General features: G+C 45.9%; 2 protein-coding genes across 2 annotated transcripts; both read left to right on the top strand.

Annotated features, from left to right (window-relative positions):
• The first annotated feature begins 24,329 nt into the window (after positions 1-24,329).
• Positions 24,330-26,270, top strand: LOC127309685 (zealexin A1 synthase). The gene is made up of 2 exons (XM_051340439.2): positions 24,330-25,282; positions 25,497-26,270. Exons 1-2 carry the CDS (start codon positions 24,365-24,367, stop codon positions 26,121-26,123), a joined length of 1,545 nt encoding a protein of 514 aa, XP_051196399.1. The 5' UTR covers positions 24,330-24,364; the 3' UTR covers positions 26,124-26,270.
• A 12,917-nt stretch (positions 26,271-39,187) lies between these two features.
• On the top strand, positions 39,188-40,964 carry LOC127308133 (desmethyl-deoxy-podophyllotoxin synthase). The gene is made up of 2 exons (XM_051338905.2): positions 39,188-40,138; positions 40,218-40,964. The coding sequence occupies exons 1-2, from the start codon at positions 39,227-39,229 to the stop codon at positions 40,833-40,835; spliced, it is 1,530 nt and encodes a 509-aa protein (XP_051194865.1). The 5' UTR covers positions 39,188-39,226; the 3' UTR covers positions 40,836-40,964.
• The last annotated feature ends 31,125 nt before the right edge of the window (positions 40,965-72,089 follow it).

The following is a 72,089-nucleotide window of genomic DNA, read 5'->3' as shown; positions in this document are numbered from 1 at the left end:
AATCTGATATTCGTCGACACAATCAGAAGTATGGGGATCACTATGAGGATGCTGGAAGAAACAGACACCTGCTTCCATGGGATCCTTCCAACCGCACCGGGCTACTCTCTTGGCAAAGTCTACCTGAATGTTATCTTCGGCAGAACCGACAATTTCAGGAAGGAAAAGATCGAGTTCGAAGTGGTGAACTGGGAGTCACAGTATCACGCTATACTCGGGAGACCAGCGTATGCCAAGTTCATGGCTGTGCCACATTATGCATACCTCAAGCTGAAAATGCCTGGGAATAACGGGACAAACATCACAGTCTATGGAAGTTTTTCACGCTCGGACAATTGTGATCACGACTTTCAGAGGATTGCTGCAAAGTTCGGGTCACAGCAAGAAATCGTCGACCCCTTACCCAAGCTGTCATTACGTGAAATTAAGGAGGAAAAAGATATCAGGGAAACCAAGAAGAAGCCAGCCGCTCTTGCCCTTAAAGCTTCGGCAGCGGAAGCTTCGGCAGCAGAAGCCTCGGCAGCAAAAGGTTCGGCAGTTGATGGCACAGAAGGCATAGGAGACAGCAAGACACTGACAACCACTGCCCAAACCCCTGATGAAACCAGCAACGCTGCAGCAACCACTAACGTGGTGAAGAAGCCAGAAGAAGAGAAGAACCCCTTCCTTGCTTAAGCAATTTATCAGCCTTTATTTTCCTTTTTCCTTTATTTTAAACAGGGCCTTCCTCTTTTCGTCCTTTAGCCTCGTGCTTACCTTATTAATGAGAACTTAAGCTTTGATTCTTTGTTAAGCATTGCAGTAACTACAAACTTCTAAGCCCCATCACTATGCAAATATAGTACGAGGCAGAAGATCGTGCTTCAAAAAGCCTCTACGAGTGCTAAAAGACGTTCACATTTCCCTCTGCTACAGATGCCTCTACGAGTGCCGTAAATAGCAAGAGTTCGGAAATACATATAAACACAACCCACGTTCGATATTTTACTTATGGAAATATCAAGGAACAACGGGCTCATCGGCAGAACCACTACACCCGAAATATTCGGGAGTGCCTATCGAAACATAAAACGGTTGAAAGCAAAGTTGCGCATACAACAGGTTTAGCAAAACCTACAACACGAGCTGATCACTCAAAAGATTTGCTAACCAACCAATATACATACATTTAAACGAGCAACTCAGATTCGCTCAAGTCAAAACTTGCCAACGACAATAACATGGTAAAAGTACATATGCATGTATCTACCGAATGAAAAGGCATCATTACATAATCCAAATACTTGGATGAAGTAGCCAAATTATCTATTTACAAAACAAACGTTAAATCCCTGAAATCACCCTTGCGGAGTTCTTCTTTCTTCAGGTACCTTTGAGTCCTCCTCGAGTCTGTCGACAATTATGTTGGCAGGCAACAATACCTTTGGATACAGTGCCTCCAAGTCTCCAGTTGCGTTGGCAATCGACAGCAAACCCGCTGAGGGATAACGGGCGAGTACAATAGCAAGTGTAAACCTGGCCCCTGCAAAAACTTGCGCACGCACCAAGTCTCGGATCTTCTTGGCATTACCAAACTCAGACATCAATGCAAGGAGCGTGGGAGGAACTGCGTTCAAAGGGAACATCATTTTCCAAACCACCCTCATAGCCTTGTAGCACTTGTCAAAAAAGTGGTGGACCTGCTGGACCCGATCCTAAAATTGCGCGACAGCCGAAGCCTTCGAGTGCTCCCGCCAGAAAATCTCTTCGGCTGAGGATAGCTGCGTTAATGCACGCACTCGCTCGTGAATCTGTTTGTTTTCTTCCGCACGGTTCAGAGCTATGACTGGCAAAGAAATAAATAAAGGATCAGATAAGGCGTTGTCAACAAGAGGGGGCAGGGATCAAGAAACTCACAGTTCAAGCTTTCGGTAGCTTTATGCAGTTCAGTAAGGGCATATCGCTCCACGTCGGCTGCAATCTCGCTCTTCTTATTGACAATAGCAGCTAGGGCATACGTGCTGCGTAGGTCCTTTTCCATCTGGGCGATCCGATCCTTCATCCGCTGGATCCGATCACCTTCGGGAAGAACACCCGACGAGTCGTCGACAAACGAGGGCACCGGGAAAACCTGCAGGAAGCAGCGTTAAAAAGGATAAACGGATATGGTCAAATCGAAGATCCAACGTAACTCCCATCGGGAGAAGTACAAGTAATTCCTATCAGAAGAAGTACAAGTGAATATATTATGACAAAGGTGTGCTGGCAACATCGCCAGCACAGTGTTCATTACAAACTTAAGTTTTTGCAACAGAATAATGTTTCACTCTATCCCGAGGATAAAATTGATTACAACAATCAAGGAGCCTGGGTCTGAGTCGATAGGCTGGGGCCAGCTGATGCCTTTCCTGACGAAACTAGTTCGAGGAGCTGGCGAGCACAAGTACGGGCAGACACTGTAAAGGCGCTTAAGTCAACAAATCACCCATCTTTTTCTTTCGGCAGCTCCTTAGTCATTTCTTCGATGTCAGCCTTAAAGCCATAACCCATCATAAGTTGGAAGGCAAGGAGGGCACCATAGGTACGCGAGGTACGCTTGAATACCTCAATAACTTCCTTGGTGTCAACCGCGAAGGCATCAATCAGCTGCCCCAAAGTCTTCTCCTGCTTGACCTTGGGGAAAACCATCGAATGCATCCGCGCCAGGGCACCATTCCCCTTGTTAAGAAGCTCCCGGGTAAGCTAGTGGGAGGCGAGAGCCATCGACACACCATTTGCCGGAGAGTTGTTCGAGGCTTTGTCCAAGGCAGTAGCAGGGATACTGGCGGCTTCTGCAAGAAATCAAGATTGGAGAAAATCATTGATAAAGAAATGGATTCATAAGAGTAATAATCGACAGAGATGAGTGAAAAAGTTTACCAAGTAGAGCCAAAGCAGATTGTCGAAAGAGTTCATCCTTTTCAGCTGCTCGAGCTTCTTCTTCCTTCAGCCTCTCCGTCAGCTTGCTTAACTCCTCTTTTAGGGAGTCGACCTCCTGGCGAGCTATGGCAGCCTTTTTAATGGCGCCGTCCAATTTTGAAGAGGAAGACTTAACTTCCTCCTGCAGTCGAGCTTTGTCCGCCTCTAGAGAGGTAAATTGAGAAGCGAAGGCCTCTAGAGAGGATATCACACCTCGCAGGTCCTTAAGAAAAAATAAATGTGTTTTACAAAGAATCATTAGGCAAGGCATACTCCAAAGGAATTCACATCATAGTCGAAAAGGACTTACAGAAGGAGGAGCTGTGGTGGCGGTAGGAGCATCTTTCCCCTTGGAAAGGGAGGAAGCAGTCGATGCTTGTGCCGCAGGAGCTGCTTTAGGAGCTGAAGCTTCGGAAGCCGCGGCGGCCGACGAGACAGCGTCAGACCTGACCCTCTTAGACGGAGGCTCAGCGAAAGCATCGTCACTACAAGAAGGACATGATCGAATAAAGTTATGAGAAGAATGCGAGAAACAAAGGGGCAAAGTACGGCGAAAAGGAGGAAGATACTTACATATCGAGGAGATCATCTTCGTCGGCAAAGCCGCCGATTGATCTCTTCGTAGGCGGAGCCCTAGTCTCCTCCGCAGCTGCATTAACAAAGGCATCGTGATCAGCGTCATCATCACGCACTGATCCCTCTGTGTCGCAAGTGTCATCGGCTGATGGAGGGAGATTGGTGTGAACGGTTTCGGAATCTATCGGATCATTGTGATCATTTTTCGGGCTTGTATGCTCGACAGTGTGAAAATCAACAGGTTCTGAAGAGCCTCTTCCTTTAGAAATATTGTCTGGCGAGTTATGCAAGTCTCCGGAGGCTACAAGGGTCTGTCGAAGAAAAGACAGATGAGAACAGCAGCAATTATATCGACTAAGTAAATAGCAGCATAATAAGGATTTGAGAAGGGAAGTTACCTCTGGTGGTGGATGATCGGCATCAAAAGGAGTATACGAAGACGTCAATGGGATCAAGTCTTCTTGGCTAAAGAAAGTGAGGCGACGGACTTCATCGAGCAGTTCCTTTTCCGACAATTCAGCAGCGTTAATTCTGGTCTCATCCTTCGGACCAGAATACAACCACATTGGGCGAACTCTGGCCATGACTGGTTGGACTCGACGTTTCAGGAACACCGCCGCCACCTCTGTGCCGACCATAGTTTGGCCGTCAGCCTCCTTGATCCGAAGAAATTTGGCGAATAATTCATCGGCTGCTACTTTTTCGTTGGGAGAGAGAATATTCTTCCAGGAATTCTTAGGCTTGGCTTCAAGGACATCGTGTTATCACCAGAATTTGACCGAGCCAGAGATGGGCCGCGATCAAGATGAACTTGAAGAATATACATGGAAGAATTACGTGAATCGGCCTGTTATGCTGAGTTTGGGCTAGTTTGCCTTTGTATCTGTAACATATTAGGGTACGTGTCGGTTAGTTAGAATTTTACCCGTGCACGGTTAGGTGCACGTCTAAGTTAGAAAGTCCCCTGGACTATAAATATGTATCTAGGGTTTATGGAATAAATAACAACCAACGTTCAACCAACAAATCAATCTCGGCGCATCGCCAACTCCTTCGTCTCGAGGGTTTCTACCGGTAAGCAACATGCTGCCTAGATCGCATCTTGCGATCTAGGCAGCACAAGCTCCACGTTGTTCATGCGTTGCTCGTACTGAAGCCTTTTTGATGGCGAGCAACGTAGTTATCATAGATGTGTTAGGGTTAGAATAGTTCTTCGCGTAACATGCTATCGTAGTGCAACCCTTGCATGTCTAGCCGCCCTCACACCTATCTTAGGTGTGGGGGCGGCACCCCGCTTGATCATTATTTAGTAGATCTGATCCGTTACGGTTGCTCCTTGTTCATCAAGGATTAGTTTAATATCTGCAATAGTTAGGCCTTACAAGGGGCTGGAGGATCCAGCGGCACGTAGGGTGTCGTTCGCTAGTCCTAGACAGGATGTTCCAGGGATCAACCTCGTGTTGGTTTTTAGGCCTTGTCTAGGATCGGCTTATGATCACCGTGCGTGGCCGCGAGGCCCAATCCTGAGTAGGATGATCCGATTATGCGGTGAAAACCCTAAATCGTCGTAGATCTCATTAGCTTTATCTTGATCAAGCAGGACCACCATATATTCGTGCACCTCATACGAATCATGGGTGGATCGGCTCCCTGAGCCGATTCACAGGATAACCTGAGAGCCGATCGAGGCTCGTATTTAATGTTTACGTGTATGCCATGCAGGAAACTAAGCGAGGCATCTCCATCACCTTCCTGACCAGGTATAGGTCAGGTGGCACGCCCTTGCATCAGCATCGGACGTGTGACCAGAAGGCTTTGCGGGCCGTCGCTCGGAGGGACCTCGGCCAGCCGCAGCCCTAGGTTGTTCCCGGCTCTACGGTGTTGCCCGTCGCTGCCCGCCGGTGGGTTTCGGACGTCAACACATTCTGGCACGCCCGGTGGGACAAGCTTCTACATCAACCACATCGCCATCTACATCTGAGATGGCGGACGGCACGCCAGTCACGTACGAGGATCTGACCGATGAGCTCAAGAAGAAGTATGATGAGATCAAAGTCATCCTCGAGGCCGACCTCATCGGCTCTTTCCACAGAACCCGTTCACATGGCATCAGGTGGAAGGGGTTCTCGCCTAATGGTGCACTAGATGGGATAGACCTCTCTGCCCCGTCGGAAGAATGCACCAGGTCCCTGCGGCAGGAGATCAACTACTTGGTGGCGCACTCGCTACACCGTCACTCTGAGAACCTGGTCAACACGTTGGAGCGTGTCGCTCTTCGCGTGATCCAGGAGATCATGAGGCACCAGTACTCGCCATCAGGACCAGCTCTCGGGACGCATCAAGGAGAGTTGCCACTCCAGTCCCGTCCACCGCTGCCATTTGCGTTGGCAGCACCAGAAGTGCCGGCTTCACCGGCATTCGTCGTCTACAAGATCGGTGGTGACCCTAGTGACTACCAGTTCTTGCCGGAGGCGCCTAAGGAGATCCCTCACGGGTACACGTGCACGTATGTGCCAGATTGCGGTAACTGGGCGCTCACAAACCAGGCCACAACATCAGGGACTTCTGGGAAAGCAGGAGGGACGTCAGCAACAGATCTTGAGAAGCAGACGTGGCTAACTAAGTACGCCACCCCGATGAACCACCCCAGCCCAGCTCCGGCCGGTGGCTCAGAGCTGGAACAGCACTCATGGCCGGCTAAGTACGCCACCCCGGCGAATCTTCGTAGTTCAACTCCTGCAGCCAGCACGACGGATCAGATCAGTACCATGCGAGAGATCAGTTCGGCATGGTGCCGAAAAGGAGGGCAATCGGCTATTCCAAGCCGTACCCCGACGACTACGAGATGATCCCGCTACCACCTAAATATCGGCTCCCTGATTTCTCCAAATTCAGTGGATCAGATGGTTCCAGCTCCATCGAGCACGTAGGCCGATATTTGGCACAACTAGGACCGGCCTCAGTGTCGGATCAGCTACGCGTGAGGCTCTTCTCACAGTCCCTCACGGGATCGGCTTTCGGGTGGTACACCTCGTTGCCACCAGACTCCATCCGGACTTGGAAGCAGTTGGAAGAACAGTTCCATATGCAGTACCATTCAGAGGCTTCCGAGTCCGGCATTGCCGATCTAGCACAACTACGTCAGAAGCGTGGAGAAACTGTGATAGAATACATCCAGCGCTTCAGAATCTTAGGAACCGATGTTATTCGGTTCGTATAACTAAAAGAAAGCAGTCGAGTTGGCAGTAGCGGGCCTCGCAACACCGCTCAAGGACATGGCCTCCCAAGCAGACTATCCCTCACTGGCGCACATGGTTCAGAAACTGTCGGCGTATGAACAGCGCCACCCGGACCTGTACCAGGACAAATTCAAGCGTGCAGTAGTCCTGGTCGATGCAGAGGAAGACGAAGTTTCTGCGGGAGATCAAGAGGTAGCAGTGGCTAAATGGACTCGGGGAGGAACCCCCGTGTCCTGCAAATGGGTAAAGCCACCAGGCCCGCCCAGGGGATTTGATTTTGACGTGACCAAGACTGAGCAAATCTTCGACCTCCTGCTCAAGGAGAAGCAGTTGACGATTCCTGAAGGTCTCAAATTCCCCACGGTGCAAGAGCTGAACGGAAAGCCATACTGCAAATGGCACAACTCGCTCTCCCATGCCACCAACGACTGCAGGGTATGGCGTCAGCACATCCAAGCGGCGATAGAAAAAGGGCGTCTAATTTTCAACCAGTACGCCATGAAGGTCGACACCCAGCCCTTCCCCGCCGTTAACATGGTAGAATGCACTTACCCTGAAGGTTGCCAGCCAGGATCCTCGTTCAGCATCAACATGGTAGGACCTGGGCACCGCTCTGGCAAAGATGGAGACGAGGGCAGCTGCTCTCGTGGCAAGGAAACAGAGGAGGCCGCTCCACGCGATCGGCTCCGTCATGATGGCAAGCGCTACGTCACAGAGGGAGAAGTGAAGAACATGAGATATCAGCGACCCCTCTCTGATCACCTCCTCAACAAGTATGTGAGTCAGTATGACCAACGCCGACGATCCAGCGATGATGATGAAAGAGATCATCTGGCTAGAGAAGCCAGAAGATATCGTCGGCATGATCGCGATGAGGAGGAGCACGAGCGCCGTGCCATAGAAGGATCAAGGGAGCAAGACGACAACGACAGGCACTAGGACTGCCCCTTCTTCAGACACTGCTGGGATTCAGGAATGAGCCGATTGCCCACAATCGGCAATTGCCCAGAATGCAACAAGAAGAAGAAGGAGGCAGCCAATGTGTCCGTGTTCAAGCGCTTAGGGCCTCTCCCGCCACAAAGCAAACGCGCTGAGTCGCCTCGTTGGGCAGATCTCGAGGATTCAGAAGACGAGGGAGAAGAAGAAGAAGACAGGTACCACCGGCCAAGGTGGTGCCCTGATGGACTCAGCCGTTCACAAAGCGCAGGGTTCAGTGATTGCGCGGCCTGGAGGAAGCCGAAAGGTTATACTTGCATACGTTAAGGAAGGCACGACCTGATCTGGCTGCGAAAGTTCAGCGAACCCTGGACGAAGAGGGTCGTCCACGGAAAATGGAGTGGCGCCCCAAGCAAAGGAAAGCCGATGATGAAACATCGGCTGGCACAAACATGGTGTTCATCCTCCCTTCGGAGTTCAGTGCTCCAGGATTAGACGAGGCACCTGTGGCACAACTTGACTGCGGCCCACGGCCGGTTATCTTTGAGAAGCCACGAGAAAGAAGCTAGAGACATCTGAAGGCCCTGTACTTGCGAGGTTACATCGATGGGAGGCCTGTAAATAAGATGCTGGTGGACACCGGAGCGGCAGTCAACATCATGACGTACTCTATGCTACGTCGGCTGGGTCGCTCTAGCTCAGATCTAATCAAGACCAACGTGACATTGAGCGATTTCAACGGCCAAGCGTCTGACGCACAAGGTGTTCTGAACGTGGATCTGACCGTAGGAAGGAAAACTATCCCTACAATGTTCTTCATCGTCGATAGCACGAGCACTTATGCTGTTCTGCTAGGAAGAGATTGGATCCACGCCAACTGCTGCATTCCCTCCACGATGCACCAATGCATAATACAGTGGGATGGAGATGAGGTAGAGGTCGTCCAGGCAGATGACTCAGCCGAAATTTCAACGGCTGGCATGAACGCATGGGAAGCAGCAGGCCAAGAACCCCTCTCAGGTATCAATTTGGACGACTGCGAGCGCATCGACGTGACGAAGGGAAGGGTTAAGCTGGTTTTATCCACTGGTCTGACCATGTAGCTGAAACAAAGCGATGAGCAAACGTGGCAAGGCTGATCCTTGTGATCGGCCCCAAAAATCTATGAAGGGACGTTACAGAACCTTCAGTCAGCACTTCAATCAATATGGAGGCCGATCCCAGCAATCGGCCAAAATTATCCTCACCACATGTTCTACTCGTGTTCGTCCTTGATCCTATCGGAGCCGACGTGCGAATTACAGAGCCGATATCTGCCATTCCCTGACAGATTCGGCTCGGGGGGCACCTAAACACGATGAACATGGGAATAGGTGGAATAGGTGCAGGAGAACATGTGTGCAGTGAAATATTCGGGCCGATAGGAGAAAATCGGCCAGTAAAAAAAAAAAAATTTACAGCCGATGCAAGGGCATCGACTTTAGAACTAAGAGACAAAGCCGATGCGCAGCCATCGACTCTAGTGCAATTACACGAGGTTTACCGGATCTCCACCAAATCCAGTTCAGCTGTGAGGCCCTCTGCTTCTTCGCGGGGGTAAAACAATGAGAACTTCTTCAGCTGCTTTGAGCCGATCCGGGTTCCTGAACCTTCTTGTCGAGGATTCTCAACCTTTGGTACTAGTTCAGCTGTGTCGACAGAAGGGGTATATCGGCTTTCTAAGGAGGAAAGGTGATCGGCTTGGGTGCGTCCTCTCTGACATTCTCGCCTCGAGTAAGGCTCGGGGGGCAGCAGGCCTGGTGGATGCTCTGTTTAAGAGCCGATTGGGGTACCATCGGCTGGTCTTTCGTCGCAACCTTCTTCACAAATGATGAGTATTAAAGAAGACCATTAGGTTTGGTTGGAAGAATTCAAAGGCTTCCCTGAAGATTCTACATTATCCACCAGATTTCAAAATCATCAGTTGAAGAATGGAAGGGTGAATTTTAAAGGACCGATGCGTTGCTATCGGCTCATTACGCATTGGCAAAGGGGACAAATCGGCAAGATCAGTATGAGAAGAAATCGGCTAAATTAAACTCAAAGGAAATCGGCAAGATCAAATTAGGGAAAGTTCTTCATTGATAGATTTCTTACATAAAGAGCTGATTGCTCTCAAAAGGAAGTACTAGGGGATACATTGCCCCATCTACTACTACTGGTCCTATACTAGAGGTCCTATCTACGGGCCGTCGCTGCCCTCGTCGTCGCCGTCGTCGCCGCTGTCGGCGCTGCTCCCGGCGGGCTCGTCGTCGCTCCAATGGCCGCCGACCGGGCCCTCATTGTCCTCGTCCTCTTCGTCAGCGTCGTCGTCGTCGCTGTCGAAGTCGCTGAGGTTCCCCGGCCAGGGGCAGAACCGCTTGGCCGGCGGCTCGTCGGAGGAGGTGTCGTCCTCCTCCTCCTCCTCTTCTTCCTCCTCCACCTCCTCGGGAGAGGTGAAGTCGCAGGAGAAGCGGTCGTCGTCGCTCTCCTCCTCCGTTTCCCCGCTGGCGAGGAAGCGGAGGTCGCTCTCCCCGTCGGTCAGGGACTTGTCGTCCTCCGACCAGATGGAGAAGTCATGGCTAGACTCCTCCCCGGCCTCAATGGCGCGGCGGGTGTTGGCTGCGTGGACCTCCGCCGGGTTCGGTTCCGGCGTCGGCTCGCGGGAGGAAGAGGACTGGGTGGAAAGATCCGATGAGGCAGAGGAGGAAGAAGACATGGTGGCACAGGAGGGCTTTTGGAGTGCTAATGCGAAGAAGATGCGGAAATAAACTGTGCGGAGCGGTTAAATAAAAGGGGATATAGTGGAAATTCAATGCCACAGCAGTTTCCGAGGAAGTGGTGCCTAAAAAAAAAAACTGCCAGGTCACGCGGAGAAGTTGAGAAGGCAAGGCATCATGATGACGGATACTGCAACGGTTCTGCCACGACATGACCCGACGAAGGAAAAGCAGAGTGATTTTGGAATTACCAATTCCAAAACCAGGGGGGCATGTGTTATCACCAGAATTTGACCGAGCCAGAGATGGGCCGCGATCAAGATGAACTTGAAGAATATACATGGAAGAATTACGTGAATCGGCCTGTTATGCTGAGTTTGGGCTAGTTTGCCTTTGTATCTGTAACATATTAGGATACGTGTCGGTTAGTTAGAATTTTACCCGTGCACGGTTAGGTGCACGTCTAAGTTAGAAAGTCCCCTGGACTATAAATATGTATCTAGGGTTTATGGAATAAACAACAACCAACGTTCAACCAACAAATCAATCTCGGCGCATCGCCAACTCCTTCGTCTCGAGGGTTTCTACCGGTAAGCAACATGCTGCCTAGATCGCATCTTGCGATCTAGGCAGCACAAGTTCCACGTTGTTCATGCGTTGCTCGTACTGAAGCCTTTTTGATGGCGAGCAACGTAGTTATCATAGATGTGTTAGGGTTAGCATAGTTCTTCGCGTAACATGCTATCGTAGTGCAACCCTTGCATGTCTAGCCGCCCTCACACCTATCTTAGGTGTGGGGGCGGCACCCCGCTTGATCATTATTTAGTAGATCTGATCCGTTACGGTTGCTCCTTGTTCATCAAGGATTAGTTTAATATCTACAATAGTTAGGCCTTACAAGGGGCTGGAGGATCCAGCGGCACGTAGGGTGTCGTTCGCTAGTCCTAGACAGGATGTTCCGGGGATCAACCTCGTGTTGGTTTTTAGGCCTTGTCTAGGATCGGCTTATGATCACCGTGCGTGGCCGCGAGGCCCAATCCTGAGTAGGATGATCCGATTATGCGGTGAAAACCCTAAATCGTCGTAGATCTCATTAGCTTTATCTTGATCAAGCAGGACCACCATATATTCGTGCACCTCGTACGAATCATGGGTGGATCGGCTCCCTGAGCCGATTCACAGGATAACCTGAGAGCCGATCGAGGCTCGTATTTAATGTTTACGTGTATGCCATGCAGGAAACTAAGCGAGGCATCTCCATCACCTTCCTGACCAGGTATAGGTCAGGTGGCACGCCCTTGCATCAGCATCGGACGTGTGACCAGAAGGCTTTGCGGGCCGTCGCTCGGAGGGACCTCGGCCAGCCGCAGCCCTAGGTTGTTCCCGGCTCTACGGTGTTGCCCGTCGCTGCCCGCCGGTGGGTTTCGGACGTCAACACATCGACAAAGCGAGGAAGCTGAGATTCTGGTGACAAGGAGTCCTTGGCGTAAAACCACTTCAATCTCCACCCTTGCACGGACTCTCTCATTGGGAAATTGAAGTAGTTGACATCCGAACGAGATACAAATCCCACTCCTCCGGTGACAAAGGATCCGTTACTACCGCTGTATCTCTTCACATAGAAGATCTTTTTCCACAACCCAAAATGAGTCTCAATGCCCAGATATGCTTCGCAAAGGGTGATAAGCACATCAACGTGGAGGATTGAGTTGGGAGTGAGTTGCCATAGTTGGATTTCGTAATTTCGCAAGAGATGGAGGAGGAATTCGTGAACGGGAAGCGAAAGACCCCGATATAAGAACGATAAAAACATCACGGTAAAGCCGGCAGGGGGATTAGGTCGAGAAATCGCACCTGGAAAGATCACATTCCCCTCATCGGAGGAGATGAATCCCAGGCTTCGGGATCTCTTCTCGTCACGCCTGGTGACGGTCGATGCTACACAATCTCTGGGCCTGGCTACTGAGCCAGGTGGCGCCGGCGGCGCCGGAGCTGGGGGAGGAGCGTTTGGGGCACCCTCCTTCGGAAGAATCGAGGAAGATTTGGCGGCGGCGCCTCCGCTCGTGGAGCTGGCGGCGGCGCTAGGGTTCTTCTTTTTCACCATCGCGAGATTTGGGAAAAACTGGAAAGCAGTGGTGGCGGCGCAAGCAGTTGCGAAGGAGGGAAGAGGAAGAACAACGAAGGGATGAATGAAGGTGAAGATAGGGATTTCTATCTTTTGGGAAACTTAAGGAAGGCCTCATACTGCTAGTGGGCCTTTTCTCCAGTTAATGGTTGCAGAAATCGAGGAGGTGCCTCATTTACCGTGGAAGAGGAGCAGGAATTGCTTGAAAAAAGGGCCAGCGGGTCGCATCTTATTGATGTCTACGCCCCCCCTCCTTTTCCTGTAGACAGTGTTGGGCCTCCAAGAGCAGAGGTTTGTAGGACAGCAGCAAGTTTTCCCTTAAGTGGATCACCCAAGGTTTATCGAACTCAGGGAGGAAGAGGTCAAAGATATCCCTCTCATGCAACCCTGCAACCACAAAGCAAGAAGTCTCTTGTGTCCCCAACACACCTAATAGGTGCACTAGTTCGGCGAAGAGATAGTGAAATACAGGTGGTATGAATAAGCAGTAGCAACGGCACCAGAAAAGTGCTTTGCCCAGACAAGAAACAAGCGATAGTAACGCAGCAGTAGTAACGCAAGAAAACAAGAAACAAGCAGCGATAGCAGTATTTAGGAACAAGGCCTAGGGATCAGACTTTCACTAGTGGACACTCTCAACATTGATCACATAACAGAATAGATAAATGCATACTCTACACTCTTGTTGGATGATGAACACATTGCGTAGGATTACACGAACCCTCAATGCCGGAGTTAACAAGCTCCACAATTCAATGTTCATATTTAAATAACCTTAGAGTGCATGAAAGATCAATACGACTAAACCAAGTACTAACATAGCATGCACACTGTCACCTTCATGCTAAGAAAGGAGGAATAGATCAAATCAATACCATCATAGCAATAGTTAACTTCATAATCTACAAGAGATCATAATCATAGCCTACGCCAAGTACTAACACGGATGCACACACTGTCACCATTACACCGTGCAGGAGGAATAAAACTACTTTAATAACATCACTAGAGTAGCACATAGATAAATTGTGATACAAAACACATTGCAATCATAAAGAGATATAAATAAGCACTTCACTATGCCACTCATAACAGTGAATAAGTATTCTGTGAAATATAGCCTAAGAGACCCACACGGTGCACACACTGTCACCTTTACACACGTGGGACAAGGAGTCTCCGGAGATCACATAAGTAAAATTCACTTGACTAGCATAACGACATCTAGATTACAAGCATCATCATATGAATCTCAATCATGTAAGGCAGCTCATGAGATTATTGTATTGAAGTACATAGGAGAGAGATGAACCACATAGCTACCGGTACAGCCCCGAGCCTCGATGGAGAACTACTCCCTCCTCATGGGAGCAGCAGCGGTGATGAAGATGGCGGTGGAGATGGCAGCGGTGTCGATGGAGAAGCCTTTCGGGGGCACTTCCCCGTCCCGGCGGCGTGCCGGAACAGAGACTCCTATCCCCCAGATCTTGGCTTCGCGATGGCAGCGGCTCTGGAAGGTTTCTGTGGGTTTCGTCGAACGTATCAGGGTTTTCGCGACGGAGGCTTTAAATAGGCGGAAGGGCAAGGTCGGTGGACTTCTGGGGGGCCCACACTATAGGGGGGCGCGGGCCCCCCTTGGCCGCGCCGGCCTAGGGTTTGGTGGCCCTGTGCCCCCTCTCTGGCGGTTCTCGTGTGTTCTGGATGCTTCCGGGCAAAATAGGAACCTGGGCGTTGATTTCGTCCGATTCCGAGAATATTTCGTTACTAGGATTTCTGAAACCAAAAACAGCAGAAAACAGGAACTGGCACTTCGGCATCTTGTTAATAGGTTAGTTCCAGAAAATGCACGAATATGACATAAAGTGTGCATAAAACATGTAGATATCATCAATAATGTGGCATGGAACATAAGAAATTATCGATACGTCGGAGACGTATCAGCATCCCCAAGCTTAGTTCTGCTCGTCCCGAGCAGGTAAAACGATAACAAAGATAATTTCTGGAGTGACATGCCATCATAACCTTGATCATACTATTTGTAAAGCATATGTAGTGAATGCAGCGATCAAAACAATGGTAATGACATGAGTAAACAAATGAATCATAAGGCAAAGACTTTTCATGAATAGCACTTCAAGACAAGCATCAATAAGTCTTGCATAAGAGTTAACTCACAAAGCAATAATTCAAAGTAAAGGTATTGAAGCAACAGAATGGAAGATTAAGTTTCAGCGGTTGCTTTCAACTTGTAACATGTATATCTCATGGATAATTGTCAACATAGAGTAATATAATAAGTGCAATATGCAAGTATGTATGAATCAATGCACAGTTCACACAAGTGTTTGCTTCTTGAGGTGGAGAGAAATATGTGAACTGACTCAATAATGAAAGTAAAAGAATGGTCCTCCATAGAGGAAAAGCATCGATTGCTATATTTGTGCTAGAGCTTTGATTTTGAAAGCATGAAACAATTTTGTCAACGGTAGTAATAAAGCATATGTATCATGCAAATTATATCTTACAAGTTGCAAGCCTCATGCATAGTATACTAATAGTGCCCGCACCTTGTCCTAATTAGCTTGGACTACCGGATCATCGCAATGCACATGTTTTAACCAAGTGTCACAAAGGGGTACCTCTATGCCGCCTGTACAAAGGTCTAAGGAGAAAGCTCGCATTGGATTTCTCGCTATTGATTATTCTCAACTTAGACATCCATACCGGGACAACATAGACAACAGATAATGGACTCCTCTTTTATGCATAAGCATGTGGCAACAATTATTATTCTCATATGAGATTGAGGATATTGTCCAAAACTGAAACTTCCACCATGAATCATGGCTTTAGTTAGCGGCCCAATGTTCTTCTCTAACAATATGCATGCTTAACCATAAGGTGGTAGATCTCTCTTACTTCAGACAAGACGAACATGCATAGCAACTCACATGAAATTCAACAAAGAGTAGTTGATGGCGTCCCCAGTGAACATGGTTATCGCACAACGAGCAACTTAATAAGAGATAAAGTGCATAAGTACATATTCAATACCACAATAGTTTTTAAGCTATTTGTCCCATGAGCTATATATTGTAAAGGTGAAGAATGGAAATTTAAAGGTAGCACTCAAGCAATTTACTTTGGAATGGTGGAGAAATACCATGTAGTAGGTAGGTATGGTGGACACAAATGGCATAGTGGTTGGCTCAAGTATTTTGGATGCATGAGAAGTATTCCCTCTCGATACAAGGTTTAGGCTAGCAAGGCTATTTGAAACAAACACAAGGATGAAACGGTGCAGCAAAACTCACATAAAAGACTTATTGAAAACATTATAAGACTCTACACCGTCTTCCTTGTTGTTCAAACTCAATACTAGAAATTATCTAGACCTTAGAGAGACCAAATATGCAAACCAAATTTTAGCAAGCTCTATGTATTTCTTCATTAATAGGTGCAAAGTATATGATGCAAGAGCTTAAACATGAGCACAACAATTGCCAAGTATCACATTACCCAAGACATTTATAGCAATTACTACATGTATCATTTTCCAATTCCAACCATATAACAATTTAACGAAGAAGAAACTTCGCCATGAATACTATGAGTAGAGCCTAAGGACATACTTGTCCATATGCTACAGCGGAGCGTGTCTCTCTCCCATAAAGTGAATGCTAGGATCCATTTTATTCAAACAAAACAAAAAACAAAAACAAACAGACGCTCCAAGTAAAGCACATAAGATGTGATGGAATAAAAATATAGTTTCAGGGGAGGAACCTGATAATGTTGTCGATGAAGAAGGGGATGCCTTGGGCATCCCCAAGCTTAGACGCTTGAGTCTTCTTGATATATGCAGGGGTGAACCACCGGGGCATCCCCAAGCTTAGAGCTTTCACTCTTCTTGATCATAGTATATCATCCTCCTCTCTTGACCCTTGAAAACTTCCTTCACACCAAACTTCTCATAAACTTCATTAGAGGGGTTAGTACATAATCAAAAACTCACATGTTCAGAGGTGACACAATCATTCTTAACACTTCTGTACATTGCTCAAAGCTACTGGAAGGTAATGGAACAAAGAAATCCACCCAACACAGCGAAAGAAGCAATGCGAAATAAAAGGCAGAATCTGTCAAAACAGAACAGTCCGTAAAGACGAATTTTTAATAAATACTTCCGTTGCTCAGATCAGAAAACTCAAAACTAATGAAAGTTGCGAACATATCTGAGGAACACGCACGTATATTGGCATATTTTTCTGATTTTTCTACAGAGAAAAAAGCCCAGATTTGTGACAGATAGAAATCTGTTTCTGCGCAGAAATCCAAATCTAGTATCAACCTTCGATTAGAGGCTTCACTTGGCACAACAAAACACAAAACTAAGATAAGGAGAGGTTGCTACAGTAGTAAACAACTTCCAAGACACAAATATAAAACAAAGTACTGTAGCAAAATAACACATGGGTTATCTCCCAAGAAGTTCTTTCTTTATAGCCATTAAGATGGGCTCAGCAGTTTTAATGATGCACTCGCAAGAAATAGTATTTGAAGCAAAAGAGAGCATCAAGAGGCAAATTCAAAACACATTTAAATCTAACATGCTTCCTATGAAAAGGAATCTTGTAAATAAACAAGTTCAAGAAGCATAATGCAACAAGCATAGAAAGATAAAACAAGTGTAGCTTGAAAAATTTCAGCACATAGAGAGGTGTTTTAGTAACATGAAAATTTTTACAACCATATTTTCCTCTCTCATAATAACTTTCAGTAGCATCATGAGCAAACTCAACAATATAACTATCACATAAAGCATTCTTATCATGAGTCTCATCCACATAAGCATAGTTATTCTTATTAATTGTAGTAGGAGCAAATTCAACAAAGTAGCTATCATTATTATTCTCATCAAGTGTTGGAGGCATAGTATAATCACAACAAAATTTACTCTCCATAGTAGGTGACACCAAAAGACCACTATCATTATAATCATCATATATGGGAGGCAAAGTATCATCAAAGAAAATTTTCTCCTCAATGCTTGGGGGACTAAAAAGATCATGAAAACCAGCTTCCCCAAGCTTAGAACTTTCTATATCATTATCAACAATGGTGTTCAAAGCGTTCATACTAATATTACTACCAGCATGCAAATAAGATTCCATAGGTTTTTTAATTTTCGCATCAAACAATCCATGTTTTAAATCAGGAAATAGCATAAGAAGCTCATTTTTGTCCATTATGCCAAACTAGTGTAAACAAGAAACAAAAAGATGCAATTGCAAGATCTAAAGGAAATAGCTTTGAGTACGTACAACGGCGGAAAATAGCTTGGTAGAAGAGATCCGGAGTGTGAGTACCTTTTACCTTTCCTCCCGGCAACGGCGCCAGAAAATAGCTTGATGTCTACGCCCCCCCTCCTTTTCCTGTAGACAGTGTTGGGCCTCCAAGAGCAGAGGTTTGTAGGACAGCAGCAAGTTTTCCCTTAAGTGGATCACCCAAGGTTTATCGAACTCAGGGAGGAAGAGGTCAAAGATATCCCTCTCATGCAACCCTGCAACCACAAAGCAAGAAGTCTCTTGTGTCCCCAACACACCTAATAGGTGCACTAGTTCGGCGAAGAGATAGTGAAATACAGGTGGTATGAATAAGCAGTAGCAACGGCACCAGAAAAGTGCTTTGCCCAGGACAGTAAACAAGCAGTAGTAACGCAGCAGTAGTAACGCAAAGAAACAAGAAACAAGCAGCGATAGCAGTATTTAGGAACAAGGCCTAGGGATCAGACTTTCACTAGTGGACACTCTCAACATTGATCACATAACAGAATAGATAAATGCATACTCTACACTCTTGTTGGATAATGAACACATTGCGTAGGATTACACGAACCCTCAATGCCGGAGTTAACAAGCTCCACAATTCAATGTTCATATTTAAATAACCTTAGAGTGCATGAAAGATCAATACGACTAAACCAAGTACTAACATAGCATGCACACTGTCACCTTCATGCTAAGAAAGGAGGAATAGATCAAATCAATACCATCATAGCAATAGTTAACTTCATAATCTACAAGAGATCATAATCATAGCCTACGCCAAGTACTAACACGGATGCACACACTGTCACCATTACACCGTGCAGGAGGAATAAAACTACTTTAATAACATCACTAGATTAGCACATAGATAAATTGTGATACAAAACACATTGCAATCATAAAGAGATATAAATAAGCACTTCACTATGCCACTCATAACAGTGAATAAGTATTCTGTGAAATATAGCCTAAGAGACCCACACGGTGCACACACTGTCACCTTTACACACGTGGGACAAGGAGTCTCCGGAGATCACATAAGTAAAATTCACTTGACTAGCATAACGACATCTAGATTACAAGCATCATCATATGAATCTCAATCATGTAAGGCAGCTCATGAGATTATTGTATTGAAGTACATAGGAGAGAGATGAACCACATAGCTACCGGTACAGCCCCGAGCCTCGATGGAGAACTACTCCCTCCTCATGGGAGCAGCAGCGGTGATGAAGATGGTGGTGGAGATGGCAGCGGTGTCGATGGAGAAGCCTTCCGGGGGCACTTCCCCGTCCCGGCGGCGTGCCGGAACAGAGACTCCTGTCCCCCAGATCTTGGCTTCGCGATGGCGGCGGCTCTGGAAGGTTTATGTGGGTTTCGTCGAACGTATCAGGGTTTTCGCGACGGAGGCTTTAAATAGGCGGAAGGGCAAGGTCGGTGGACTTCGGGGGGCCCACACTATAGGGGGCGCGGGCCCCCCCTTGGCCGCGCCGGCCTAGGGTTTGGTGGCCCTGTGCCCCCTCTCTGGCGGTTCTCGTGTGTTCTGGATGCTTCCGGGCAAAATAGGAACCTGGGCGTTGATTTCGTCCGATTCCGAGAATATTTCGTTACTAGGATTTCTGAAACCAAAAACAGCAGAAAACAGGAACTGGCACTTCGGCATCTTGTTAATAGTTTAGTTCCAGAAAATGCACGAATATGACATAAAGTGTGCATAAAACATGTAGATATCATCAATAATGTGGCATGGAACATAAGAAATTATCGATACGTCGGAGACGTATCACTTATCAATCAGAATCGAGGTGTCAGAAAAACATCATCGATGACATCATGAGGAATGATTACATACGAAGAGATAAGAAGCTGTCGGGTGGTCAATTTGAGTCTATGTACAGATTGCAAAGCATCTGCACTTAGACTCGGGGGCTACTCCCATCGGGAGCGCTGGACGCGCACCCGACAGAATGAGGACTCGAAGGAAAAACTTGACTCGAGTCTGTACCAGGACGCAAGCGCCCGTGCCCAGACTCGGGGGCTACTCCCATCGGGAGCGCTGGACGCGCACCCGACAGAACTTTTTTCGTACTCCAGGATCATGCCCGGGGACTTGATTCTGTGTAGGGTAACGTTGTTTTGCTATCGGCAGTTAACCAACAAAAGTTGGGCACGTTATTCATTATCCCTTGCATAAAGAGAATATATCGGATGACCTACGAAGATTTGCAGGAAAAACTTCGGCAGAAGATGTTCGAGTGGTACAACTTGAGTCTACGCACGGATTGCAAGCATCCGTACCTAGACTCGGGGGCTACTCCCATCGGGAGCGCTGACGCGCATCCGATAGAAGAAAATAATACAGACAGAAGAAAAGCGAGAATGATCAAAGAGAAGGACGTCGGAAGAAGACATGCTTCAGTCTCTACCCGAACTATGTTCGCCTAGACACTCGGGGGCTACTGACGTGGGCATTACCCTTCGGGTAACCAATGTTGCTCTACCCTATGCGGTCCAGCTGGAGGCCCATGGAGGTACTCGATGGCAAGATGGGCCACTAGAACGGTGCGGCGAAAGATTACTTGAAGTACAAGACACGGAAGAAGCCAAACAAGAAAGGTTTAGAGATAGATCTACTGTAAACCTACTCGTACTCGACTAGACCTCTCGAGACCTGGCCACCTATATAAAGACCAGGAGAGGGGCTATCGAGGGACACAATCAATCTTAGCAATATTAGCCAATAGAAGCTTAGAACTAGGTTACCCTAGCAACTAGCATCTCGACGAGATCACAGCCGAACTATTCGGCACCCCATTGTAACATGTTTTCATCATAATCAAGAACAGACACGCAGGACGTAAGGGTTTTACCTCATCGAGGGCCCCGAACCTGGGTAAATCGCTCTCCCCGCTTGTCTGTGAACCGATGTCTCGTGTCAGCTTGCAGGATTCCATCAACCCTAAGCCCCTAACGGAGGGCATTGCCGAGGAGCACCCTCAGTTAACAACCTGGCCGGCCATTTTCCTAGCAATACCTTGTTTTTAACCTCTAGATCGTAAAGACCAAGTCCACCTTGATCTTTTGGATGGTAAACGATGTTCCATTTGGTCAACCGGTATTTCTTCTTCTCAGTATCTCCTTGCCAAAAGTCTCTAGACCGAAAATCATCCAATCTATGCAAGACTTCTTTGGGCAACTGAAAAAACAAAATCTTATACAATACCAGGTTTGTAAGTACTGAATTTATGAGGACTAATCTTCCAACCAGAGATAGTAATTTTCCTTTTCAGCTACTAAGACGTGTTTGTAGTCTTTCCTCAACCAGTTTCCATTCATCCAAAGCGAGCCTCTGATAATGTATCCGAATGCCAAGATAGTTAATTGGAAAATTTCTGAGCCCACATTGGAAAAGTTCGGCATATAGGTTGGCATCGTCTTCAGCCTCGGCAAAACAGAACAATTCACTTTTACAGAAATTAATCTTAAGACCCGATGACCGCTAGAACGCGAGCTGATAGTATTAACTTCAGGTTTCTCGCTTTTTCCAAGTCATGGTCCATAAATAGAATTGTGTCATCGGCATACTGAAGAATAGACAACCCTGCATCAATCAAATGGGGAATCCTTCAATCTGGCCATCAACTTTAGCACGTTCAGTTGAAATAACCAGCATGTCTGCCACAATGTAACATAACATTGGAGATAGGGGATCTCTTTGCCTCAACCCTTTTTTTCTGAAAGTATCTACCAACACCGTCATAAACTTTAATGGAAACACTTCCACAAAAATAAAGTTATTAATTAAAGCGCACGACTAAAAAATCCTTTCATTTTGAGGGTTTGTTGAAGAAAAGACCACTTGACTTTATCATAGACTTTTCAAATTCGATTTTGAGGATCACCCCATTTAACTTTTTGCGATGTATCTCATGGTTTGTTTCATCCGAGGTGAGGACTCCATTTAGAATATATCGACCTTGCATGAAAGCAGTGTGAGTAGGACGCACCACATGATCAACAACCGAATTTAGTATAATAGTAGGTACCTTGGTGAAAATTTTAAAGCAAGCATTAAGAAGACGTATTGGTTTATATTGTTGAATCCGTTCTGCATCATTAAATTTTGGTTGTAAGATAATCTCTCCAAAGTTGATACGGAACATATCAAGTTTCCTAGCATGAAGTTGGGCAAACATCTCCACTAAATCTCCTTTAATTATGTCCTAGAAGGTCTGATGGAACTCAACCAAAAAACCATTGGAGCCTAGCGCCTTATTGTGCTCCATATGAAAAATATCCTTCCTTAACTCGTCTTCAAAATAAAGGGAGGTAAGAGCAACTCTAACAATTACTGAAAAACTCGCCGGAACCAAAAAAATTCCTGCGAGTTTACGGGTTCAGGCCAAAATCGGTCCAGAATGGAGCCCGAACTCGCGGCCTGGTCCGTAAACAGTGTTCGGGGGCCCGAGAAACTCGGTGGCCGCCCCATATTAAGATGAGCCACGGAGGGGAGTTCGGTTTCCAAACCCTACTCCCCTTCGCCGGTGCCGCCGCTCCGCCGCCTCGCTCCACCTCCTCCGACGAGAAATTGTCACGTCGCCAGCACCGCATCGTCGCACGTTGACCTCCCCATGGCTAGTTGTGGAAGCTCCACTAGGGGAGGCGGTGGTTTGGCGGTGGGGACTCGCCACCATGGCCCCCCGTTTTTCACACGGAGGCGGAGCGGCGCAAATGGGTCCGGTCGGAGGGCATGCGCAAGCGCAGCGCCCGCCAATGGACGAACTGGAGGCTCACGCCCCCAGGGAAGCTCGCGCGGTACACAAACGAAGGCGAGGGGTCATCCTCCAGCGGTTCGTGCCGCCACCCTCGCCCTCCGGTGTAGGACAGCTCGTCGGAGGAGGAGGACATGGTGACTACGGCCATGATGACCAGGAGGAGGACGCCATCGTCGCGCAGTTGGCGGCCGTGTCCAAGGCGGAGGCGCGAGCACGCTGGCGCCGGGAGGAGGCCGACGTTGTCCGCTAGGTCCGCGAGTACGAGGCTGTGCGCCGAGAGGAACGCGTCTGCCGCGTCAAGCTCGAGATTGTCGAGCTCGACGGGGAGTAGGAGCTCGACGCGTCCGCTGCCTCGCCTTCCTCCGCCACCACCTCTACCGCCGCGCGTAGAGGCCACCGGGGCCGAATTTTGGTCAAAATTAGGCTGCGCGGCGGTGGTTACTAGTTAATTTAGGTTCGTAGTTCGAATTATGTAAAGTTTGGTGCTCAATCGAAGCAACAACTATCGTCTATATGTGTTCATCGATGAACTCTCCCGCGAGAATTTTAATTTCATTTTTTTAGTTCCTATTTTACGGTTTCTATTCTGCGTCAATGCCAAAATCAACTAAACTAACGTTTTCGGAAGATTGAATTACAGTCTTTTTGGTTTCCACTTTTTCGGTTACTACTAGAGATGCTCCAAGAATAACATTTTCTTCCGGAGACGCTTGGGGGATATCATCAATCCTGGATTCATCTAAGGACACGTCTGATACCTCCGGGACGCCATACAATCCTTTGTAATAAGATGTAATATACGACTTTAGTTGCTCATGGCCTTCAATCGTGCCCTCGTCATGATCAAGATAATTAATGAGTTTCTTCCCGTGTTTACCATTGACGATACTATGAAAGTATTTCTTATTCAAATCTCTTTCCGGCGGGAACTGAGCCTTAAATATTTGGCACCATTTGAGTTCCTCCTTGCCTAGTAGACCAGGTACTTTGCATTTTTTACCTTCAAAATCAATTTCTTGCGTTGTCAGCGGTCTTACTTCAGCGATTATCTCTAGATCATCAATTCTCGATGATAGGCTGAGTCTCTCTTGTTTGAGTTGCCCAATCATGTGTTGTGCTCACCCACCAAGGTATCTTCGCATAGAGTGTAATTTGTTATTCTACCTTTGGATTGGGGTGACCCCGGCTAACAGGCTTCTCCCATATAAGGGATTTGCTAGTTCTCAACTTGCTGAGAATTAAGTTCGTGCTCAGTTAAGTTTTACACCATTTAATTTGCATTGTGATCCGTGCTAGTTATGTGTTGCACCATGAGTTGTACCTGAGAGTTGATGACTTCATCTGACTGAGAACGAAATTTGTTCTCAGTGGATTGAGAAATAGTCACACCCATAAATTAAACCATATCGAAAAAACCATCTTGATGCAGCCATCCTAGTTTAAATTTGAACGGATGTCTACGTTGTGGAGATGGTGCCCCCAGTGGTTAATAAAATAGGAGTTGTGAAAAAGAAAAACATATTGGCAGGTGACGCTTAGTTAGTCCATTATTGCTTGATAGTGTTCTTTTGTTTGTTTGCACTGATCACATCTATGGATTCCACTAACGATAGATGCTTTTAGATGGAGTTCACTTCATCATTTGCTCCCGCTATTTAGACTATGTCCAAATTTATCCAAAGGACACACCATCCCTAAGGAAATCGGGATGGCCATCTTCATGGAGCAACTCACGAGCATGCGCATCTTCCTGGCTCTTTTCCTGCCTCTCCTCTTGATACTGAAGGCGAGGAGGCGCCTCAGGAGCAGCAGCAATGCCGTGAGGCTGCCACCCGGGCCGTGGCAGCTTCCGGTCATTGGGAGCCTCCACCACCTACTGCATAGCCCGCTGCCGTACCGCGCCATGGCGGACCTCGCGCGTCGGCTCGACGCGCCGCTCATGTCCCTCAGGCTCGGCGAGGTCCCCGTCGTGGTCGCGTCGTCCCCCGACGCCGCCCGCGAGCTCATGAAGACGCACGACGTCAACTTCGCGACCCGGCCTTGGAGCCCCACGATGCGCGTCCTGTTGGCCGACGGTGAGGGGCTCGTGTTCGCGCCGTACGGGCCCCTGTGGCGGCAGCTCCGCAGGATAAGCATCCTGGAGCTGCTCAGCGCGCGCCGCGTCCAGTCGTTCCGCCGCGTACGGGAGGAGGAGGTCGGCCGCCTCGTCGCCGCCGTCGCCGCGGCCACGCCGGGCAAGGCGGTGAACGTGGGCCAGCGGATCGCCGAGACCATCATGGACGTGACCATGCGGAGCATCATGGGCGACCGTTTCGAGAAGCGTGACGAGTTCATGCAGGTGTTCGCCGAGGGGGTGAAGATCACCTCCGGGTTTAACCTCGGCGACCTGTTCCCGTCGTCGAGGCTCGCGAGCTTCCTCAGCGGTAACGCGCGCCGGGCGGAGGCTAACCACCGCAAGAACGGTGAGCTGGTTGACAGCGTCTTCAGGCAGCACGAGGAGAAGAGGGCTGCGGCGGCTGATGGCGCCGTGGACGAGGAGGACCTTGTGGACGTGCTGATGAGGATACAGAAGGAAGGCAGTCTCGAGGTGCCGGTGACTACTGGAATCATCAGGGCCTTTATTCTTGTAAGTAACTACACACTTTTTTTTGTCTCAAAAAATCAAAATAAATTCCATGCAGTACTTATATTAGTATGGTTTTAAGTACAAACATGTCTGACAATATCGTACTGTGTACAGAAAAAAAAATCTGAATTTCGAGTACAATATATGTTGCATGTAATGAGATTTTCCTGACATTATGCAAATTCATAAGCTTACACCATGGTTGGTATATCAGGACCTTTTTGCCTCGAGGGGTGAAACAACGGCGAACGCGCTCCGGTGGGCCATGTCGGAGCTCATGAGGAATCCAGAAGCAATGCAGAAGGCACAAACCGAGCTGCGTGATAGTCTCCAAGGAAAAACGACGGTGACAGAAGATGACCTAGCCAACATGAAGTACCTGAAGCTGGTCATCATGGAGACCCTGAGGCTGCACCCTGTGGTGCCACTACTCCTGCCGCGGGAGTGCCGGGAGACCTGCAAAGTGATGGGGTACGACGTGCCCAAGGGCACCACCGTGTTCGTGAATGTGTGGGCAATCTGCAGAGACCCAAAGTATTGGGTCGACCCTGAAGAGTTCAAACCGGAGCGGTTTGAGAGTGGCACGGTGGATTTCAAGGGCGCGGACTTTGAGTTCTTACCATTTGGGGCGGGGCGACGGATGTGTCCTGGAGTGGCGTTTGCGGTGGCAGGCATAGAGCTCGCACTTGCCTCGCTGCTCTACCACTTCCGCTGGGAGCTCCCTGCAGGGGTCTCACCAAGGGAGCTAGATATGACGGAGAAGATGGGCATCACAGTGGGCAGGAAGAATGATCTTTACCTCCACCCGGTCGTTTCCGTGCCCTCGCCGGCTGTTCTGTAGCTATTTGACACTACACCATCGATCTACACAGTTCTATGTAAGAAATAAAAACGATGTGCGCTACAAAACCATATCTTTCATTTTCAGCTTGATGAACTGCATCAGGCTTACTGAAACTCATGGACTCGAAGCTCTCCAAAAGTATGAATTCGCTATAAAAAAAAGGGACTGTCTATTTCACATTCGGTTGTTTTTCTTTTCGGCAACACTTGGAAAAAATTAGACCAATAAGATTGTTCCCCACCTTCCACCACTTCCGTCTTTTCCTTTATAACTACTATATTAAAGGGTAACACACATTTTTTTGTAAGAGTTTTGAGGTCTCCTCTGAATTAATCTTGTGCTGACACGTACATACCCTTGGTGTTTTCATTTTTCCAGGAATTCTTCTGTGTGCAATTCGTGTGTCGTCTAAGAATTTGCATGCCTGGGTGCAGTTCTATGGTGTTGCCGCATGACCATTTAAGCGTGTGTTTCTTCTTTGTATCTCTGCGTGGATCTAGCCGCGACTGCTATTTCATCGGTGCGGCTGCGGTCAAAGCGGTTCCATGTCCCACAAACGAATGAGACGGCCCTTTTTGCCATCTCTCCCATCTTCTTCCCCCTCTTCCTCCACCGCCTCCACCATTTTTGCCCACAGGGGCGGCATTCTCCTCTCCCTCTCGGGCCACCGTGGCGGCTACCGACGCATCCAAGGATGCAACAATCCCTCTCTCTCCCAAGACAGCTTGGCGTCGCAGCGGAGGATCTCGGTGAAATATCCTTCCGGGGGAGGATGGCGGCGCAGAGGAGGATCCCAGCGGTCAGGGCGGCGCAGAGGAGGATTCCGTCGTCTTCTCCATCTCTGTCGGGTCAGCGTCGCCGCGAACAGGTCACGGGTCCGTGGATGCCCGCTGCCGCGCGAAAAGGGCAAGAACGTCGATCCCGGCCTCGCGGTGGGGGCGGCGGCGAGAACCTGCTGATGGGATGGTGGAGGCCGGCGGAGTGGATAGCGCCCGCTGGGTGGTCTACACCCTGTGGCGGCTCTGTTCGCGTTCGGACTGCTGCTCTTCCTGGGAGCGTATGGTCCAGGCTGCCTTCTCGCTACTCGACCTCGGGTTGGCCGCGATGAACCCCTGGATCGGTGAGTACACCTGCTTTCCCTTTGTAGATCCGTTGAACGCTGGTCCTAATTTCCTAGCTTTTTTCCTTTTGTCTTTTGACCTCCCGATGTTATTCTCATTGACCAGTCGTGGAACAACCTAGGCTGTTAGTGTGTTTGGTTCTAGACCAAAACATGGATGGGATGGGATGGTCCTCTTTCTTGGTACGTTTGGTTACAAATTAAGGTGGATGGGACCATCCCCAGAAAGGAATATTCCTTAAAAATCCTGAATCAACCCGTTCCTCGAAATCGACCGAACCTCCCGATCCACCTTTTCCTAAAAACATGGACCGTGGCTAATCCCTCTCCCTCATCTCCAATCGCGCACCGCGTCTTGCCCACCTCCGGCTTGCCTGCGGCGGACATAGAAAGCATCTGCGACGTCGCCGACGGCAAGAGCGGCGTTGGGCGCACTCGCGTCGACCTCGGCCCTGGGTGAGCATGGCGGCCTCGGCCCTGGGCGCGCGGCGGCCTGGGTGGGTGCGACAGCCCCGACCCTGGGCACTAGCGGCGACATCAGTCGTGTTCGAGCGCGGTGGCCTGGGCGGTAGCAGCGGTCTCGGCTCTAGGCGCGCGCGGCGGCCTCGGCCCTGGGAGCGCGCGGCGTCCTCGACCCTGGGAGCGCGCGGCGATTCAACCGTGGGCGGGGCAACCTGGGCCATGTGCGGCGCGGCCGGGCTGGGCACGGCCGGGCAGTGGCGGCTGCGCACGGCCGAGCGGCGGCGGCTGCTCACGGCCGGGCGGCGGGCTGGGCACGGCCGGGCGGCGGCGGCTGCTCACGGCCGGGTGGCGGGCTGGGCACGGCCGGGTGGCGGGCTGGGCACGGCCGGGCGGCGGCGGCTGCGCACGGCCGAGCGGCGGCGGCTGGGCACGGCCTGGCGGCGGCTCATTGGGATGGAGGGGCACGAGCTCGACAGGCGGGCTCATGAAGATGATGTTCCTGTTTTTTGCTAATTGCAATTGGACGGCTGTTAATAAACTGTTATTAGTATCATAACATAAACACACTTCATCCCATCCCACTCAGATCTTCAAACCAAACAAAATATGGGATCACCCAATATGGACCATCCCATCCCCAAAAAATCTGGATGATCCATCCCATCCCTCTCAAGTCACCAACCAAACACACGTAGTACAACAGTACATGCTACATTGTATCCGAAAATTGAATTGAGTCACTATACAACACTGGCAACTCCTTTTCATTTTTTTTCTAGACTAGATGCAGTTTCATTAGTACTGTATATGGGTATATTATTGCCACTTCGCTGCATCTATATTTTTCTTCTGAGGGATCGAGGCACTTTTCTAGAGAGTACTTTAATCTCAAGTTGGTTTCCTGGCTGATATTTATAATTTAATAAGAATTAGCAAATCCAGCTGTTAGCCAAATGGGCATGAAACTGAAAGATGTGTTGTGTTTGGTGACTTAGGAAGCAGAAAATTCATTAAGAAACTTTCTGACAGATCAAGAATCTCATGATAATGCATCCTTCACCTGCTCATCTGATAAGATCCTACATCTAGATAGATAGCTACATGATTTGTGCGGCTGCAGGTTGCTCTAATTGCAGCGAAGGTTTGTCCTTCACTACTTTTCTTCCATTTTCGCATCATTTTTTTTTTCAAATATTGCTTGATACTGCTAACTACGACCTGTTAGTTATAATTTTGTTCAATCAAATTGCTATCTGTTGATCATTGATAGTTTGAAACTTTTTTGTTTACAACATTCTTTTGACCTCATGATTGGAGATTCCCTTTTTGTGATGTGGTTGATTTCTTGCTGCCAATTATTCTTTTGTATGAGCTGATATGTTTTGAAAAATGAGACCACCCTCTTAAATGTAACTCACAATGAGTGCAATGGAGCCTGTAGCGCATGAGCTTAATTTTTACACGTTTGATATTTTTACAGTTCCGTACATGAGTTATTACTCCGGAGAGGCTTCAACCAGCAGGTGGGATTACATTGAAGTGAAGGAAGTCCAAGAACTGCATGGTGTTTATTACTTCCATCATCAGGTATTTAGGTCATCTTATTGGTATTACCATTTAGGTCATCTTATTGGTATTACATTGATTCCGTCGTCTGCAATATTACGTTACGTTTTCAATAACGAATGCGCATGTTCGAATAATGACTGCAGTATTATGTATCAAGCAAGGAACTGATTTTCTCATCTGATATATGAGCGAAATTACTCCTGAATTGGTCACCATTTTTTAGAATTTAACTCACTGGTGTACAGGTGTTATGGAGAAGTTTCCTACATTTAGTAAGATTATTGGTTTGTACTTTGTAGTAGCGACAAACATAATTTGCTTATCTGATTTACGAGGTGAATTATTCCTTAATTGGTCACCATTTTTTTTTTGAATTTAACTCACTGTTGTAGTGGTTGTAGTGGTGCTGTAGGACCTATGCAATTCACCATAATGCTACATGAGTAGAATTCAACAGAAAATGGTTTGGTTTTATGGTTCCCATTTTTGTATGTCTGACTGCTTGATAAATGCAGTGAAACAGAGTTTTAAAGGAATTAAGAGCCTTCCTGATCTTTCTACGATGTCTCCTCTCAATCTCGGCCACCACTTCTTGTTGGTCGTGATTAGATATAGTGACTCAGCAGCATAGCTCGATGGTGTGCTTTGCTATTCTTGAGGTCCACAATTCGTTCTTGGGTGCAGCTAAATTTTGATTCCTAAATTGAATCTTACTTGGTCAGTTGGACCATTGATGAACTGCGCTCCTCCTCGGCGCTTGGTGCTGGTCATCACGTCTTTCCATGCCAGGGTCATCTGGTCTTCCCCTGCTCCTCTCTAATGATTTTGTGGCTTATGGTTTCTCGCTCTCGCATGCGCCCTACACCGCCTTCGGTGTCCAGGCTGAAGCTGTGGCCTCTCCTCTGATCACTCTGGCGGTGTTTCCTGAAGACCCTCAGAGGAAGATGCATCTCAAGAATCTCTGCCACCTATTGCACCGCACCTACTCTCATGGACTCTGGTCAGTTGCTCAAACACTATCACTTCCAAGTTGCACCTGCTCGCTCCTTGTATTCATTGCAGTGTCCAGAGCGATCGATCTGGCGACACGGCCACACTCCGCACCTATGCTGCTCTTTGTTGCCATATCTGGTCTGCGTCCAAGCTGTCAATAATTATAGATCGTAACAGTAATGTGTTGATGCACAGGTAACTGGATGTCACATTTTTAATCATGCCTCTTTTGTAGCACTTTCATATTTTCATTTTTGTGAAACCTGATCATGCTCTCACAATCTTTCACTCTCTCAAGCAATAGTTGCAAGCTAAATATATTGATTTGTTTATTTACAAGAAGCTTGCGAAAGTCCATACTCTTAACTTGAAGGAAATGATCAAAAGAGACATATTTTTCTAGGCAAGATATACAAATTATATATTGGAAAAAGTATTTTGATGATTCGATACGGTGAAATTATTGTTCTTATTCTACCTTCAAAACTTGCATACACTAGGTGGATCTCTCTCTCTCTCTCTCTCTCTCTCTCTCTCTCTCTCTCTATGACATGATGGTATTTCACAGGTTCAGTAGGCTAGGAAATCTAGACGCTTTTTGATATGTTCATGTTGATTGAAGGTGCCAACCATCAGAATGATTTTGTTGATTGAGTCAGGCTGTACATGTGTACCTTCCACATTCTTCTTGAGCATTGGTTTTTGTTGATTCAGTCTAGACTCTGGACGTACCTCTAGAGATTTTGACATACTTAGTGAGATGTTGTGCCTTAATGCACCTCGGTGGTCTGGTCACCGTTATTAGTGCCTCCCCAGCCTCAGGTACAACCGTTTCGCCCTCCCCTCCCTCTTTTATTGCAGAACTCCTATGTTCAATCGTGGTATTGAATTGGTGGTTTTACTATTCTGGAGGAAGTGACAGGGTAAAGGGTGTTGATGTAGATCGGAGTGCTGTGAGTTTGCATCAGTAGACCACCCTATGGTCATAGTAGGAATTGAAGTTCAGACAATCATTAGTGTTTCTCTCCTGCACAACTCAGCACACATTAATATTTTTAGTCTGATCGAAACTTACCTGTCCAAATAAGCTTGATATTCATCTTAAGAAGAACCAAGCATGCTTCCATGCCAAATACAGCCTAAAATTGGTACAGTAACCGTGGATCTATCATTCCAGTATTTGGTTGCATTTTTTCTCTTCGACAACAAACACTCCCAGTCAGGTGGTTTACCAATAGACATAATTGTTCATTTGTTCTGCATTCAGATGGTATTAGCCCATGGCCACTGGAGATGATTGGGCAAAAAATAGGGTACATGTGTTAATGGTGGGTTGGTGACAAGAATAGTAGCATGTATGTCTTGTTTCTCAATACGGATGGAGTGTCATTATGACATGACTAAGGAATGTAATACCACACTCTTGATACTAAATAACAACATTGGTAGTTCGTGCATAGGAAGCAAACTTTCTGTTGAAATTAAAAACTGATTATTGATACACTACATCTATTTATAAGAAAATGAACGTTTTAGCTTATTTTTATATCAGGTTCAACTTTTTGTCTAGATGAACTAAATATATTTTCCTATATTCGAGCTCAAAGTTTAACATTTTTTTTCCAATGTTAAAGAATATAAAGAAGCAAAAAAACTATAACAGTAATTTTTGCCGAAATACAAAGAACCACTGGTTCCAATTTTTGCTACCTTATGTTCTGATATTCTCTTCAGTGGTGTATGGTTATAGCTTTTAAACATTGTATTAAATTAACATAGATATTCAACCGTGAACTTACTTTTCCCTTCTCTTATTTACGTGAACAATATACTGATTTCGAGCTCAAAGCCTGAAACCAATCTAATAAAGATAAACAGATTCCAGTTCCCTGAAACTGCAATCAAATCTACAACACGACTGTACAATGGTGATGTGACCAGCTTCAGACCATTGATATGTTTTAGTCTGGATAGTATATCTCCCGTTTGTACCTTGAACAATGATGAATATCATTTTTGTTCCGCTGCACAAACTCTACCAATGCAGAGTTCTTCTCTAAAGGTTGGTGTACTACTGCTCTCTTTTGTTACTCATACAGAATTACAGATGCTTTGCTCTACATCGCAAGTTCCGCTTCTCTTACTCTCTATGGATCCTGGAGAGAGGCAACATTTCGTTCATGACGAAAAGAGTATATTTATCGTAGGAATTTATCGGCACTATGATGGTTCGTCTACAAACACATGCTTTTTTTGGCGACCTTAGGTTTTTGGTATAGGAAAGGACAAGGTCCACAAGAACATGATTACTCTCTTGGATTCAAGAGCATACGGAACGAAGAATCGAGATGTCGCAAATAGATTGATTACAAATATGTCTACCGACATATGAGGTTCCATATCTGTAATTGCATCAAAGAGTAACCTCAGGTTAGTTACCCTTTTCACACCGACACACGAGGTTCCATATCTCTAATTGCATCAAAGAGTAACCTCAGTTTAGTTAGCCTTTTCAAATTGAATAGGTTATGTTAGTCTAAGGCCAACACTTGAAATTTTGTGGTTGTCATGGTATCATTTAACAGAGCAATTATTTTTTTACACTACTGATGATATTATGAAGATGCATTTCTAAACAAACCATTATTTTTATCACGACGTGCGGATCAGACATCTTGATTGTACTTTAACTGTATTTCATATGCGGTTTTGGTGGTCAAAGGAAAGTAATGAGTGGTAAATGATTTTGAAATCATGCAGAAAGGTTATGGACATATGTTGTGTTACTTTCTGAATTTTTTTGCAGTGCTCAAGGAAATGGACCTAACTGTTGTTTCGTTGATCAGTTTTTCATTCTCAGACCATTATATTTGTACATACCTGATCCTTGACCCCTGTGTTTCTAGGTGTTAGTTAATATCTTCTATGTGCAAATTCTGCACTTCTCCTTTGATTGTGATACAACTCTTCAAATTATTCTTAATCCACTATTAGATGACAGTTGGAATTGTATTCTCGAATTTCTTGCTGATAGAATTAATAAGCTTTAAGATTCGTGCATCAAAATATTATTTGGTTTTCCTTGCATTTTAGTTCCTCTGTGTTCTCAACTCTGCTTTGCCATATCAGTCTTCCACTCTACAATTTATTTCGTTATTTGAACTACATACTCGATTGACTTTCTATAGCAACTTGATATCCTACAAAGAAAGGGAAATGTATCGAGCTTAACCTTTAGTATCACTTGCAATAGATGAAAATGGAGGTATGGATGCAAAAAAATATTGTAATATTGTATACTAAAAAGTACTTGACCATCTGTAGAAATATACACTACAATTTGTTTCATGTATGTGCGTACAGTGATATGCCCACTTACAGTATATCTATCTTATATATCCAGTTGATTACTAAATGTGTTATGCTTTTTCGATTTTAGGTTGTATTTCACCCCGATGAGATTAGGTGATCATTGTTTTGTTCTCTTACCAGTGGTTACACTGAAGGTTTTTCCAACGCCAACGTTTGACATGTGAACTTATTGGTTTTTTTTTTTGAAACGGGACATGTGAACTTATTGGTGATTCGTTAGACTTACTAAATGTAGTCCCATGTATGGTTATTCATAGCCACACATTTTCGGTATGTACTGTGCACTCAGTTAACTGATGTTGTTTCTTGCTCCTTCACTTACAGGATATATTTTTGTGAAGACCAGATCAGACGGCCCAATTCATCTCCCACTATGTAGCAGTGCCTTACTGCCTTACAGTGTGAAGTTTCCGGTGATAATAGCGCGCGCGAATCTACATCGTACCAGCCACACATGACTGATTTTGTCTGTCTGCTCATGTTGCGGGCTCCCAATTCCCTTTCGGTTGCAAAAAGGCACGTAAACCATATGATATACATTTCCCCAAGTGAATTGGTCCCATTAAGAATGAAACCAGATCTGAACATTTTAGTACAACTAGCTTAATTATTCTACTGTCTGCATAACAACCGATCATTCGTATGGCGCGGCGTGCCGCCGCGCCGATCATTGCTAGTTAATTAATTGCGAACAGGAATCTCCAGGTCTATTATTTCCATGTCCCGATCTACATCTCCCGTGACAAAACATCCCTATGGTTTGGAATTCCAAAATGGACATTTCAATAAAAATTTGAAAAAAGGAGAAAAATTTGGAGACACGCCATGTAAAATCATTGAATCATCATTCATTAAGCAAAACTTATGTACTTGAATATGGCCACATGGGAGGTTCCAATGATGTGAGGCACGCATATTAAATTCTTGCAAAATGAACAACATGGACAAAGTCGTTGTTCTTGCCCTAGTGCTACCGATTTGTGGGTTGAATAAATAGTAAAGTTGTCCTTGTTTTTTAGGGTAAGTTGTCCTTCTTGCTGTGCTTGCTTAGCCCGAATAGACAAGAACCGTCCAGCCCAAATCTCATAGCACCAAACGGAAAATAAATTAGAGACCGGCCAAACGCACAAAGAATTCGATTGCGCTGGCTCTCCGCATTTCTTCATACCAAAAAACACGCTTCCAGCACTACATTTTTTTACACTTTTTCAATTTAACAGCCGAGTGTTTTTCAATTCGGCAACACTCTATGTGTGGCATGTTCATGATGTTGATGATATTTTATAAAATTTTGATAATTATCCTGGGCACGGGAATATAATATGCCAAAAAATTGGATTAGATTCAGTTCAAAGTTATTGACTATTTTTTTTTTACATTTGACAAAATTTGAAAGAGAAAATCTGAATAGCTTCTAAAAAATATTAAACTTCCAAGAATTTGTGAATTTTAGTGGGTCCGAAAATTTGTATGCCCTGGAGGCAATAATAAAGTTTTACTTATTCATATATTTCTTCATAACGAAGTTTATATTGTATGATATAATTGTATTAGCTCCGGATATTGTGATATTGGATGAAAACCTAATTAAATTTGTGGAATAATATATAAACACCAAAGAAGATATCCCTAGTCACGCCTCTATGACTAGTACATGTGATATTGATAGTATTGTTTTCCTGACTAAAGGGCAATGAGTAAAAGTTGTTACGAGATTTCCGGTATCACATGTGACAAACATTATTAGTGGAATAATAATGTTTGATACTCCCTCTGTTCTGATTTATAGGGACTACACGCATCCCTAGATCGTCAATTTGACTAACATAATATGAATTATAGTGAAATAAAAAAAACATTAGAAAGTAGAATTTTTTATTATTATAATATTTATATATATATACCTTGTATTACGTTGGTCAAATTTACGAATTAGGGATACACCTGGAACCTATAAACCGGGAAAGAGGGAGTAGACCCCAAATGAAACAAATCATCAGTATAGATGACCGTATTTTTTTCAAAGACTAAGTACTACCATTACTAAGATCGTTAGACCATGATGCTAATATGAACTAGGATATGACATGGATTTCATGTGATCTTCAAATGTTACTTCCCGAGTTGCATATGATATTCATGCATGCTGGATAATTTGTCGTAGTGTTATTTTATGTGATCGTGGAAATTGCTACTCCGATGATGGAAAGATACGCTCTAGGCCTACACATGCATCATGTTGTTCGTCATTGTCTAGCTAGACACATGACTAAGTTATCATGTCATAGGAATATTAATAATACATGATGAGTAAAAGAGTACATGCCACGAAACGAGGATAATGTAGAGGGTTTCACCTCGGGCTATGTGAAGTATCAAGAAACAATGCGATGTGTATCGAATAGTAATACTGAAAGTTCACATGACTAAGATATTTGTGTTATGTGTGAGAATCATTGTGGTTATCAATCACTCGACATCGATCATTGTCGAGAAATATTGTTCCGGACATATCCACATATATCTGAATCTATATGGCCACACGCTTAAGGGTTAGCGACATTTAAAATGTGAGTATGAATGAAGCTAGAAATGGAAAGTTGTTTAGAAGGTTGTTCAGAAATCCTAGAATAATTCAAAAGTGTCCAAAGTGTGCCCGTAAGTGATATAGAATCCTTCCAGACATTTATGGAAGGTACGAGAATGATCGGGATTTATTCTGGAATATTTTGGAAGAGTCCGGTATATTTATGGAAGGTTGGAAGGGTCCGAAAGGGGGTGGCCCAGAAGGGCACCATATGGGCCTTGGCCACATGAGCCCCACCTTGTCCAGCGCATAGGGGATGGGAGAGTCCAAGGGGTGGACTCTTCCCCCTTACTCGGTTTGGGAGGGAGGAGTCCAGGTGGACTCTGATCCCCCCCTCCAAATCGGTTCTGATGGAATCCTCCCCCATAGGTCAAACCGGACCCCTTTAAATACATGGGAGAGGGGAGGGGCAGCACATTACAAGACACTCACCCCTCACCCAAACCCTAGCTGCCGTCCACCTCCACCTCGCCGACGCAGATGTCCCAAGAATTTCCGCCGACCACCACCTCCGCCATGCCACCCTTTGCTTGTTTTTGTCCTAGAAGACACCAACGAGAGACCGTAGGGAGATCTACTTCCCCTTCGTGTTCTCGAAGTGATGTCAGAGTTCTACCACCCTAGTTTAATCTTGTGTTCCGAGATCATGTTTGTACATGCTAAGCTCACAAAGTTTAAACCTAGTATTTTTGGATGTGCAAAACTATCATTACACATGTTGTATGCGTATGTAGAGTTTATAACATCCGATCATCAGGAGACGTTTTAAAACAACGAACTTCGCAATGGTGCATACTAAGGGAGAACACATTATTTTCTTGGTATTAGTGTGAGGGATCATTTTATAATGCTACCGTTGCCTACAAGCAAAATAAGATGCACAAATGGATTAACATCACATTAATTCGTAATGTGACAACATATAGCATTTTCTTGCGCTTTTGATCTCCATCTTCAATGCACCGGTGTGATATCCATCCCATGGTGTCTAGGTCCTTGAGAGTTGCCACGATTGCTCCACCATGTGTTACAACTACCACTATAGCTAACTCCTAGAGATAAAGTAACTCAATTACATGACGTTGAATATTGGCACACATGTGATACAATTAAAGTGACAACCATATGGCTCCTACCGGTTTCCTTACTCATTGACATGCAAGTCGTGACAAATGTTACAAAACATGATCATATCATACATCAAATATACCATATCACATCTTGCAACACATCACAATGGAGAAGGCAAGGTTTACCGAGGTTCGGGCCCTCAGAGGGTAATACCCTACTCATGTTTGTCTGATCTGGACTGTCGATGAAAATTACAATGTCGTCGTAATGTCTATGTTGGTGTAGATCGGATCTTCCCTAGGGCAGATTATGCGTGAGTTGGATGATGATGAGTCTAGCCTCCCCGGTGGCCCCTCATAGCCTTTATATAGGAGGCTAGATCTCAGGTACCATGACCAAATCAGTTACAAGTTAGAGGTGAACCATAGGGTTTTCCAATCTTGGGCTTGTCCTTGTTCCACACTCCAGGAACCTGGGCTTCTGATGCTCCTAGCTGCTAGCTTCTCTTGGGCTCTGTGGTCCCCAGCAAAGAATCATGTGGTCCTTCAGTTGGGCCAAACCAGATACACTAACAGTGGGTACCCGATCGGCTATATATACCCACGTGAGTGGGTGTACTCGAAGGTGCGAATAAGCACGCCGTGATGAAGTGGACGGAACGCGGGCTCACGCTGCCGCCATCCTTCCACGTGTACGGCCACGAGGCGGAGGCGGGATCTTCTTCCTCGCGTGGTCGTCGTTGTCCTTGCTCGCCCACGTACACCGACGAGGAATGAATATCGTCGATAAAGTGCGAGCCCTCCTCCGACGAGTCGGAGAGGATGGCAACTATGTCGATACCGGCGAAGCCGACCAAGCCTCCTTCGAGAAACAACGGCTCTCTCCGAGCGAGCGGTAGCACGGAACTTCGAGGAGGAAGAGGTGCGCGTTGCCGTCCTTGCGGTGGCGGCCTACAAAGCCCAACAAAAGGAGCTCGTTGCCTGCCTCCTGAAGCCTGACGTCGCCATCCTCGACGAGTGAGGATGCAGCTCGCCGTCCGCTGGCCCACATGCCCCGGTGAGGTATTCCGGGGACGAATTTTGGTTAGTTAGGGTTGCGGTAGGCTAGATCTAGTTTAATTTCGCTTCTGCGTTGATTTTGCCTTTGTATAAATTATCAATGAATTTCGATCGCGATGAATGTAGCGAAAAACAGGGATGATCTAGTATTTAAAATCTCAAGAAAACATAGTTTTCGAATTCTTCAGTTTCGAGTACGGTATCTAATCTACGCTTCGTCGATTTCGGTCTATATTCACGTTTTCGATAGCAAGTACTTGGCTTTTTATAGTCTGCTAGAAGGTGCTCTAGCCTGGGTAGGCTAGCCAACCGCACAACCTAGCGAAGCGACGTCCCGCACGAGCACGACCTAGCACCAAGATTTATGTGCCCGTTGTTGGCCTCACCCGGCGCCGGCGAGAGCAACAGCGAAGCTCAATTTGGCTCCCCTCTAGTTTCCTGCTGTCCCGATCGAGAGGATCAAACCATGTCGCCACGATCCAGAATTCGAGATGCCCAACATCCACCACATGTACTATCAATCTGCTTCTGTAGACGCTAGCCGTGCACGTATGTGTTGTTGCTGCAGAAGACGAGGCACAGAAAGGTTGCACCGTCATGGTCACACACCGCCGTCGTGGTGCATCGTCATTCTCAGACCGTAACATATATAGATCTGACTGAGGAAATGCCAAGCAAGGTCAATTTCCACTTGTTACCATCAGTCACTCTCGAACAACGACCGAACGATGTGCTTGCATATGCAACGCCAAAAAACCTAAAATCGTATCGACCACGGTGATCCCAACCACATCGAGAAATTGCCTAGTTAAGTGAAGTGGCTAGCTATAAACCACACTCAAGAGCTAGCTAGCGCGCCAAGATCACGATGGAGCAACAGGCGTACAACCTATGCCTCTTCTTGGCCCTCCTACTCCCTCTCCTGCTCCTCAAGCTACTCACGAAGCGAAGCGGCGGCAATGGCGCCGTCCGTCTGCCGCCCGGCCCGTGGCGGCTTCCGCTCATCGGCAGCCTGCACCACCTGGCCGGCGGCCCGCTCGCGCACCGCGTCATGGCCGACCTCGCGCGCCGGCACGACGCGCCGCTCATGTACCTCAAGCTCGGCGAGGTCCCCGTGGTGGTGGCCACGTCCCCGGAGGCCGCCCGCGAGATCATGCGCACGCACGACGCCGTCTTCGCGACGCGGCCCTGGAGCCCCACCATCAAGATCTATAACGCCGACGGGCAGGGCATCATATTCGCGCGCTACGGCGCGCTGTGGCGGCAGCTCCGGAAAATATGCATCCTCGAGCTCCTCAGCCCGCGCCGCGTGCAGTCGTTCCGCGGCATCCGGGAGGACGAGGCCGCCCGCCTCGTGGAAGCGGTCGCGGCCGCGCCGCCCCGGGAGCCTGTGAACGTGAGCGAGCGGATCGCCGTGCTCCTCGCCGACTCGACGGTGCGCGCCCTGATCGGGGACAGGTTCAAGAGGAGGGACGAGTTCCTGCAGACCATCGATGAGGGGGTCAAGCTCGTCGCCGGGTTCAACCTCTGCGACCTTTTCCCGTCCTCGTGGCTCGCGAGGTTCGTCAGCGGCACGGCACGGCTGGCCCAGGAGAACCACCGCAAGTGCTTCGAGCTCATGGAGTACGCCATTAAGCAGCACGAGGAGCACAGGGCCGCCACCGCGGCGAACGGCGCCGTGGAGAACGGAGAAGACCTGGTGGACGTGCTCTTGCGGCTACGGAAGGAGGGTGGCCTCGAGGTGCCTCTTACCATGGGAATGATCAAAGCAGTTATACTTGTAAGTACATCAGCTTCTCACTTTCTACCTGCAAGAACAACCGGCAATTCCTAAACTATGTAAACCGGTATTACTGCAGGACCTATTTAGTGCGGGGAGCGAGACATCGGCGACCACGCTCCAATGGGCCATGTCGGAGCTCATGAGGAACCCAAACGTCATGAGGAAAGCACAAGCCGAAGTACGAGACAAACTCCAAGGGAAACCTAAGATAGGTGAGGATGACTTGGCCAATCTCAAATACCTCAGACTCGTCATCAAGGAGACAATGAGGCTGCACCCGGCCGCGCCATTGATTCTGCCGAGGGAGGCCATGGAGTCTTGCATAATCCTCGGGTACGACATTCCCAAGGGCACCACGGTGTTGGTGAACGCTTGGGCGATCGCGAGAGATCCTAAGCACTGGGAAGACCCCGAGGAGTTCAAGCCAGAGAGGTTTGAGTCAGGTACGATCGACTTCAAAGGAACGGACTTCGAGTACATACCCTTTGGGGCAGGAAGGAGGATGTGCCCTGGAATAACTTTTGCGCAGGCAAGCATGGAGATAGTGCTGGCTGCGCTTCTCTACCACTTCGACTGGGAGCTCCCAGACGGGGTGAAGCCAGGTGAGCTAGACATGGAAGAGGAGATGGGCCTCGCCGTCCGACGGAAGAACAACCTGTACCTACATGCTATGGTCCGTGTGCCGCATGTTTGATTTGCACAGTTGCATTTGCGTTGATATGTGATCACAAACTCCCATGTAGTACTAGTCCTATCTGTGTATATTTATCACGATGTGAAGGGGTAATGGGGTATGAAGAAGTATTAATTAATTTAGACCAAATACCATTGCAAGCTAAATACGAAATTATAAGAGACCAACGGTGTGTTTTTTTCAAACCGGAAGCATTGCCCTAGCTTCCGAGACATTCTAATAAATCTAGTTCTCCCCCTTTGGCATCAAGACGCCAAAAGGGAAAATAGCAATGTTATGCGACAATGGAAGATCACTCGGAGCCTTCATCTTCATCACCATTGCCGCTAGCCACATATCCATCATCATCATTCTCCATAGGTTGTTTCCCCGTGTTCCTAAAGGTGGAAGGACCGGAAGTGACGTCCCCAAATCTACACTATGGACATGCCCTTGGCTCCACTTCATATAGGACAAGGCGCTCTCAGACTCAGTGAGCACAGGCGAAGGAGTAGGAGTGGACCTCTCTTCAGGAGGTAGAAGCTTGAACACATGGTGCATGAGAGTTTTTTATTTTTGTTGATATGGTGTTGTTGCACATAGTGATCGTATTGGTACTTGCGGGTGTCAATGTTCATGCATAGGAAGGTCCTCTCCAGGAAACTTTCTTTCTTGACCTTGGTTTGCACTTCTTCCCATGAGGATGGCACTAATTCATTTCTAGCATTCTTCCCACAAGGGTCACTGCAGAGAGCAGCATCACCTTCATCCTCTTCACTAGCAGCAAAGGGTTGATGGCCATGAGAGCCACCTGTGTTATCCTCATCATCATCATACTTGGGCTGCTTCCATTGGGTTTTTACGGTCTTATGGATGACAAGCGATGTGGTGACAAGAGGATAGTTGGTGTTGGCCTCGATGATGAGCTTCGTGACATAGGGAACATACATCAGAGACTTCTTCGGGTCAAGGATGCAAAGGTACATATCATGGTGAAACATAGTCCATGACATCAAACGGCTTCATTGGTGTCCCATCTTCTCATTGAGATACAAATGATGAGCATTGTACATGAGGTATACCAAAGTTCCACGATGATCATCCACATTGCCTGCTTGGGGATCAATTTCTCATGGAACAAGCAAAGAAATATGTTGCACAGGAGGCCCTGCCCAGCCTTTCTTCGTCTCTTGAGTGAAAAAAAATCGAAATGGGGAGTGCCCCGGCCTATGCATCAATTGATGCACACAGCTTTTTATTGCAAAGTTTGAGCATTCAACATTTAAAAGTTTTACAACTCATGGGTCTCAAAAGCGTGTACATAAAATCAACCAAATAGAATAAAATAAAGATATAGCTCTTATGCATGTTGTATTCTCTTAGAAAGCTGCCAGCCACCCTGGTTGTAGATAGCCCGAGCAACTGTCTCCAGTTGGCTGCATCCAGAATCTATATGAGCACGTTGTGCCTCAGGCAGAAGATAAAACCATTCATGAATCCAGTGTGTAAATGTGGAGGCATACATGGGAGCAAACTTGTACTTGGAAAATTCAAGGCCTTCAGTGTGCACTCTTTCACCACGTATACTTCCACATGGAATACTCAAGGTCTTTAGTCGTCCCTTGAGTGAATGTGGAGGCATACATGGGAACAAACTTGTACTTGGAATACTCAAGGCCTTGAATCTCCAGTGCGTGATGTGAAGTTGCACGAATTGGATATTCTAACCATGGAAGACTAGGGAAAGTAACTTCTACACAAACCTAGGTTCCCATTATATTGTTGCCAATGTGGATGCCGATAACAGTTGTCACGCCTGGTTGTACATGTTACCTCCTTCATAATAGCCTACATCGAGGGAGCTAAACTCCCCGCCAAAACTCCGATTGTTATATCCTTGCTGCCCATCAACCCAGCATTCGTTGAAACCTTGGTTCGATCCCGAACCCGACTCGAATCTGGAGTTTTTGAAATGTGGCTGGAAGCCTTGTGCTCCCCTTCCCGCATAATCCCCACCACCACCGTATGCGTCGCCATAGCCTCCTTGAGGTGGTTGGAAACGTGGAGGCGGATTAGGACCACTCATCGGAGTCATGTTTCCCTGTACCGCACCTCGTGGAGGTTGAGTCGGCAGAAAATGGTCCTTGCGTCCGATCATCGTTATAACCCTAGTGCGGCCGTGAGAGATAGTCGACGGGGACGTAAAACCCTCGTTATTAAATATTCTTGTTTCGTGAGCATCGAGCCCTTCTAGCCCATGTCAGCATGTTTTGGACATTGGGCCTTATGCCCATTAAGCCTGGAAACTTCAAACTCCCTGTATCAAGACACACATCTCATATTCGATGATCGGTGTGGGTCGAATGGCATGGTACACTCGGGTACATATAGGTTACGCTTGCTTTCCATTTTCCTGGCAATTTTTTGTTCCTCTGGAGATGAATCCATTCATTCGTGTTGAAGCTATCAAGCAGAAATATTGTCGGTGATAACACCAGGAGCCACGATCACTTGTCAGTGACAAGAGTTGTGAGGCAAGGAAGAAGATGTCAGAGATGTTGATGGATCCGGTGTAATGTCCCAGGTTTAGAGACGATCGAGGGGTAGATTTTTGAAAGGGATGTGCATTGCATCGTAAATTACGGGGAAATTTCGCGCTTTTAAAACAAAACTGCATCGAAGGGGGACAGGTTTCTCTCTCGACATCCTACAGGGTTAGGGTTTCGAGAGTGCGATGAACTTGTTCTTACTTAACTAGATTACGGTTTTGAGAAGAGGGAAGAGATATTGCATCACAATGCTAAGTTACATGATTGAATTCTAAATTAAGTTGCATGATTGAATTCAAACCAAATTTGAATTTGAATTTCAAATTCAAACATCAAATAGATATCTCATAATTCAAATTTGAGATAATTCATTAAACAATTATAAATAATACACAATATAAACAATACAAATAATAAGTAAAGCTCATTAGAGAAAATCTTGAGCTTTATTGATAAACACACATTATACAATGTCTTTACATTATCCACAAATGAAATAAAGGAATATTACAACATATTACAAGAATTGGACAAATATAGAAAAAGAAAAGAAAAGGAAATTACAATTCAATGATCTATCCTAACACTACAAGCTAAACTTCCTTTAATCTTGTACTTGATGATCTTCATGATCATTGGAGCATCAGATTGATCCCTGCACACAAACACAGCACAACAAATGTTATGCCAAGTGGCAAAGCCACTTGGCAGATTAGAAAAGAAGTGAAAATAGTGGATAATACCACAGCTCTGCCGAGCTGATCCTCTCACCAGCTCAAGTACCAAGCAGCAAACACACAGGCAGCTCACTAGCTAGTGTGCATGCCTCACAGCACACAAGCCTGAGAGAGTCACCAAAAAGGACCAGGCCTTGCTGTCGACCAGAGAAGCAGAGGAGAGGCATACTTAAGCTTTTCACAGCCAAACCCTAACCATTCCATCGTCAAGGAGCATCAGGGTAAGAACAGCAAGAACACATCAAGAACAGCTAGAACAGGTGAACAGCAAGAGCTGCTCCACCTATTCCAGCAACCACCAGAAATCACCCAAGATTCACAAGCTTGCAAGGAGGAGCAGGGCAAGCAAACCAAATCCACCAGAAGCAATCCTCTACACCAACAACTCATACTAGGAGCTGGAGTGAGGTATACACTGATGAACATGAGCAAGCCAAAGTTTTGCTCATAAAATGAGCATATGCATATTCACAGCAACAGAAAAGGGTAGAAACCCTATGTGAGTCATCATATGGCTAACAGCCAATTGGTGCAAGTAAAAAGGAGAGAAACCAATAGGAAGCCACCCTGGGAACATTGAGTATGCCAAAACAATGGCATAATCAAAGATATCCAGCAAGGAAATGATCCTATATAGCTAGCCAGAATTACTTAGCACCTATGACCACTACACCATCAGACAGATAGACATATTGTGTCTATTTTTGTTTGTCAACATCAAAAGCTACTGGCAATCCAACAAAAGGATCACCCAGAAAGCATCTAGTGAGCCACAGCAAGCCAACAAGAGGGGAACTACCCAAAAGCAGTACATGATTACTGCTAGGGTCACCTCAACCACTGAAACAGCCCAAACCATCAAGCCAAGCACTTGTATCATCACCCAGATTGGGTTCAAAGTGGAGCTAGGGTCCCCAACAACTGTTGGCATCCCTCTAGCTCAATCAGATGAATAGTTAGATGATCACAACTGCAGGCAGCTCACATCATTTATCCACTTAGCCAAGAAAGACAACACAGATAAATGAATATTCAAGTAATCAATACAACAGAGCTTTGCAGTGGATCCAAGGGATCACTGCAAGCAACAGCAATTGCTTGAGCCAACCACTACACACACTAGCACTAGTATGTAACCACACACAGCTCAAATTGAGCACTGGTAAGGCACAAGATGGAGCACCACACCTTTTACAAGCAACTGATAATCACAAGATCATCAGAAGCTTGCTACAGCATGCTAGAATCCATTCTAGTATCAACACATGGACAGATACTTAAATCAGCCACAAGACATGAACAAAAGTATCACAGATAAGTAAATAAAAGCATTATAATTGTATCCAGAAGCACTCCATCAAGGGATGGAGCTGTCAAGTCAATAGCTAGGCTCAATTGAGCATGTCCATGAATATAAGCACAAGAGATAGCATACAGGAGCAGATAGCATACAGGAGCACTGGCACTTGCAAAAAAATGCAAGGATCATGTAGCATGATCAAGCCAGGGGCAAGGAATTGCACACACAGGAGAGGCAGGAGTCATATAGCAACAACAGGAGCAAATGAATCAAACATAAGCATCACAGTATGCTCATGAGCTGAGCTCATGAGCTACAACAGTAAGATATAGAGAAGAACAGCACAGCACAGCAGCTAGGATCAATGGCAGCAACACGGCGATACGCATCGCTGTGATAGCACGAGCACAGCAGCTAGAATAATGGCGCAGGAAGGCAACAGCAATTAGCACATCAAGGCAGCACCAGGGCAGGCATGGTGCAAGGCACAGAGGCGCAGCAGCAGAAGCACAGCAAGGTGGATGCCAAGGCATCCAGAGAAAGGAGAAGGGGTAGAGGAGACAGGAGAGAAGGAGGCGACACACCTGGAGCAGAGCACCACGGCGCCACCGTGGCGGCACGGCGGCACAGCCTGGCCACGGCAGCGCCAAGCCATGGCCAAGCTAGGCGTTCGCCGAGCGCAGAGGCTCCAGCGCAACCACGGCGAGGCACACGGCCACGCCACGGCGCCTGGATCGACGGCGGGCGACGAAGCGCCACGAATCACCACGGCCGTGTCGCAGAGGCGTTGGGGGTGAACGGAGGCGGCGATGAAACACAGATCGGCGCGGACCGATCGGTGCGCCATCGTGCAGCCGTTCGATAGCGACCGATCTCGCCGGCGGGGATGGCCGGAGGTAGCCGGAATAAAGCGGCGACGGCGCAGGCGACCACAGCGTCGCGGGAGAGGAGAGAGCTAGGGTTTCGCGAGAGGGGAGAGGAAGAGAGCGACTGAGTCCGACCGAGCCGGTTGGGGCGGCTCGGGTTAGACTCAACCCGTTGGGCCACCTGACAGGTGGGGCCCAAGGGCATTTTAGACATTTCACAAATTCATAAAATGCTGAAACTTTGTAAATCAATAGTAAATGTTTAATAGCTCTAAAAAAATAATTAAAAATATGAAAATTGATCAGCATAAAATTCTCTATCTAAATAAAATATCAAAGAGAATTTTTGAAGACAATTAAGAATGAGTCTCAATTTGATGATTTAAATAATCATTTAAATCACACCTATTATCTTCAATAAAAATAAGTCCATTAATGCATTTGGACTTTAAAAACACCTTGACAACATTTCAAGGATTGTATTTACCCTAAATTAAGTATCTCCAAATTGTTCTTAGTATTAACCTCTCACATGAAATAATAACGACATCGGAAGGGGGGAACAAACCCTAAAACTGGAATCATGCATAATTGCTTCTTTAACCATTGCCCTTATCGGACAATGATGCTATTTTTCAGAGACAGAGGACAAGGGTCAGTCCACACCATCCAACTGCAAAACTTTGCAGTGTTCAGGCAAGTTCATCACTTGCTCATGTCATTTGAGTATTTCTATCAAAATACTTGCAAAGTACTATGGTTATCACTATTGCATAAAAACCAAAACCACTATTTTTATAACTATGAATATGACTATGTGGTTGGCAATGGAACCATGGATTGTGTTGATATGGTGGAGGTTCCATTGCAAGGGTTTATATCCATCTAGGATTAAACAACAAATGTCGCCAGTGATTCTTGTGCCGTAATACCCGTGTTAACCATAAGATCCGGAGTGGGACGGAGTAGTCAAAAGTGTTTCCACCTCTCGTTCATCAACGGATGCGCTTTACCGTAGACACTTGTATCTGTCAGGGCAAGCGGTAGGCTGGGGAAGCCTTAAGTCCCCACGGCATAGTCCGTAGACACTTGTCGCTCGAAGAGCAAGCGGTTGGCTGGGGAAGCCTTAAGTCCCCACGGTATTGCGGTCTATGATGGGTTGCAGCTACCGGCGAAGGAGTTTGGTTCGATCCCAAACTGTCATCGTGGTCGGGGTCCACCCGTGAGTGGGAATAATGGGACCGGCGAGGACCCAGGGTCGGGGCATGCAACAAAGGGTGGGTGTTCGAGGTAGCGGAGGAACATGATTGGCTAGACCTTATACCGGGCCTCACACCGAAGGAAGTGTGGACGGGAAAGCTGCCCGGTTGGCACCAAGGTTAAGATCTCTTATGGGTAAAGCAACACACCTCTGCAGAGTGTAAAGAACTGTGACATGTCACTCCCTGTTCCAGGATATGGAACTGCGAACGCGGACGGAAAGGAGCTCCATGAAGTTCTAGTAAACCGGTGAAGGCTGACGGACATAGCTCTTTGAAATAAAAGCAATCTTTTGAAGAAATGTTCATCAAAACCTGCATTGGTATTAGACTTTCTGGTCTAATATCGTAGCTAGTGCATTAAACACCTCTTATCTATAATGAACTTGTTGAGTATGCTTGTACTCATCCCACTCTTAAATCCCTTGCTTAGATTGTCTGAATCGTCTGGAGGAGAACTACGACAACCCTAAAGGAGCCGAGATCATCGGCTACGAAGAACCAGACCTCTCTGGAGGTATTGAAGGCGTAGACTACCTCATAGTCTACGGAACCGGGGAGGCTTCCGGAGGAGATCAAGCCTAGAATCATCTAGTAGTAGTAGTAGTCGAGCAGCCCGAACTCTTAATACTAGCTGCTCGAGAAAATAAATGTATAACTTGGTGAAACCTCTATATTGTAAGTTAAGTTGGGTTCGCCTCGAACCCAGGAGTATCTCTCTTAGGACCCAAGAGGAACTCCGAGACGATATGTGTAATATGCTTGTAATAATAAATGAATGAGTTATGGACCTGCTATGTTCTGTTGTACTACTCTGAGGGATGTAATATTTGCGGAATGGTACTTCATGAATGTTATATCAACGACTGGCATACTACAACATGCAGTGGTATGCAGGGTCACGACAGTTGGTATCAGAGCAAAAGCTTTGACCTTAGGTTGGAACGTAGTAAATGGGACAGAACGTTAGGAGTCAAATAGGACTAGTAAAGAATTCTCTAAAAATATGGTGAATATTCAATTGAGAATACAACAATCATATCTTTTAGTACGATAATTCTTTATTATCTCTATTATGATGCATTATTACTAATCTTATATTCTTTCTATTTCTACAGCCAACAATGGCAAGTTCACGTCCGGGACGAAACGTGAAAGTGATGGACTCAACATTGAGTGAATATGAAGGTGGACTTGCAGATATTCTACGTGCCATGTTACTTGAATTTGGGTGTGATCCCCAGATCCAAGTAAAGAAATACATGTACTACGATGGTACTATATTGGCAAAGTGTAGGGTAGGGCTGAGACTTCCCGAATATTTGGGAATGAGCGTAGTAATGCCAGCAGGTGAAGCCAGAACTATCAACACAGCCTACCATATAGCCGTTATGAGAGCCATAACTGATATTCGGGAGCATAAGATGAAAGAGCTTATGGGTTCCGAATTCACCCACATTCCTCATATGGAGGAGGAAGACGATCCCATGCTTAACCACTTCAAATATGCAAAACGCAAACCAGTAGAAGCTGCAAAATACATGGATAATAGCCGCAACTTGCTATCATTGCTCTTTCAGTTGAACCATCATTTGACGGGAGCAATTGATACAATGTTAGAGGAGTTTACTGAACCCAAGGAGGAGACTAGGGGGAAAGAACCTATGGAGAATGTGGTGCACACACCAGTTTACTCAGCTGGTGACTACATTAGTATTGATCCTCTTGAGCGAGAAACTACACCTGTTACACCTGGGAACTATTTTAATAGTTCCTATAGAGGCTATGAGGGTGGAGAGGAATCCGGAAACAATCAGCGTTCCGAGACTCCTATAGAAAACTCCACGGGTTGGCGTTGGGGATCTGATACTGAAACTCATAGTACTTCAGTGTATTATGACGGAGAGATGAATGAGGACGCCACGACCCAGAACCAGGGTTATCCTAGTAATGGAGGAGTTGATGGAGAGTATCCTACACAGGTTGAGTCGGATACGAATGTTGGTAATACCTATGGTGGAGCCACAGGGGAGTACACCCGATGGGTGGACTATGATGCACTGAATGACCAGTTCGTGAACACCGATTTCTCCCTAGGATCATCATCTGATTCTGACTACCAGCCGACGGGGAGACCTTATGTTCCAGGTTTTGTCAGGAGGACGACGCGTTCGACCGGATGGAAGCCTGGGATGTACCGGGAGTGAAGCACTACTAGAGACCACCAAGGGAGGCGAGACTATAATACACAAGTACCACGTGTATTATAGTATGTAATATTTGTAGAAATTTGTACATATACTTCAATAAGTGAGTTTGCATACTCACAACGTCACTGAGTATTGTAATAAGACCACTTAAGTATGTATATACATGGTATATGTTTTGTATGATTTGGATTTGCTTCTTGATTTCCATTGCGTGACTAGTTCTGTGCACAAAGTTGAGCTCAGAAAACTTGCGCATGGAGTAATTATGAGTATCATCTTGTGTTGTAGAACTAGGGGGTTATGTCGGGAGCGATAGGTGAGGAGACGGAAGCACAGCGCATGGAGCGCGAGGCGAAACAGAAGGAAGAGGCTGATGAAGCAGCCAGGAATCAGTTTCCACCACCACCACCCATGACGCAGCAGAATTTCATTCAGTACATGCAGATGGTGGAAGAGAGACAACGTGTAACGTTGGAGCAGCAGAATAAATTCTTCCAAGAGCTGCTGCAACAGAACAGGGTAGAGAGACCCGAGAATCAGGGAGTCACCTTAGCAGACTTCCAGAACACCAAACCTATATCTTTCGCATACGCGCCTGAGCCAATGGACGCAGAAGACTGGCTTATGGACACTGAGCGAAAGCTCAATACTGTTGGATGCAACGACCAGGAGAAGGTTCGTTATGCTACACACTTGTTGTGTGGACCTGCCGCATCATGGTGGGACAACATCGTAGCCGTTTATTGTCAACACCCGGCTTTTTAAGTCCGAATGCCTATTATGTCATACATCGCAATCCCAGGAATATTGTTGTTGCGAGGCATAATAGTTAAGTATCACAGTCATCATTCATTACAAACCATAAGTCTTACAAATTTGGAATCACATGATCCATATTACACAAATAGTTGATCTATTGATCAACGAACACACACAAGTTCATAGTTCAACATAGCGGAAGCGTAAGATACAAGGACTCTCTAGTCCACAGGCCAACGCTTGATGTCGGAAGGCGCTTAGTTGTCGTAGGCGTCCTGCTGGTCGTCTCCTTGTTCATCTTCATACTCTGGCCATTTGAATAGCCAGGGACAAAGCCGTGAGTACGATGAGTACTCGCAAACTAATACTCAAGTAAGTGCTAGACATTCTAGTATGGTTCGCTAAGCTCTAGTTTATTTGCATAAAGCTGGTTTTTGTTCACAAAGTTTGAGAAAAGCTTGTTCAAGTGCTAACTAACTCAAGTGGGAACATTAGTGTCATTCCCACCATTCAAGTGGTGATTTCAATTCAATTCACCACAAGTCATTTCACCATCATCCTTTTCAACATCATTTTCAAAGATATGACATCGGAAACTGTATGGCCTTTCCAACCGTTCGTAACCGTGGACGCGGCTATTTGAATAGGTTTACACTCTGCAGAGGTTGCACACTTGTGCCACAACATTTGATTTCATCCGTCGGGATTACCCCGAATCATCGTAACACAGTATGCGGATCATCAACCATAACCTTTCACCTACGAATCCTAGTATGAGCACCTCTCCCCATGAGCTTGGCCTCCCAGTGAAGACCAACTGTCAACCTGGGAACTACACAGGGCTTGGGCCGGACATTCACCTCATTTCGCATCATATCATATCATTTCTTTTGTGGTAGAGGCAGCTTTTGGCATAACCCCGATGACGCTTGTTTAGAGGGAACCCATACTAAGACGCATAAACTTCCAGTTAAGCCCTACCCATAATCAGGTATTGTGGGGGTACTCAATAATTGGAAAGGTATCGCATTCAAACCAACACCATTGTTTTATCAAAAATCACCATCTTCTCTTGTTCACATTCACCTTCATAAATCATTCAATGGAATGCAGCATCATTCCAAGGTTTCAAATCCATTTCAAAATCACATTGTTCCCATCTAGAGTAGTCAAGTTTTAATTCATTAGCACTAGCTCTATTTCATGAGGGGGGCTATCTTGCTTTGCTTGGAGAAGACTAACTCACTACTCTAGTAACCAACTTGTATTTTGACCAAAGTTAACTATAAAAGTAACTCATTTAGAAAACAAGTAAAAACTTGTAAGGTAAAACTTGGGATGGGTTCATATAAGAAAAGATAAGAAACATGGTGCCTTGCCCCAAGGGGCTTTGCACTTTGCAAGAATATTAGCTTGCCTTGGTAGTTCTCAAACTGTTCCTCCTCCTCCTCTTGGTAGCAACCTTCTTCTTCGGCGTATTCTCCGGTGCTACCGTCTAAATTGGAATACGAGTATAATTACTCACTAATTTAATGGCTATTCCATACATCACATATAACACACAAACTACTCTATGCACACAAATAAATTAACTAGGGTGCATGGGTTGTGGGGGTTAAGTAGAATTCACTTCGTTGTATTTCATATGTAAATGATAGTTTCCATAGGGTTCTTGAGAAATAATTTCCTCTCGTTGAAATCTTCTTAAGATTTAATTTTCTCAAACAATCATGTATGAACTCATATTGACCTAAGTCAAATGTTCATCATCATCATTTGGGAAAATGATTTAAATGAGGTAGATTACCTCATACTATTTAAATAACACTACATTTGATTTAAATCTCAAGTAATTCATATAAGAGAGTTTGGGACCAGGGGTCCAAACATCCCATGAATTCATGTGAGACAAGTTTAAATGAAGTATAAGAATCCACATAATTTACTTTAATAGTTTTGGACAATATCAACTAGTTAAACTAGTCAAATGATCCATTACTTAAACTAGGGCATGATCATGAAAGGTGACCACACCATTTTATTGCATAAACAATTAGTGTAAGTCAAATGTGAGCTATTAGAGTTGGAATTAACTTAATATCTATTTTGGTTGATTTTTAAGAATTATTTGGATAGGGAAAAGTCCCTGTTTTGTTATTTTTATCACATTTATTCTACAAAGAATCTGTCCATGAGGCCAGTGGCATTGGCTAGATAATTTCTCTAGCTTTCCAACCATATAAAGTTCATCAAATTTGGTTTAGCCAATTTAAATCTATTGAATTTCAAAGTGGAGGCAGTATTGAAATTCATTTGCAATTTATTAAACTGGATTTGAATTAAAAAGGCCGGCGGGAAAACTAAACGGGCCGGATTCAATTTAAACGGCCCAAGGCCAGCCCAGCCACGGTCCAGTGCCGCGCGGGCTGCCTGACAGCGGGTCCCGCATGTCAGCGGCTTTTAAACGCCGAAGCGGTACCGATCAATGAGAGGCGTTGGATTAGAAGGGGATCGGAGGGCCGTGGTTCATCGTCGTCTCCGACGAGAACCCGACGGTGCGGCGGCGGCAGTAGGGGGTGGGAGAGCTTACGGCGGCTCCAGCAAGGTATGGCAGTGTGCTCGAGGTAGATGTGGACGACGGCGAAGCTCCTGGTACCGGCGGCTCCTCCTGGAACAGCTCCAATCGACGGCGGCGACCTCCGGGTACTGGTGGCGTCGATCTTCAAATTGGAGCAGCTCCAGCGATGATTCGATGGGTGGAGTGGTGGTTGAGAAGCAGTGAGAGGTGGGGAGTCTGGTGGTGTGCTTGGATTGCTCAGGGGAGCTCAGTATTTATAGAGGCGAGTGAGGGTTGCGGGGCAGGGTGGTGGTCGACATGCTCGCGGCGTCTCCGGCGAGCTAGCGAGCTAGGCGAGGGTGCGGCAGTGTTCTACGGGTCCAGGCGAGTCTAATGGCAGCGACAGCTTGGTCGGGGGAGGCTTGGTTTGGTCGCGTTGCTTCCAGGCATGGCGCGGCAGTGGCGGGATCTTCTTCTCCGTTCACGGCGGCGGCGGTCCAGGGTCTGGTCGTGGTGATGTCTGGCGGCTTCCAGGTGGCGAGTGGATGCTCAAGGCGTCGAGAACGGGTCCAGGGCGTGCTCGAGGTGGTGGCGCGGCGCGTGTACTGTGACGTCCGCGCGCATGTCCACGCGCGACGTCACCGGCATGGTGAGCGCGTCCAGGGCGCGCGTCGTCCGGCGTGTGTCGTGCTCGAGCTCGACAATGGCGAGTGTAGGCGGCGCTAGGGTGGTGTGCTGGTGCGGTTTGGCAAGGTGGCCACGGCCAGGGAAGAAGAAGGGGAGGGGAGAGCTCGACATGTGTGTGGCATGGCCATGCCCTAGCTTGCTCTCTCTCTCCCTTAGCATTACTATGCTCCATTTAGGGTTAGAGGGGACCAGGGGACACAATGGTGTAGGTTAGGGGAGTTTAGGTGCAATAGATCACTATTTGCAATAGTTGCAAATAGTGCCCGAATTTGTAATTTGCAAAAATATCCAAATTTGAAAATATTCAAAAGGTGAATGTATTTGAAAAGTAAGTGTTTGGATAAGTTGTATTTGACCAGAGGTGATTTGAGGTGGTGGTGGAAAAATTAGAAATCAAGAATTGGCAAAAATGGCTAAGTGGAGAATGTTCCATATGTGAAAAAGTTGTGACTTTGGATGAGCCTTGCTCTTGATCCAAGATGAATTGGGCATGGTGATCTTCATCAAAGTTGTTCACCTTGATGTTGACTTTGAAATGGTGCAAAGAGTTAGCAAGAATTGGTTTGGGAAAATTGAATGGCAAGGGCTCAAAGTGGTGATCAGACTAGAATTGTCAAAATTGACCATTATCATATGTGAGTGGGATTTGTGTTTGAAATCCATTTGAATTGTGAATCTTTGATTCCAAAAGTTGTAGTAAGTGTTTAATAACATTACTCAACTAATGGTGAAGACCAAATAGGTCTAGAGTCAAAATTTATAAAAATGCCATAGGGCATATGTGAGGGTTTTTAGGGTTTTCTAATTTATGGAATTTCTTCCTCTTTGATTTATTTGATTGGTGATCTTCATATGATCACATTAGGGTTTTAGAGCATAGCAAATACAAGTAATAACAATCATCATGGCATATCACTCAAATGCACAAGTCCTATGCATGGTACTATATGCAAATAGAAAAGTTTTTGTTGGTTTGAAATTTTGCCTTCTGGAATTCTCTAACTTTCTTTTTATTGAAATTTGGGGTGTTACAAACCCTTCCCCCTTACAAAAGATCTCGTCCCGAGATCGAAAAGAAAGTTAGGTACTAAAGAGATCTGGGTACTCCTTCTTCATGAAGTCTTCGCGTTCCCATGTGGCTTCATCCTCGGTATGATTGCTCCATTGGATCTTCATAAACTTGATGCTTCGGGTGCGGGTGGTTCGGTAAGCTTCTTCCAGGATGCGAATCGGCACTTCGCGGTAAGTCAGATCCTTGTTGATATCCACCGATCGGTGATCGATGTTCTTGAACACTTCGGTCTTCTCCGGGACTTCCAGGCACTTCCGGAGAAGTGAGATGTGAAACACGTCGTGCACAGCCGACATTTCTTCAGGCAACTCCAGTTGATAAGATACTTCACCTCGGCGGCTGAGGACATTGAAAGGTCCGACATAGCGGGGTGCAAGTTTTCCTTTCAGTTGGAACCTTTGCATTCCTTTCAAAGGGGATACTTTGAGATAGACGAAGTCTCCGATCTCAAAGGTCATCTCCCGACGTCTCTTGTCGGCGTAGCTCTTCTGTCTGGATTGCGCAGTCTTGAGGTACTCTCGGATCTTGTGGACTTTCTCTTCGGCTTCACGAAGAACATCAGGGCCGAAAACTTGGCTCTCTCCGACTTCTGACCAGTTCAGGGGGGTACGGCACTTCCTTCCGTACAAGGCTTCAAAGGGGGCCATCTGTAGGCTGGCTTGGTAACTATTGTTGTAAGAGAATTCTGCGTAAGGTAGGCAGTCTTCCCACTTGGATCCGTATTCCAGTACGCATGCTCTAAGCATGTCTTCCAGTATCTGGTTTACTCTCTCAGTCTGTCCGTCGGTCTGAGGGTGGTAGGCGGTGCTGAAATTTAGGCGAGTGCCTAATCCTTCATGCACTTTCTGCCAGAACCTTGAGGTGAACTGGGATCCTCTATCTGATACTATCGATTTGGGGGTTCCGTGCAGAGCGACTATTCTGGAGATGTAAAGTTCAGCTAACTTTGGGCCTTGATAGGTGGTTTTGACGGCGATGAAATGGGCGACTTTGGTCAATCTATCAACCACTACCCATATTGAATCATTGCCTTTGCTGGATTTGGGCAGTCCGGTGATAAAGTCCATTCCTACGGAGTCCCATTTCCATTCCGGAATCTGGAGGGGTTGTAACAGTCCGGCGGGTCGTTGATGTTCTGCCTTGACTCTCTGACAGATGTCACACTTAGCGATATAGCTACCGATCTCTCTCTTCATTCCGTGCCACCAAAATTGTTCTTTTAGGTCCTGGTACATCTTGGTACCTCCGGGGTGGATTGAGTAAAGGGTGTCATGGGCTTCTTGCAGAATGACTTGTTTCAAGTCAGAGTCCGATGGTACGCAGAGACGTTCTTTGTACCAAAGAACTCCGGCTTCGTCTACGGTGAATCCGGGGGCTTTTCCTGCGGCTATCTGTTTCTTGATTCCGTCAATGCTAGCGTTGTCTTTCTGGGCTTCCTTGATTTGACCAACCAAGGTGGGTTGCAGTTCTATGCTGGCTAGGAATCCTTCACTAACAAGTTCAAGTCTGAACTGTTCAAACTCTTGGTGCAAGCTGGGCTGTTCGGTAGCGAGCATGGAGTTCAACTGGCACGACAGTCGACTCAAAGCATCCGCTACCACATTGGCCTTGCCGGGGTGGTAGTGAATCTCCATGTCGTAATCCTTGATCAGTTCGATCCATCGGCGTTGTCTCATGTTCAGCTCTTTCTGGGTGAATATGTATTTGAGGCTTTTGTGGTCGGAGTAGATCTCGCATCGATTACCCATGAGGTAATGACGCCAAACTTTCAGGGCTAAGACCACGGCTGCAAGCTCGAGGTCGTGGGTTGGGTAGTTCTGTTCATGTTGCTTGAGTTGTCTTGAAAGGTAGGATACAACCTTGCCTTCTTGCATAAGCACGCATCCAAGTCCAGTCTTGGAGGCGTCGCAATATACGTCAAAGGCCTTTGCGATATCTGGCATGATCAGGATTGGGGCTGTTGTCAACCTACTCTTGAGCTGTTGAAAGCTCCCTTCGCATTTGTCGGTCCACTCAAACTTTCTGTCCTTTTTCAGCAGTTGGGTCATTGGTCGAGCGATGCTCGAAAAACCTTCTACAAATCTGCGGTAGTATCCGGCTAATCCAAGAAAAGCGCGGACCTCAGTTTGTGTGGTTGGGGCTTGCCATTCCATAACAGTTTTGATTTTGGCGGGATCTACGGCAATTCCTCCTGCAGACAAGATGTGTCCTAGGAATCCAACTTCTTCCAGCCAAAACTCACATTTGCTAAACTTGGCATACAACTTGTGCTGTCTAAGGGTTTCTAGGACAATCTCCAAATGTTGTTCATGCTCCTCTTCGGACTTGGAGTAGACGAGAATGTCGTCGATGAACACAACGACAAACTTTTCCAAAAAGTTCATGAAGATCTTATTCATGAGATTCATGAAATAAGCAGGGGCATTGGTCAGTCCAAATGACATGACGTTGTACTCATACAACCCATGTCTGGTGGTAAAGGCAGTTTTTGGGATGTCAGTGGCTCGGATCTTCAGTTGGTGGTATCCAGTTCTAAGATCTATCTTGGAGAAAACTCTGGATCCGGTGAGTTGGTCAAACAAGTCTTCGATCTTGGGTAAGGGGTATTTGTTTTTGATGGTGACATCGTTAAGCTTACGATAGTCCGTGCATAAACGATTTGCACCATCTTTCTTGTCGACAAACAAGACGGGGGATCTCCAGGGGGATGCACTTGGTCTAATCAAACCTTTGGCTAACATGTCATCTATTTGCTTCTTCAGTTCCACAAGCTCCGTTGCGTTCATGCTGTAGGCTCTCTGGGCTATGGGTCCAGTTCCGGGGATTAACTCGATGATAAACTCGATATCCCGATCTGGGGGCATACCGGGTAGATCATCCGGAAACACATCAGGGTAGCGACAAACGACCCTGATTTGATCCAGAGTTGGCTTGGATACACTTTGGTTGCAGGTAAATTTTCTGGGTAGTTTTTCAGAGACGTGCTCAACTACGATACCGGTGCTGCTAGTCATGGTTATGGCTTTCTTGGCGCAGTCTATCAATCCATTGTGCTTGGACATCCAGTCCATTCCTAGGACAACTTCCAAACCCTTGGTTCCAAGTATGATTAGATTTGCAAAGAAATCTACATCATGGATTTTGATTGGCACATTTTTGCAAAATTTTCTGGCTTTGGTGGTTGATCCGGGGATTTGGACTATCATAACATGTTTCAAACTGAGAGGTTGAATTTTACTTGTTGATGCAAAGTCTTCGGTGACAAAAGAATGAGATGCTCCGGAATCAAACAACACTCTGGCAGGGATGTGGTTGACAGAAAACATACCCAGTACAACATCTGGTGCTTCCTGGGCTTCTTCAGCGTTCATGTGGTAGAGGCGGCCGTTGCGGTTGTTGGGGTTGTTGGGGGCGAACTTCTTGCCGGTGGAGACACGGCGTTGTTGCTGAGCAGGTGCAGCGGTGTTGCCGGCGAGCTTGGCAAGACGCTTGGGACACTCGTTGGAGTAGTGCCCCACTACACCACACTCATAACAAGTGATAGTGGTCTTGTCCTGCTTGTTCGCAACGGGAACGGCATTGCTTCCGGTTCTGGGAGCGGTGTTGGTGTTGGTGTTGTTGTTGTTAGGGGCTCGGGGTGGAGCGCGGTTGTAGTTGTTGTTGTTGTAGTTGTGGTTGTAGCCTCCTGGCTTGGAGTTTCCTCCACTCCGGTTCTGATAACCGGGGCGAGAGTTCTGCATCTGGGGTTTGTTGTTTCTCGGAGTGAAACCTCCGCTTGAGCTAGGGCGAAACTTTTGGGGGTGGCTTGATCCACTTTGATTCACCATGCGGCGCTTGCGGTTCTCATTGGCTTGGTTTAACTTGCCCTCCATCTGGATGGCGGAGTCAACAAGGGCTTCAAGGTCGGCGAAGGGGATGTTGACGAGGACAGTCTGCATCTCATCATGCAGTCCGTTCAGGAATCTCTCCTTCCTCTTTTCAACGGTGTCGGTCTCATCAGGGGCATACCTTGACAAGGTGAGAAACTTGTCGCGGTATTCAACCACCGTCATGCGACCTTGTTTCAGCTCACGGAATTCATCCCTCATCTTCTTGATAAGACCCGGGGGTACATGGTACTTGCTGAACTTGAGTTTGAAATCCTCCCAAGTCATGAATTGACCTCCGTTCATGGCACGGGTGCTTGTCCACCAAGCGCGGGCTGGTCCAGCGAGATAGTGAGTGGCAAACAAGACCTTCTCGTTGGCTTCCACTCCGGCTACCTCCAGATTGTTCTCCATAGTCTGGAGCCAATCGTCGGCATCGAGGGGCTCCTCGGTCTTGCTAAACACCGGAGGGTTGGTGTTTTGGAAGTTCTTGAGCTTGGATCCGGGGTGGTCATGATTTCCATGGCCTTGGTTGGCGATGTTCTGCAAGGCGATGAGGTTGGCTTGGCGTTCGGCTCTTTCGGTTTCCCGGTCAGCAAGCATGGTTTGCAGCAGTTGCAGCATCGCGTCGTTGGTGCGATTTGGAGGGGCCATCTGAAGATGTAGAAGATTATGAGATAAGAGGGAACATTCTATGGTTCATTTTGGTTAAGTTTGAAAACAATTTGAAAACTTGTAATCTTTTCATAACAAACATAACACTCATTCATTCATGCAACACATAGTACAAACTACGCACATACTCCAATGGTTTTAAGAACCATTCTCATGCTACGATACAAAGGACGGGATACAACTCACACCTACTATAAGTGAACTAGTGCAACTACTCCTCATCATCGACATCGATCGGGACGTAGTCGTCGGGTCCTGCCTCCAGGAACTCGTAATCCTCCTCCTCGGTGTTCTCGTCCTCCTCAAAGTCGTTGTCGTCGCTCAGGAAGGCGTCTCCTCCCTGAATGTCGATGCCTCCGTCGTCATCCTCCAGCTGACGAATCTGATCCTCCTGGGCCTTGACAGTGGCCTCAAGTGACGCGATCCGGGCGCGAAGGCGACGAATCGTAGCGTCCTTCTTGGCACGCTGCTGGCGAAGGCTCTTGCGATCGTTGTTGAGTAGCTTGATCGCCTCACCCTGCTCGGTGATGTGAGCGTGGGTCTGGTTCGCGTAAGCGCGAGTGGCGTCGAGGTCCCTCTGAGTCTGGTAGAGCATGAAGTCCAGGTGCTCAGCATGGTGCCTCAACTCCGGGTGCGGCTGCAGCTCCATGGGCACTCCCGCGGCATCACGCCTCACAAGGTGGGCGTAGCGAGAGGCGAGGATGCGCACCACGTTCTGTCCACAGAGGCGCGCAAGTGCCTCCTGTAGGCCACGTGCGAGTCCGTCGAGCCAGTTGCTCTCGCGGAAGGAGAAGAGAATCCTCTCCGAAGTGGGAGGCTCCATCTTGCCCCTCAAGTCGGCAGTGATCACCCACTGCAACTCTCCTCCGGGCGTGTCGTCCAGCTGAACCCCGTGAAACTCGGGGTGTGGGCGCCCAAGGAAGTCAGAGAGGGCGTTGAGGTCGTGCTCGAAGATCAAGCTTCCTCCGTTCCCAAGCTGGTAAAACTTGGTGTTGATGGGTTCATTCAGCGCCATCTGAAAGAGAATTGGATGAGTAAGTTAGAGAGTGCAAAGTGTGGCAAAGTTTTAAGTTGATTCAAATAAGATAGACATGATTCATCAAATTTTGGCAAAGTCTCAAAGACAAGAGTGTAGTAAATTTTCACAAATAGTTTCTTTCATTTGATTTCAAAGCTAAGGTTTTCAGAACGCCCATTCTAACTAAGGTCTTCTAAGGTCAAACAATGGCTCTGATACCAACTTGTCAACACCCGGCTTTTTAAGTCCGAATGCCTATTATGTCATACATCACAATCCCAGGAATATTGTTGTTGCGAGGCATAATAGTTAAGTATCACAGTCATCATTCATTACAAACCATAAGTCTTACAAATTTGGAATCACATGATCCATATTACACAAATAGTTGATCTATTGATCAACGAACACACACAAGTTCATAGTTCAACATAGCGGAAGCGTAAGATACAAGGACTCTCTAGTCCACAGGCCAACGCTTGACGTCGGAAGGCGCTTAGTTGTCGTAGGCGTCCTGCTGGTCGTCTCCTTGTTCATCTTCATACTTTGGCCATTTGAATAGCCAGGGACAAAGCCGTGAGTACGATGAGTACTCGCAAACTAATACTCAAGTAAGTGCTAGACATTCTAGTATGGTTCGCTAAGCTCTAGTTTATTTGCATAAAGCTGGTTTTAGTTCACAAAGTTTGAGAAAAGCTTGTTCAAGTGCTAACTAACTCAAGTGGGAACATTAGTGTCATTCCCACCATTCAAGTGGTGATTTCAATTCAATTCACCACAAGTCATTTCACCATCATCCTTTTCAACATCATTTTCAAAGATATGACATCGAAAACTGTATGGCCTTTCCAACCGTCCGTAACCGTGGACGCGGCTATTCGAATAGGTTTACACTCTGCAGAGGTTGCACACTTGTGCCACAACATTTGATTTCATCCGTCGGGATTACCCCGAATCATCGTAACACAGTACGCGGATCATCAACCATAACCTTTCACCTACGAATCCTAGTATGAGCACCTCTCCCCATGAGCTTGGCCTCCCAGTGAAGACCAACTGTCAACCTGGGAACTGCACAGGGCTTGGGCCGGACATTCACCTCATTTCGCATCATATCATATCATTTCTTTTGTGGTAGAGGCAGCTTTTGGCATAACCCCGATGACGCTTGTTTAGAGGGAACCCATACTAAGACGCATAAACTTCCAGTTAAGCCCTACCCATAATCAGGTATTGTGGGGGTACTCAATAATTGGAAAGGTATCGCATTCAAACCAACACCATTGTTTTATCAAAAATCACCATCTTCTCTTGTTCACATTCACCTTCATAAATCATTCAATGGAATGCAGCATCATTCCAAGGTTTCAAATCCATTTCAAAATCACATTGTTCCCATCTAGAGTAGTCAAGTTTTAATTCATTAGCACTATCTCTATTTCATGAGGGGGGCTATCTTGCTTTGCTTGGAGAAGACTAACTCACTACTCTAGTAACCAACTTGTATTTTTACCAAAGTTAACTATAAAAGTAACTCATTTAGAAAACAAGTAAAAACTTGTAAGGTAAAACTTGGGATGGGTTCATATAAGAAAAGATAAGAAACATGGTGCCTTGCCCCAAGGGGCTTTGCACTTTGCAAGAATATTAGCTTGCCTTGGTAGTTCTCAAACTGTTCCTCCTCCTCCTCTTGGTAGCAACCTTCTTCTTCGGCGTATTCTCCGGTGCTACCGTCTAAATTGGAATACGAGTATAATTACTCACTAATTTAATGGCTATTCCATACATCACATATAACACACAAACTACTCTATGCACACAAATAAATTAACTAGGGTGCATGGGTTGTGGGGGTTAAGTAGAATTCACTTCGTTGTATTTCATATGTAAATGATAGTTTCCATAGGGTTCTTGAGAAATAATTTCCTCTCGTTGAAATCTTCTTAAGATTTAATTTTCTCAAACAATCATGTATGAACTCATATTGACCTAAGTCAAATGTTCATCATCATCATTTGGGAAAATGATTTAAATGAGGTAGATTACCTCATACTATTTAAATAACACTACATTTGATTTAAATCTCAAGTAATTCATATAAGAGAGTTTGGGACCAGGGGTCAAAACATCCCATGAATTCATGTGAGACAAGTTTAAATGAAGTATAAGACTCCACATAATTTACTTTAATAGTTTTGGACAATATCAACTAGTTAAACTAGTCAAATGATCCATTACTTAAACTAGGGCATGATCATGCAAGGTGACCACACCATTTTATTGCATAAACAATTAGTGTAAGTCAAATGTGAGCTATTAGAGTTGGAATTAACTTAATATCTATTTTGGTTGATTTTTAAGAATTATTTGAATGGGGGAAAAGTCACTGTCTTGTTATTTTTATCACATTTATTCTACAATAAATCTGGCCATGAGGCCAGTGGCATTGGCTAGATAATTTCTCTAGCTTTCCAACCATATAAAGTTCATCAAATTTGGTTTAGCCAATTTAAATCTATTGAATTTCAAAGTGGAGGCAGTATTGAAATTCATTTGCAATTTATTAAACTGGATTTGAATTAAAAAGGCCGGCGGGAAAACTAAACGGGCCGGATTCAATTTAAACGGCCCAAGGCAAGCCCAGCCACGGTCCAGTGCCGCGCGGGCTGCCTGACAGCGGGTCCCGCATGTCAGCGGCTTTTAAACGCCGAAGCGGTACCGATCAATGAGAGGCGTTGGATTAGAAGGGGATCGGAGGGCCGTGGTTCATCGTCGTCTCCGACGAGAACCCGATGGTGCGGCGGCGGCAGTAGGGGTGGGAGAGCTTACGGCGGCTCCAGCAAGGTATGGCAGTGTGTGATACGTCTCCGACGTATCGATAATTTCTTATGTTCCATGCCACATTATTGATGTTATCTACATATTTTATGCACACTTTATGTCATATTCGTGCATTTTCTGGAACTAACCTATTAACAAGATGCCGAAGTGCCAGTTGCTGTTTTCTGCTATTTTTGGTTTCAGTAATCCTAGTAAGGAAATATTCTCGGAATTGGACGAAATCAAAGCCCAGGGGCCTATTTTTCCACGAAGCTTCCAGAAGTCCGAAGACGAAACGAAGAGAGGCCACGGGGTGGCCAAACCCTAGGGTGGTGCGGCCCTACCCCTGGCCGCGCCGGCCTATGGTCTGGGCCCCCCGTGCCGCCTCTTGACTTGCCCTTCCGCCTACTTAAAGCCTCCGTGACGAAACCCCCAGTACCGAGAGCCACGATACGGAAAACCTTCCAGAGACGCCGCCAACGCCGATCCCATCTCGGGGGATCCAGGAGATCGCCTCCGGCACCCTGCCGGAGAGGGGAATCATCTCCCGGAGGACTCTACGCCGCCATGGTCGCCTCCGGTGTGATGAGTGAGTAGTCTACCCCTGGACTATGGGTCCATAGCAGTAGCTAGATGGTTGTCTTCTCCCCATTGTGCTATCATTGTCGGATCTTGTGAGCTGCCTAACATGATCAAGATTATCTATCTGTAATTCTATATGTTGCGTTTGTTGGGATCCGATGAATAGAGAATACTTGTTATGTTGATTATCAAAGTTATATCTACGTGTTGTTTATGATCTTGCATGCTCTCCGTTACTAGTAGATGCTCTGGCCAAGTAGATGCTTGTAACTCCAAGAGGGAGTACTTATGCTCGATAGTGGGTTCATGCCTGCATTGACACCTGGGACGATGTGAAAGTTCTAAGGTTGTGTTGTGCTGTTGCCACTAGGGATAAAACATTGATGCTATGTCTAAGGATGTAGTTGTTGATTACATTACGCACCATACTTAATGCAATTGTCTGTTGCTTTGCAACTTAATACTGGAGGGGGTTCGGATGATAACCTGAAGGTGGACTTTTTAGGCATAGATGCAGTTGGATGGCGGTCTATGTACTTTGTCGTAATGCCCAATTAAATCTCACTATACTCATCATGATATGTATGTGCATGGTCATGCTCTCTTTATTTGTCAATTGCCCAACTGTAATTTGTTCACCCAACATGCTGTTTGTCTTATGGGAGAGACACCTCTAGTGAACTGTGGACCCCGGTCCAATTCTCTTTACTGTAATACAATCTACTGCAATACTTGTTCTACTGTTTTCTGCAAACAATCATCTTCCACACAATACGGTTAATCCTTTGTTACAGCAAGCCGGTGAGATTGACAACCTCACTGTTTCGTTGGGGCAAAGTACTTTGGTTGTGTTGTGCAGGTTCCACGTTGGCGCCGGAATCCCTGGTGTTGCGCCGCACTACATCCCGCCACCATCAACCTTCGACGTGCTTCTTGACTCCTACTGGTTCGATAAACCTTGGTTTCTTACTGAGGGAAACTTGCTGCTGTACGCATCACACCTTCCACTTGGGGTTCCCAACGAGCGTGTGCTTTACGCGTCATCAAGCTAAATTTCTGGCGCCGTTGCCGGGGAGATCAAGACACGCTGCAAGGGGAGTCTCCACTTCTCAATCTCTTTACTTTGTTTTTGTCTTGCTTAGTTTTATTTACTACTTTATTTGCTATCTTGTTTGCTATATCAAAAACACAAAAAAATTAGTTTACTTGCATTTACTTTATCTAGTTTGTTTTATTTACTGTTGCTAAAATGGCCAACCCTGAAAATACTAAGTTGTGTGACTTCACAACCACAAATAATAATGATTTCTTATGCACACCTATTGCTCCACCTGCTACTACAGCAGAATTCTTTGAAATTAAACCTGCTTTACTGAATCTTGTTATACGAGAGCAATTTTCTGGTGTTAGTTCTGATGATGCTGCTGCCCATCTTAATAATTTTGTTGAACTATGTGAAATGCAAAAATATAAAGATGTAGATGGTGACATTATAAAATTAAAATTGTTCCCTTTCTCATTAAGAGGAAGAGCTAAAGATTGGTTGCTATCTCTGCCTAAGAATAGTATTGATTCATGGACTAAATGCAAGGATGCTTTTATTGGTAGATATTATCCCCCTGCTAAAAGTATATCTTTGAGGAGTAGCATAATGAATTTTAAACAATTAGATACTGAACATGTTGCTCAAGCTTGGGAAAGAATGAAATCTCTGGTTAAAAATTGCCCAACCCATGGACTGACCACTTGGATGATCATCCAAACCTTCTATGCAGGACTAAATTTTTCTTCGCGGAATTTATTGGATTCAGCTGCTGGAGGTACCTTTATGTCCATCACTCTTGGTGAAGCAACAAAGCTTCTTGATAATATGATGATCAACTACTCTGAATGGCACACGGAAAGAGCTCCACAAGGTAAGAAGGTAAATTCTGTCGAAGAAACCTCTTCCTTGAGTGATAAGATTGATGCTATTATGTCTATGCTTGTGAATGATAGGACTAATATTGATCCTAATAATGTTCCATTAGCTTCATTGGTTGCACAAGAAGAACATGTTGATGTAAATTTCATTAAAAATAATAATTTCAACAACAATGCTTACCGGAACAATTCTAGTAACAACTATAGGCCATATCCTTATAATAATGGCAACGGCTATGGTAATTCTTATGGGAATTCTTACAATAATAATAGGAACACACCCCCTGGACTTGAAGCCATGCTTAAAGAATTTATTAGTACGCAAACTGCTTTTAACAAATCTGTTGAAGAAAAGCTTGGGAAAATTGATATACTTGCTTCTAAAGTCGATAGTCTTGCTGCTGATGTTGATCTTTTGAAATCGAAAGTTTTGCCTAATGAGAATCATCATAATAAAATTGTTACTACAGCAAATGCCATCCAAGTTAGAATTAATGAGAATATAAGATTAATGGCTGAACTGCGTGCTAGGTGGGATAGAGAAGAAAATGAAAAACTAGATAAAGAGAAGAATGTAGCTAAAGTTTGGACTATTACCACCACTAGTAATGCTAATGCTACACATGTTGCTGCACCTCCTACTAATACTAATAAAAGAATTGGTGTTAGCAATGTTTCCACTTCTAATGCAAAGCGCGAGAAACTGCACTGAAATCTGCTAAAAGCTATTTGAAACTGCCTGTGATAAAGCTGCTGAAATTTTTTCCAACATTGGGGATGATGATCCCATTGCTTTAGATTATAATGGTTTGAATTTTGATGATTGCCACATCTCTGAAGTTATAAAGTTCTTGCAAAAACTTGCTAAAAGTCCTAATGCTAGTGCTATAAATTTGGCCTTTACACATCATATTACAAATGCTCTCATAAAAGCTAGAGAAGAGAAACTAGAGCGTGAAGCCTCTATTCCTAAAAAGCTAGAGGAGGGTTGGGAGCCCATCATTAAGATGAAGGTTAAAGATTTTGATTGTAATGCTTTATGTGATCTTGGTGCAAGTATTTCTGTTATGCCTAAGAAAATTTATAATATGCTTGACTTGCCACCGATGAAAAATTGTTATTTGGATGTTAATCTTGCTGATCATTCTACAAAGAAACCTTTGGGGAAAGTTGATAATGTTTGCATTACCGTTAACAATAACCTTGTCCCCGTTGATTTTGTTGTCTTGGATATTGAATGCAATGCATCTTGTCCCATTATATTGGGAAGACCTTTTCTTCGAACTGTTGGTGCTATCATTGATATGAAGGAAGGTAATATAAAATATCAATTTCCTCTCAAGAAAGGTATGGAACACTTCCCTAGAAAGAGAATGAAGTTACCTTTTGATTCTATTATGAGAACAAATTATGATGTTGACACTTCGTCTCTCGATAATACTTGATACACACTTTCTGCGCCTAGCTGAAAGGCGTTAAAGAAAAGCGCTTATGGGAGACAACCCATGTTTTTACCTACAGTACTTTGTTTTTATTTTATGTCTTGGAAGTTGTTTACTACTGTAGCAACCTCTCCTTATCTTAGTTTTGTGTTTTGTTGTGCCAAGTTAAGCCGTTGATAGAAAAGTAAGTACTAGATTTGGATTACTGCGCAGTTCCAGATTTCTTTGCTGTCACGAATCTGGGTCCACCTCCCTGTAGGTAACTCAGAAAATTAAGCCAATTTACGTGCATGATCCTCAGATATGTACGCAACTTTCATTCAATTTGAGCATTTTCATTTGAGCAAGTCTGGTGCCATTTTAAAATTCGTCAATACGAACTGTTCTGTTTTGACAGATTCTGCCTTTTATTTCGCATTGCCTCTTTTGCTATGTTGGATGAATTTCTTTGATCCACTAATGTCCAGTAGCATTATGCAATGTCCAGAAGTGTTAAGAATGATTGTGTCACCTCTGAATATGTTAATTTTTATTGTGCACTAACCCTCTAATGAGTTGTTTCGAGTTTGGTGTGGAGGAAGTTTTCAAGGATCAAGAGAGGAGTATGATGCAACATGATCAAGGAGAGTGAAAGCTCTAAGCTTGGGGATGCCCCGGTGGTTCACCCCTGCATATATTAAGAAGACTCAAGCGTCTAAGCTTGGGGATGCCCAAGGCATCCCCTTCTTCATCGACAATATTATCAGGTTCCTCCCCTGAAACTATATTTTTATTCCATCACATCTTATGTGCTTTTTCTTGGAGCGTCGGTTTGTTTTTGTTTTTGTTTTGTTTGAATAAAATGGATCCTAGCATTCACTTTATGGGAGAGAGACACGCTCCGCTGTAGCATATGGACAAGTATGTCCTTGGTTTCTACTCATAGTATTCATGGCGAAGTTTCTCCTTCGTTAAATTGTTATATGGTTGGAATTGGAAAATGATACATGTAGTAATTGCTATAAATGTCTTGGGTAATGTGATACTTGGCAATTGTTGTGCTCATGATTAAGCTCTTGCATCATATGCTTTGCACCCATTAATGAAGAAATACATAGAGCATGCTAAAATTTGGTTTGCATATTTGGTTTATCTAAGGTCTAGATAATTTCTAGTATTGAGTTTGAACAACAAGGAAGACGGTGTAGAGTCTTATAATGTTTTCAATATGTCTTTTAAGTGAGTTTTGCTGCACCGGTTCATCCTTGTGTTTGTTTCAAATAAGCCTTGCTAGCCTAAACCTTGTATCGAGAGGGAATACTTCTCATGCATCCAAAATACTTGAGTCAACCACTATGCCATTTGTGTCCACCATACCTACCTACTACATGGTATTTTCCGCCATTCCAAAGTAAATTGCTTGAGTGCTACCTTTAAAATTCCATCATTCACCTTTGCAATATATAGCTCATGGGACAAATAGCTTAAAAACTATTGTGGTATTGAATATGTAATTATGCACTTTATCTCTTATTAAGTTGCTTGTTGTGCGATAACCATGTTCACTGGGGATGCCATCAACTATTCATTGTTGAATTTCATGTGAGTTGCTATGCATGTCCGTCTTGTCTGAAGTAAGAGAGATCTACCACCCTATGGTTAAGCATGCATAATGTTAGAGAAGAACATTGGGCCGCTAACTAAAGCCATGATCCATGGTGGAAGTTTCAGTTTTGGACATATATCCTCAATCTCAAATGAGAAAATTATTAATTGTTGTTACATGCTTATGCATAAAAGAGGAGTCCATTATCTGTTGTCTATGTTGTCCCGGTATGGATGTCTAAGTTGAAGAATAATCAATAGCGAGAAATCCAATGCGAGCTTTCTCCTTAGACCTTTGTACAGGCGGCATAGAGGTACCCCTTTGTGACACTTGGTAAAAACATGTGCATAGTGATGATCCGGTAGTCCAAGCTAATTAGGACAAGGTGCGGGCACTATTAGTACACTATGCATGAGGCTTGCAACTTATAAGATATAATTTACATGATGCATATGCTTTATTACTACCGTTGACAAAATTGTTTCATGTTTTCAAAATCAAAGCTCTAGCACAAATATAGCAATCGATGCTTTTCCTCTATAGAGGACCATTCTTTTACTTTCATTGTTGAGTCAGTTCACCTATTTCTCTCCACCTCAAGAAGCAAACACTTGTGTGAACTGTATATTGATTCCTACATACTTGCTTATTGCACTTATTATATTACTCTATGTTGACAATATCCATGATATACATGTTACAAGTTGAAAGCAACCGCTGAAACTTAATCTTCCTTTGTGTTGCTTCAATGCCTTTACTTTGAATTATTGCTTTATGAGTTAACTCTTATGCAAGACTTAATTGATGCTTGTCTTGAAGTGCTATTCATGAAAAGTCTTTGCTTTATGATTCACTTGTTTACTCATGTCATATACATTGTTTTGATCGCTGCATTCACTACATATGCTTTACAAATAGTATGATCAAGATTATGATGGCATGTCACTCCAGAAATTATATGTGTTATCGTTTTACCTGCTCGGGACGAGCAGAACTAAGCTTGGGGATGCTGATACGTCTCCGACGTATCGATAATTTCTTATGTTCCATGCCACATTATTGATGTTATCTACATGTTTTATGCACACTTTATGTCATATTCGTGCATTTTCTGGAACTAACCTATTAACAAGATGCCGAAGTGCCGATTCTTTGTTTTCTGCTGTTTTTGGTTTCAGAAATCCTAGTAAGGAAATATTCTCGGAATTGGACGAAATCAAAGCCCAGGGGCCTATTTTTCCACGAAGCTTCCAGAAGTCCGAAGACGAAACGAAGAGGGGCCACGGGGTGGCCAAACCCTAGGGCGGCGCGGCCCCACCCCTGGCCGCGCCGGCCTATGGTCTGGGCCCCCCGTGCCGCCTCTTGACTTGCCCTTCCGCCTACTTAAAGCCTCCGTGACGAAACCCCCAGTACCGAGAGCCACGATACGGAAAACCTTCCAGAGACGCCGCCAACGCCGATCCCATCTCGGGGGATCTAGGAGATCGCCTCCGGCACCCTGCCGGAGAGGGGAATCATCTCCCGGAGGACTCTACGCCGCCATGGTCGCCTCCGGTGTGATGAGTGAGTAGTCTACCCCTGGACTATGGGTCCATAGCAGTAGCTAGATGGTTGTCTTCTCCCCATTGTGCTATCATTGTCGGATCTTGTGAGCTGCCTAACATGATCAAGATCATCTATCTGTAATTCTATATGTTGCGTTTGTTGGGATCCGATGAATAGAGAATACTTGTTATGTTGATTATCAAAGTTATATCTACGTGTTGTTTATGATCTTGCATGCTCTCCGTTACTAGTAGATGCTCTGGCCAAGTAGATGCTTGTAACTCCAAGAGGGAGTACTTATGCTCGATAGTGGGTTCATGCCTGCATTGACACAGGACGTGTGAGAAAGTTCTAAGGTTGTGTTGTGCTTTGTTGCCACTAGGGATAAAACATTGATGCTATGTCTAAGGATGTAGTTGTTGATTACATTACGCACCATACTTAATGCAATTGTCTGTTGCTTTGCAACTTAATACTGGAGGGGGTTCGGATGATAACCTGAAGGTGGACTTTTTAGGCATAGATGCAGTTGGATGGCGGTCTATGTACTTTGTCGTAATGCCCAATTAAATCTCACTATACTCATCATGATATGTATGTGCATGGTCATGCTCTCATTATTTGTCAATTGCCCAACTGTAATTTGTTCACCCAACATGCTGTTTGTCTTATGGGAGAGACACCTCTAGTGAACTGTGGACCCCGGTCCAATTCTCTTTACTGTAATACAATCTACTGCAATACTTGTTCTACTGTTTTCTGCAAACAATCATCTTCCACACAATACGGTTAATCCTTTGTTACAGCGAGCCGGTGAGATTGACAACCTCACTGTTTCGTTGGGGCAAAGTACTTTGGTTGTGTTGTGCAGGTTCCACGTTGGCGCCGGAATCCCTGGTGTTGCGCCGCACTACATCCCGCCGGCATCAACCTTCGACGTGCTTCTTGACTCCTACTGGTTCGATAAACCTTGGTTTCTTACTGAGGGAAACTTGCTGCTGTACGCATCACACCTTCCACTTGGGGTTCCCAACGAGCGTGTGCTTTACGCGTCATCAGTGTGCTCGAGGTAGATGTGGACGACGGCGAAGCTCCTGGTACCGGCGGCTCCTCCTGGAACAGCTCCAATCGACGGCGGCGACCTCCGGGTACTGGCGGTGTCGATCTTCAAATTGGAGCAGCTCCGGCGATGATTCGATGGGTGGAGTGGTGGTTGAGAAGCAGTGAGAGGTGGGGAGTCTGGTGGTGTGCTTGGATTGCTCAGGGGAGCTCAGTATTTATAGAGGCGAGTGAGGGTTGCGGGGCAGGGTGGTGGTCGACATGCTCGCGGCGTCTCCGGCGAGCTAGCGAGCTAGGCGAGGGTGCGGCAGTGTTCTACGGGTCCAGGCGAGTCTAATGGCAGCGACAGCTTGGTCGGGGGAGGCTTGGTTTGGTCGCGTTGCTTCCAGGCATGGCGCGGCAGTGGCGGGATCTTCTTCTCCGTTCACGGCGGCGGCGGTCCAGGGTCTGGTCGTGGTGATGTCTGGCGGCTTCCAGGTGGCGAGTGGATGCTCAAGGCGTCGAGAACGGGTCCAGGGCGTGCTCGAGGTGGTGGCGCGGCGCGTGTACTGTGACGTCCGCGCGCATGTCCACGCGCGACGTCACCGGCATGGTGAGCGCGTCCAGGGCGCGCGTCGTCCGGCGTGTGTCGTGCTCGAGCTCGACAATGGCGAGTGTAGGCGGCGCTAGGGTGGTGTGCTGGTGCGGTTTGGCAAGGTGGCCACGGCCAGGGAAGAAGAAGGGGAGGGGAGAGCTCGACATGTGTGTGGCATGGCCGGCATGGC

The sequence above is a fragment of the Lolium perenne genome, chromosome 6 (genome assembly GCF_019359855.2).
Source record: "Lolium perenne isolate Kyuss_39 chromosome 6, Kyuss_2.0, whole genome shotgun sequence".
In the NCBI taxonomy this organism is placed as follows: Eukaryota; Viridiplantae; Streptophyta; class Magnoliopsida; order Poales; family Poaceae; genus Lolium; species Lolium perenne.
The sequence above is the reverse complement of the archived record's forward strand: the minus strand, read 5'-3'. Positions and strand labels throughout refer to the sequence as shown.

Coding starts and splice junctions, on each gene's coding strand:
- LOC127309685 (XM_051340439.2), top strand. CDS start 24,365: ATGGCCATCTTCATGGAGCAACTCACGAGCATGCGCATCTTCCTGGCT. Junction 25,283..25,496: donor TCATCAGGGCCTTTATTCTT/GTAAGTAACTAC, acceptor TTGGTATATCAG/GACCTTTTTGCCTCGAGGGG.
- LOC127308133 (XM_051338905.2), top strand. CDS start 39,227: ATGGAGCAACAGGCGTACAACCTATGCCTCTTCTTGGCCCTCCTACTC. Junction 40,139..40,217: donor TGATCAAAGCAGTTATACTT/GTAAGTACATCA, acceptor GTATTACTGCAG/GACCTATTTAGTGCGGGGAG.